The sequence below is a fragment of the Oncorhynchus tshawytscha genome, linkage group LG09 (genome assembly GCF_018296145.1).
Source record: "Oncorhynchus tshawytscha isolate Ot180627B linkage group LG09, Otsh_v2.0, whole genome shotgun sequence".
NCBI classification, from domain to species: Eukaryota; Metazoa; Chordata; class Actinopteri; order Salmoniformes; family Salmonidae; genus Oncorhynchus; species Oncorhynchus tshawytscha.
The window spans coordinates 30,472,482-30,544,570 of NC_056437.1; the positions used below are offsets into that span (position 1 = coordinate 30,472,482).

At 43.1% G+C, this 72,089-nt stretch overlaps 2 protein-coding genes across 2 annotated transcripts; one reads left to right on the forward strand and one right to left on the reverse strand.

Annotated features, from left to right (window-relative positions):
• Positions 1 to 19,397: 19,397 nt before the first annotated feature.
• On the reverse strand, positions 19,398 to 22,044 carry LOC112257779 (zinc finger protein 473 homolog). Its single transcript, XM_024431614.2, has 3 exons — positions 21,054 to 22,044; positions 20,581 to 20,940; positions 19,398 to 20,358 (listed from the first exon to the last, which is right to left on the reverse strand). Exons 1-3 carry the CDS (start codon positions 21,634 to 21,636, stop codon positions 19,781 to 19,783), a joined length of 1,521 nt encoding a protein of 506 aa, XP_024287382.1. The 5' UTR covers positions 21,637 to 22,044; the 3' UTR covers positions 19,398 to 19,780.
• Positions 22,045 to 25,119: 3,075 nt separating this feature from the next.
• Positions 25,120 to 41,340, forward strand: LOC112257780 (insulin receptor substrate 1-B-like). Its single transcript, XM_024431615.2, has 3 exons — positions 25,120 to 25,779; positions 27,477 to 30,779; positions 38,653 to 41,340. The coding sequence occupies exons 1-3, from the start codon at positions 25,419 to 25,421 to the stop codon at positions 38,658 to 38,660; spliced, it is 3,672 nt and encodes a 1,223-aa protein (XP_024287383.2). The 5' UTR covers positions 25,120 to 25,418; the 3' UTR covers positions 38,661 to 41,340.
• Positions 41,341 to 72,089: the final 30,749 nt, after the last annotated feature.

Genomic DNA, 72,089 nt, shown 5'->3' on the forward strand with positions numbered 1-72,089 from the left:
AGCTGTAGTCAATGAACAGCATTCTCACATACTGTAGGTGTTCCTTTTGTCCAGGTGTGGAAGGGCAGTGTGGAGTGCGATTGAGATTGCGTCATCTGTTGGGGCAGCATGCCAGACCATAACTAAATGCTTTCATATGAACAATGTGGCATCACTGGCATGGGACCTTCCATTCAAAGAATAGGGATATTCCACTTGGGATGCAATGTTTCACTTACACAATACAACTACAGCTGAGAGCTGTGCAGCAAAAGTTTGATTGATGAGGACTATGCGAAGAAGACCTAAAGTTAAAAGTCTGTCTACTGAAAACCCTCAAAATAATAGATTTTAAGGTAAGGGTTAGGGTTGGGGTTAAGGTTAGGGACATCGCAAGGATCCAGAAAAGGGATCTGGTAACCCAGAAGTAAATTCGGTCAGCTGCATGATTAACTCTGTCTGTGCTTCTGTGTTCATACTGTAGGTGCAGAGGAAAAGGTGAAGCGAGATGATTTTCTCTGCTCAAAATCCAATAAATGGCCTAGCTGGCTTCTGGTTGGCAGGTCATTTGACAGTCACCCAATAGCGCCCGTAGTACACTTGGTTTGTTGGCAGGTGCCGCTGCAGCTGCGAGTCACTCAATAACGCCCCACTGGATAAACCGGTGTCAGTGTCAGATCTGACTGCCTAACTAATCTAACTCACTGTTGCGCCGATCTGCATCACAAACATTTTGGAAGCTGTTTCGCTGATTCTCTTCCATAACTCCACCCCATAGTTACTGTTGCTATAACCAGCAGTTACTGTTCCTCATCTGTGTGGGAGCAGTTCGTGGGAAAAGGGGAGAGATTGGGCAAAGTACTGCAAGCTAACGTTAGCTAACAAGCTAGCAGCTAATTCTGTGGCTATATACTGCATGTAACTAGCTAACTAGTTAGCAACTCGTTTGTTACTGTATGAAATAGTATATGGACGTGTTGATTGTATTCTCTGAACTAATAGCTTCAGCACCTTGGTCAGTTAGTTTCCAGGCCAATAAGCTAGCTAGCAAGTTGTGTGGTCATTTAGTTAGATAGCTGCTGTGCAACATAATCAAAGCCATTTACAACCTCTAAACACATCATTGGAAAGTGTCAAGTTGTGTGTATATGTCAGCATTTTAAGGGATAAGTAGATAAGACAATCTACTGAAATCATTCTGGTTGAACACATTTTGGCACAGTGACTGTGGGAGAAGAACCCCTTTGGCCGCGTTTCATTACAGTAGGCTATTTGAGTCTGTCCTTGGTGAGACAGTCTTTACAAATACTGCTGGTTTATCATTTGATAAAGTTTGTGCAGGTCCTGTTCTGACTGGAGATGTCCACCTGACTGCCCCTCCAACACCATGTTTTGTGAAACAGTAAAACTTGCTTGTGTAACGGATGTGAAACTGCTAGCTAGTTAGCGCCCGGGTATGGGGAGGGGACGGTCTAAAGTTATACTGTTACACTTGACTCAATACTGTCAATGCCGCTAGCCCTTGGTATAGCTATACTGCATAATTGCTTTTTCTTTGCAAATGTCAACTGGAAATTCAGAGGCATAATAGCCGATAAGTGTTTAGTTAGTTCATTGCTTTGTCATGCCCATGCCATAGCAATCAGTCTGCACAATTAACAAATAATTGTATTAGTGACCTGTGATAGAGACACTGTTCTACAGGTAACAGTTATTCGTGTCCTTGGAATCACTGGTGTTCAAGAAACAGGTTACAATTTACACAACATGTTCAACTAAGTTTCCTTGATAATGGTTTCCAACATACAATTGGCAGAACTTCACTGAAGAGCAAGAACATTTTTGAATTGTAATTCTATTTGTAGAACACCTTGTTGAACATGTGACTTGTTTCTGGTAACAAAGTGGCAATGTAAATTTGACTGAACAGTTTCGCAATAGTGGATAAGTCTGCCCTCTTCTTCCTCATCAGTACAGTTAGAAACATTAGCAGTAGAATTGGGGACAAAGTGATGTTCCTCCTCTGTTTCTCTCAGCTATGGAGACAGGTCATCAGCCTGAAACATCTGTGAAAAAGGAGCACAACTTATGTATTGGTTAGCATGTGTGGAAACTTAAAACAGAAGAGGTCAGTTTAATGCACCAGGGTAGTCAAGGACAAATTAAGTGTGAATGAGACTTTCTGTGTCCCGATTCACCACCCTTCTCCCCCACCATAAATTTATAAACATTGAATTGATGTCGTCATTGGCTATAGAGGGAGTTTCCATCCTAAAATCCATGACACTGCACATTTTGGGAGATGGGTGGACAATCAGGACTTACGCCTACCCTTTACCCTAAGTTTATCACAGTGCCATCCGTTTTGTCACTAAAGCACCTTATACCACCCACCACTGCGACTTGTATGCTCTAGTCGGCTGGCCCTCGCTACATATTCGTCGCCAGACCCACTGGCTCCAGGTCATCTACAAGTCCATGCTAGGTAAAGCTCCGCCTTATCTCAGTTCACTGGTCACGATGGCAACACCCATCCGTAGCACGCGCTCCAGCAGGTATATCTCACTGGTCATCCCTAAAGCCAACACCTCATTTGGCCGCCTTTCGTTCCAGTTCTCTGCTGCCTGTGACTTGAACGAATTGCAAAAATCGCTGAAGTTGGAGACTTTTATCTCCCTCACCAACTTCAAACATCTGCTATCTGAGCAGCTAACCGATCGCTGCAGCTGTACATAGTCTATCGGTAAATAGCCCACCCATTTTTACCTACCTCATCCCCATACTGTTTTTATTTATTTACTTTTCTGCTCTTTTGCACACCAATATCTCTACCTGTACATGACCATCTGATAATTTATCACTCCAGTGTTAATCTGCAAAATTGTAATTATTCGCCTACTCAATTATTCGCCTCAACTAGCCTACCTGGTTAAATAAAGGTGAAATACATTTTTTTTTTAAAGTCAAAGTAAGCACTCATACAATCACCCTCATGGGCTTAAAAGGAATAGACGGGTGTAAGGAATATGGTGGAACTGCAGTTGGTCAGTGGAACAACTACCTTCTCATAGTTTCCTGAGGGTTGGAACACAAAATAGATTAGTTGAAAGGCACAGTTTCAGGTCTCGAGCAAATGAACTTGTATAGAAAATACTTTTCTTCCAAAGATAACTTTTGTAGCCTTCAAATATCACATCAGAAAAATGAAACTCAATCAGACTATTTCCAGTCCATATCATAGGTCATACCCTTTCAGAGACTCTGGTACTGTGTCCACTGTTAACAATTGACAATATTTACTTGGTATGTATACAAGGCAAAGGTAAACATGTCGTCCCCCACAAATGATTCTGTCCCCTTGGGCCAATTGAGATATTGCGTGTGATTAACACATTTCAGTTATTTACTATAGTTCCTGCCTTGGGCCAATCAGTATAATTATCTAAATGCTGGATCTCTATGGCAAGATGCATCATTCCCCCAAGTGCGGGCAAGTGCTGTCTGAGATATTGTGTGTGACGAATGTATGAATGGACAGAGACATATCCACAGTCTACTACCCCATTTCATTGCAGGGGACCACAAAACCCTGACTTGTGTGGTGGAAAGTAAAAAACAGCATAGTATGCCTAATTAAACAGCATAGTATGTAATGAATTAATTTCCTCCACATATCCTCCCTTTTGAGACTAAGTCTCAACCTAATAGGAAATGACTTACGAGCATTTCCATCAAACAAGCATTAACATGAGGGGAAAGAGGGAAAGTAGAAGACTGGTCACCATGATGGTAGTGGCCTTTAACTTTTTCACACCACCAACATATGGGTGTGATCATTCTACAGTGGTCCCTGCAGCGTACGCTCAAACTGATGTGATTAGAATGCTTATTTAGAACATCCAGTCCTTATATAGTTATGTCCAGAATGTGACCCGTTTATTTTTGGATGCAATGTTCAGACATTCACAGAAGTAGCTACAACATAACACAATCATCCAAACCGGAAAATGTAGGCTAATTTTATCCTAGCGCTAACTGAGGAAAGATTGACGTAACATAAGCATTCATATTTTCATAACTCTCGGTTGACAGAAACTACAGCAGGAATTAGCGAATAGCAATTACTATATAAAAATAATCACATCACGGGTGAGCTCACCATTGATCTAAATACTTGAGTAAAACACTTTCTAGAAATTGAAAGTAATCCAACGATGGGTTGTATGTGCACGCCACCATGTTTGTTTTTTCTCATCAACCAAAGATAAGAGACAAGATGGGGTTGGTCTGTTTATAGTATACATGTTGAAGGGGGTGTGTGTTAAGGATTTTTTTAATCAATAATGACTAATTATGTATACATTTCAATCAGGACTGACTAATCAGAATACTATTATGTACTGTATATGTATGAATTTTCTTTTAATCCTAGTACTGAATATAATGTGTGTAATTATAATCAAGAATTAGAACAATGACTGTCTGTTCCGTGATAGAAATGAATGAACTTATCGTCAGACTGGCTAGAATGCTCATCTACACAGGAAGACCTTGGCTCAGTCATAAATTATCTAAATTGGTGTGGGACGATGCGGGAAGGCTTGAGAACTATACTGCCATTGTACCAGAGTGGAGAAGAGACGGGACAGTTCGAAAACGAATGACGTCATTTTCAATTTATAACCTGTGGTAAATTGTATCGTGTTCAGTACTCTTGAGAATAAACGCTACTGATTGATTTTGAGACTGGTCTCTGTCCATTTTATGCAAATAAGGGTCTTACAAATTCTTAGGAGTGGGCAGTGTTTAATTGAATTGGTTAAATAAAACAAAGGAATTTAATTCCTGTAACAGTGTGTAGTCTACCATCGTTCACATTCCATCATTCACTTCTGGAAGTTTACTCAAAGTGAGTGAACCCTCCCTCACCTCGTTTTGTTATAAAATCCTTGGTCCGAAAGACGCGAAACCCAGAATGCGTTGTATTTCAACAAACATGGCTCCACACATAGCTGGAATTAGCTTAGCACATCATAATCAGTACAACCTTCATAAAAGTATTTTTATACACGTGTCCATTACAATCTATGCAAGAATCGGAATGCATGATTTGTCACCAGTACTTGAAAACGTGAATAAAACAGTATATAAATAAATAATTACCACACAAAACATTTTCTGATAGTGATGTATCGATACAATTGGCACGTGCCGGCAGTCAATCACGTAACCTCTCACTCCCACTCTGAGCGATTCAGTGTTGTTCTTTATGTATGTAGCTAGTGAGCTAACCTGTAGCATTAGCAATGTCTTTCAAAAGGAGACAACTCACAAATGCAGAAAGATTTTGTACAATTCTGACAAAGTCAGGAATCAGATTCTGACAGTGACAATGAGGATCTGCCCCCCAACCTTCTAGCCATTGAGAACCCTGAATCTGAGGACCCCTTGTCCCCTGACGAAGCCCCTTTGAAGATGCTGGTGTTGGAGGAAGACTGACAGTGGATAATGTACAGGAGGTCTGTGGTAGCTGGAAGGCTGCCAGCCATTTCCTGGCCCTGCTGTTTGCTTTGATGAGTCCCAGTCTGGATTGCAGAGCCCCTTGCCATTTCCCTCTGAGGCAGAGTGCTTCATGCTGTTTCTGACAGAGGAGCTGGTGGGAGACATACTAGAGGAGACCAACCGCTATGCCTTAGAGCTGCAGGAGAAGAGAGAGCCAGGAGTGGAGGGGGAAACTCGCTAAAAGGGTGACAATCACAATTAGTGAAATGCATACCTTCCTGGTGACAATCCTCATGGGAATAGTAAAACATAACTCCCTAAGAGAATACTGGAGCACAGATCCTATGTTTGCAACTCCCTTCTTTGCCACCCTCTTTTCCCAAGGCCGCTTCCTATTTCTGCTGCGATGCCTGCATTTTGTCAACAAATCTACTGGCAACCTAAATGACCCGTTACACAAAATGTTCTTACCAGCTTGACAATAGCATTTGGTAGGGTCTTTGTGCCATCCAAGGACCTATGCATTGATAAGTCCCTGATGTTACGGAAGGGTAGGCTGGCGTTCTACCCAAAAGGCAAAGGTTTGTGGTCAAGTGCTTTGTTATGTGCGACATGAAGACAGGATTTGTCCAGGACATTATAGTTTACACAGGATCCACCATTGACATCCAACTTTATGAGGGGCTTGGGGTGTCTGGTTCCACGGTGATGACCAAGCTGGCTCCTCATCACGGCAAGGGACACACTTTGAATGTGGACAATTGGTACAGCAGTCCCACACTCTTCCAGCAAGTGTTTTCTTGCTGTGTTAAGGAGTGAACGCTAGGATACAAAATCTGGCCTCAATCTTCAACTCCAAACATGTCCAGTTCCAGTTATGATATTGGCAAATAATGTTCAAATCAAATAAAATTTTATTTGTCACATACACATGGTTAGCAGATGTTAATGCGAGTGTTGCGAAATGCTTGTGCTTCTAGTTCCGACAATGCAGTAATAACCAACAAGTAATCTAACAATTCCAAAACTACTGTCTTATACACACAAGTGTAAGGGGATAAAGAATATGTACATAAAGATATATGAATGAGTGATGGTACAGAGCGGCATAGGCAAGATACAGTAGATGGTATCGAGTACAGTATATACATATGAGATGAGTATGTAAACCAAATGGCATAGTTAAAGTGGCTAGTGATACATGTATTACATAAAGATGCAGTAGATGATATAGAGTACAGTGTATACATATGAGATGAATAATGTAGGGTATGTAAACATTATATTAGGTAGCATTGTTTAAAGTGGCTAGTGATATATTTTACATCATTTCCCATCAATTCCCATTATTAAAGTGGCTGTTGTTGAGTCAGTGTGTTGGCAGCAGCCACTCAATGTTAGTGGTGGCTGTTTAACAGTCTGATGGCCTTGAGATAGAAGCTGTTTTTCAGTCTCTCTGTCCCCGCTTTGATGCACCTGTACTGACCTCGCCTTCTGGATGATAGCGGGGTGAACAGGCAGTGGCTCGGGTGGTTGTTGTCCTTGATGATCTTTATGGCCTTCCTGTAACATCGGGTGGTGTAGGTGTCCTGGAGGGCAGGTAGTTTGCCCCTGGTGATGCGTTGTGCAGACCTCACTACCCTCTGGAGAGCCTTACGGTTGTGGGCGGAGCAGTTGCCGTACCAGGCGGTACTGTTTGTATGTGCGGTTTCTGAAAGTACAGAATAAAGAGGAATTATTAGTAATTAGAATACAATATCAGGATATAGCAATAAAACAATATTACAAAGAAGTAACACCGCTATAAAAATTATAAAATTGTATTGTCAAAATCAATAATATGAGTCATATAACAGTAAGAAACAGTAACTGTTGAGCTCCACAAGGGTGCAGGGCAGAACAGGGCTATGCTAAACAGGCCAATCGAAAACAAACCATGGTCATAAGGCCAGGGTAGCTTCAAAAGCCAACACAAGCTAATACTTCTCCGACGCAATTATCATTGTTTTACAGAGCTAATAGAATAATGTAGGTAGCTACATAAGCACGATTTACTCAAACACCATAAAGGTTATGAAATTAGTCATGTTACCTTGCGTGTCCGCGGTTATAAGGAATACACACATACATCCATACATACTGTGAGCTATAGTAGAAACAACATAACGGCATATAGAAACTTTTACAATGTAATAAGGCACTTACTTTGTTAGAAACGCACACATGTTCAAAGTTATTATCATTTAGTAATGAAAACAATAATGAAGGTGAAGCGGAAAATGCAAAAAAGTTTGTGCAGGTCCTGTTCTGACTGGAGATGTGCAAATGTCTGCATACTTGATCTGCGTGTCACACCCTGATCCGTTTCACCTGTCTTGTGCATGTCTCCACCCCCCACCAGGTGTCTCCCATTTCCCCCTATTATCCCCTGTGTAGTTATACCGGCATTTTCTGTTTGTCTGTTGCCAGTTCGTCTTGTTTTGTCAAGTCTTACCAGTGTGTTTTCCTGTTTTCCAGAGTCTCTAGTTTCTGTTTTCTAGTCCTCCCGGGTTCTGACCATTCTGCCTGCCCTGACCCTGCCTACTGTTCTGTCCGATTTAATTTGCCTTGGATTACTGACCTCTGCCTGCCCTGGACCTGCCATTTGCCTGCCCCGTTTTGTAATAAACATCTGAGATTTGAGCACCCTAGCTTGAGAGCAGTGCAGATGAACTATCCTGTTGTGTAACTGACATGTGTATTAAAAACTCACGCTGGGGCAACCGCTAGAGATATTTGGAAGTCAAGTGTGAAAAGGTTAACTCTACCTTGGGAGCACCATTTACAGAATCTTTGCTGTGGGCATGGCCTATGCACATGCTGCACCATTAACTCAATGTTTTTAGATGGGTGTTATGGATTATCATCATCTCCATCAGACATGTAATCAGGCATTGGAAATTAATCCGGTTTTACTGGACAATTTCTTAACACAAGATATAATAAGCATTATTGCAAAAAAGATAACGAAGCCATAAATCAACCAATGGAATATTGTAGCGCCAATAAGACCAAATAATGACTGAACCCATCCAAACGGATTCCAATCGTTGTCTGGTTGGTGTTCATTTGCGAGATCAGAGCTGAGCTCTTTCAGATGTTTCACATTTTTCTCTTATGTCATTGGGCCAACTCACAATAGCATCTCTGAATTCTTTATTAGATTGGAATTTTCCGTCAGCAGGGAAATGCTTCCCAATTTTATCCATGATTAGATTTCTTTTCATATTTGAGCCAAATTTGTAGAATGTTCTCACACTTCTTTAAGTGCCTCTATGGCTTTGCTATAGTTTACCTCTTCTATTCCTACTTTAACGGGAGTGTCAGAGACAATGGATGACATTTCAATGGTGGTTATTTCTGTGCCTCTCTCAATGGTGTCCAGGGTGTTTAGATTCCCTCACTCACGGTTTTAATATATGCCAATCTTAACCATTTTCCAAGGTAGTGATACCCACTTCCCCAGAGAAGTAGGTATGGTATTTGTTGATTGGTCATGGCACCTGATACCTTGTATTAGAACCAATACTGAAGCTTCTGCCAATTTACTACTGGAGAATATGGGAGACCTAATGTCTTATACCATTCTCATGCTTCAAATATCACTGTTGTTGACAACACATATTACCAAAATTAGGGTCCATCGTCCATCCATAACACAAATATCTCGTCAATACACACACACTCAGGAAACAAAAACAAACACACTCCCTCAAAATATGTTTTAATCAATCTGTCATTTTACATTTTGTACCCACATGGTAGTTCCTCCAATGCAAATATCCATGTAGGGTTTAAATGTATAGCTGGTTTCCCAATCATAACCAACTGTTCTACCAGTCCACTGATTCAATTATTTTCTTTAACAATGTTTTCTAACCTGCAGGAATGTTTTTCTAACTTCTATCTCAGGATTGTGCCCTGGGATCACATAACTCGTAACCATGTCATGTCATCCCATGTCTGCTTCTGTGCTCAACAGAGAACCCCCCTAACCTGCTCCAACAGGGCAAGTCGTCCCAGAATTTCTCCTTTAATTAAAGATATCTCTGCTGCAACAGAGTTCCTAATTAAAAATGATTAGGACTTCCCCTATTAGAAACTAGGGGTGTCTTTTGTGCCAACAAAAGACCTAAAGTGCACAATCTGTTCCCAGAACAGGATTTTCTATGATGTTTGAAAGACAATCAGTCTCACCCTTAACTCCGTATGTTCGGGATGGCGTATCCGTCCACTAACGCTCCCTGCCGGGTTCGAGGCAGGTCCCTTTCTGCTCCGCTTATTGTGGGCTCCCTGAGCCACGTCTAACGCAGCCTCTGCGCGGAGATAACCTCGGTCACCCCGGGAACGAACAGCAGACGGAGTTAGCCATCCTATGTCTTTGCCAAATTGTGATGGGAATTCTAACCAAAAGAAAAGAGACTGTAGATTTCTTCAAACAGTAAGATTTGCAACAATGAGATTTGCAACAATGGAGTAATCAATAATTACTCATATAGTTCAGAGTTGAATGCCCAGTGAACAGTTGGCTCTCTCCTTTTATAGAAAGTACATCCTCGTATCTATGTGACAGTTAGCAGATGTGCATAAACAGTGCCAGTGAACAGAGTTGTAAAAAGTAGTTTAGCTCATCTGTGCAGATCAAGATAGAATGGTGGCGATATCAGCTATGTTCCTCCCTGCAATTCCCACATTGCTAAATTCCTGGCGACTGTAAACACAGGTCACATACTGCGGTCGTACCCAAACGGCTCCTAAATCTGTACGCTCGGATTTATGACTAAGTCACACAAGACAGATTTGTTACAGTAAAAAATACTAGGATATAACAACGTAAAATTCTTTAAGTAAAAAACAGCATAGTATGTCTAATTAAACAGCATAGTATGTAATAAATTAATTTCCTCCACATTTGCAACAAGCAACATGTCTTATACAAGAACTCAGTGGGAGAGGATGGGACTACAATATGAATAGAGTTAAATGTCATGCCGTAGAGTATCCCGTATGTTCTTTTGTTGGCATAGAGGTGGTTGAGAGAGCACACAAGGGCTACGTCCCAATTCTCCACCCTTCTCCCTATGTATGCACTTCTTGTCATGAATTGAAAAGCATAGGATTGGTGTAAGCATTGAAAGGAGGGCGTTTCCATTGCTAAATCCATGAAAGAAAGTATAGAAGTGCACACTTTGGGAGAAGGAAGAGAACCTGGACACAATTCAGCAACACAATGTAAGTCCAACTCATTTTAGTACTGCCTATGAGGAGAAAGAGTGTTTCACACACAGTCTGTTCACAGTGTGTGACACTGTGACACATGATGTGTCTTTGGGTTGCACAATCAGTGCCAAGTAATGACTTACAAAGACTTGGAATCAGAGTTAGATACAGTACAGAATCTATACCTGTATGCTTGCAAGCCCTCTACCTCCTATCTATCCAAGCAGTAGTACTTAATATGGGACACCATGTTTCAGGGTCGGCGAATCACTTAGACAGGCCTTTGAATTCCACATTTTTCACGGGATATCCTATGTGCGCACGACAGTGAAGAACCACCGTACCTGTTTAACTAAAAGAAACAAAAAAATGTGCATATTATTTTGGCATTACTTCATGCATATCAGTTTGCAAACAATGTAAAAACATGAATAATAATCCTTGAGTTAATAAAGCTGCATACAAACAGGGAGGCGTTTCAGACTAGCTCAGTGATTTCTGTGGTGGAGGGGCAGCCATCGAAAGCACAGAGCGTAGGTGTTATTAATTTTCTCTAGTTGCACCATGATTGGCTCAGTGTTCTGTCACTCATGGGGACACTACATCACTGCAGAATCTTCAGGAAGAGCTAGGCAGTTCAAGCCCCCTTGGGTGCTGCCATTGATTTACATTAGAAGTGCTCATCCACGAAGGCTCAAGGTCATTGGCCATAGATCTAATGATGCCAAGTCACGTTATATCTAAGGTAGCTTTGATTGGACTGATCATGTCAACGTCATACTTTCAAAATCATATCTAGCAAGGTAGCTAGCTAGACAAGCAGTCATCGTCATGAATACGCTTGACAATCTACTGGCAAAAAAAAAGAGAAATTATAGATATAACGTATCGGTGCTCATCGCCATTGGACATAAACATTAACCAACAAGTCGGAAATCCCAAATTCAACAATGAGTGGTTTGGAAGGAACCAGTGGCTAACTGCAATGCAAAGCAATCACTATTTTGCTTCCCCTGCTTGCTATTCAAGGAGAGAGTGTGTGGTCCAAGTCTGGGTTTAAGTATTTAAAACATCTGTCTGAAAGAGTCCCTTTTCCAATCTTAAAAGGATAAACATTCACACGCAACACCATGGGACAGAAAAGGTTGAATAGATTGGCCAGCTGTCAATCCAGCATGACTTCTGCCGTGTTCAAAACAACTGGGAACTTAGAAATCAGAACTTGGAAATATCTAACTTCGGTGTATTCAAGACAACTGGGAACTCGGGAAAAAACTAACTCAGACTGGGAAAATATGCTTTGAACGGTCATCCAACTTGGAATTCCAAATCGCGAACTCTGGTCTCTTTCTAGAGCTCCGACTTTAAGACCTGAAGATCACTGACGTCATGATTCAACCTTGTTTTTTCTGAGTTGCCAGTTATCTTGAAAGTACCATATATCCAGAGAATGCCAAACTTTAATGACAAAGTGTGCCCACAGAAGGTCTGACACGCCACCTTCCTGTTCAAGTGAGCACAGCACAACAACGGTCCAAAAATAAGCCTGTCTTGTATGCTGCTGTATAAATGATGTAATATGCTAGGGATATACGTATACTGTAGCTAAGACAGTAATACTAAGTGTATGTTGTGTAGTAAGCTGTTAGTAGCCCATGTGTCTCACCCTAAGCATGTAGTCCCCCTCTCCCTCTCAGATCTTAGCCTATAGCCTACAGTTCTGACTTGGTGGTGCACGTTAAATAAAGGTAAAACAAAAAAAAAGTGTTTTATTCTATAGCCAATTTTTGAAAAATGTCATCATCGAATATTGTAAAAGCTTTCATTGTCTGATTATATGCCCCTGTTATTTATCCTACATTTTCTGACTTCGTGTACAGGGAGAATACTGTAAGAACGGCCCATGTTCTGAATTCTGTCGCTGTCCATTTCAAAAGTGCTGAGCAAATAGGCATATTGTCTGTCTGAGCTCGCTCATTAATGTCTTAACCAAAATTATGGCTTGCCTCGTCCTCTCATCGTCCCCTTGTTATATTGCATATATAGGTCTGGCTCATTAGTATCTAATTCATATTTTTAGGCAATGTTGGAATGATGCATTTCTTTGTTTTGCTTATTTTGTTTATTATAATTAGCTCATATGCTTTTCTCCACAAGGAGGGGATACTATAATGTTGTTCGGTCTGTAACCATGTTTTCCAGAGAAAGTTCAGTAATAGACCCAAGTAATTCAAGTTGATTTTACGAGGGTTGTGTTGATTGCGCAATGCCGTCTCTGCATCGGTATAGGCCTATTGCCTGTAAGTGGATCCTCATGATTGTTCCCTTCCTTTTTTGACCACATAGGCATAAAAATAATAATAATATCGATGCGGTAAACAAATGGCAGCCGGTGCCAAATGTAATATCTAAATTACCCTGCAGTAAACGCCTCAACATCTTGCTGAATTTATCTGAACTAACAACGATCTGAATTTCTGTCGGTGTCCAGTTTGAAAGTGCTGTACAAAGGCCTATGTCGAGCAGCTCGTTTGCTTACACTTGCTTAAACATTGAGTTTAGTGTTAATGGATGGCATACCTTCATTACGTCATCAGAGTGCGCAGCTGAACACTGCTGGAAACACTCGGTTTGTTATTTTAACTAAAACATAACCAATCTTTGTTAAATATAAATGCCAAACTTGTTTTTGCATGGATTACGAAACGCGGTTAGCTTTTAACAGCTAGCTATTTATTTTCCCGGAATCCCGCTTAATTGACAGGTTAAAGTTTGCTCGAAAGAGCCGCTAAACTAGCTAAACTGCTAACATAGTCCCAGATGAGTTTTCCAATGAAGCCCTCTTTATCTGGATAAGTAAATGAACGGTTCCAGCGCTATAGGAGCTGTATCTACTACATTTTGTTTCGGGACGAACTGGATCACAGATTTCCAATGCAGCAATTGTTTGCTTGCCGAGGATTATAGGCTTGATGTGGCTTCCTTGATCACGCAGGTCGCCAGCCTACGTAAGAAACTGGGGGAAACGTAGTGGAATATTTACCTTTTCTACGCCGTTGGGTGGACGGCGTTCGCGCATGTTGGTTGCATATATGTCTTGTCGTTATCCGACTGACCGGTGTTGCCCGGAGTTTGTTCGCCAGGGGAGCCATCTTCTGCCTCTCCTCTCCCATCGGATAGCGGAGTCGAAGGAGCACAACAAGAGGAGCATGGCAATCAATGATGGTCGCATGTCGTGAGCCATTGAAGCCGAAGACAGCATCCTCCTGCAACGCAGTCTCCACTCCCAATGAGAAATTGATGATAAAAAGATTGTGGGGGCTGCTTTGTTAGACTTCAGTGCGGCTTTTGACGTTATCGATCATAGTCTGCTGCTGGAAAAACGTATGTTATGGCTTTACACCCCCATGCTATATTGTGTAAATAGAGTTACGTGTCTAACAAAACACAGAGCGTGTTCTTTAAGCCCAGATTTGGACCACACACCCTCTCCACTGAATAGCAGTCCAGTGATTGCTTTGCAATGCTTGCAGTTAGCCACTGATTCCTTTCAAACCACTCATTGTTGAATTTGCGATATCCAACTTGTGCAATGCTTATGGCCGATGAGCACCGATTCGTTTTATCTATCATTTTTCTTCATATGAAAAGGATTTGCCAGTATATTGTCGGCTTGATTCATGATGATGGCTGCTTGCTAGCTAAGATTTTGAAAGTATGATGTTGACATGATCAGTCCAATCAAAGCTACGGTAGATGTAACATTGATTTGACGTCATTTTATATGAAGCAGGTGAGTCTTCTTGGATGGGCACTTCTAATGTAAATCTATGGCAGCACCCAAGGGGCTTGAATTTTCAATCTCTCCCAAATCAAATATTATTGGTCACATACACATGGTTAGCAGATGCTAATGTGAGTGTAGCGAAATGCTTGTGCTTCTAGTTCCGATAGTGCAGTAATATCTAACAAGTAATATAACAATTCCACAACTACCTAATACTCACAAATCTAAAGGGATGGAATAAGAATATGTACATATAAATATATGGATGAGCGATGACCGAGCGGCATAGGCAAGATGCAACAGATGGTATAAAATACATTACATACATATGAGATGAGTAATGTAAGATATGTAAACATGATTAAAGTGATGTGTTCCATTTATTAAAGTGGCCAATGATTTCGAGTATGTATGTAGGCAGCAGCCTCTGTATTAGTGATGGTTGTTTAACAGTCTGATGGCCTTGAGGTAGAAGCTGTTTTTCAGTCTCTCGGTCCCAGCATTGATGCCCCTGTACTGACCTCGCCTTCTGGATGGTAGCGGGGTGAACAGGCAGTGGCTCGGGTGGTTGTTGTCCTTGATCTTTTTGGCCTTCTTGTGATATCGGGTGCTGTAGATGTCCTGGAGGGCAGGTAGTTTGCCCCCGGTGATGCATTGTGCAGACCGCACCACCCTCTGGAGAGCCCGACAGGATGCTCTCAATTGTGCATCTGTAAAAGCTTGTGAGGGTTTTAGGTGGCAAGCCAAATTTCTTCAGCCTCCTGAGGTTGAAGAGGCACTGTTGCGCCTTTTTCACCACATTGTGTGGGTGGACCATTTCAGTTTGTCCGTGATGTGTACGCCGAGAAACTTAAAACTTTCCACATTCTCCACTGCTGTCCCATCAATGTGGATAGCGGGGTGCTCCCTCTGCTCTTTCCTGAAGTCAACGATCATCTCCTTTGTTTTGTTGACGTTGAGTGAGAGGTTATTTTCCTGACACCACACTCCGAGTGCCCTCACCTCCTCCCTGTAGGCTGTTTCATTGTTGTTGGTAATCAAGCCCACTACTGTTGTGTCGTCTGCAAACTTAATGATTATGTTGGATGCGTGCATGGCCACACAATCATGGGTGAACAGGGAAACCAGGAGGAACAGTCCCCACACTACTAGAGATATCTTCAACCAACAACTTACTACCCTGAAACAAGGCCAGTATAATACACAGAGATCTCCCCCACAGCATGAGCCCGAGGGGGGGCGCCAACCCGGACAGGACGATCACGTCAGAGACTCAAGTGATGCACCCCTCCTAGTGACTGCATGAAAGAGCACCAGTAAGCCAATGACTCAGCCTCCCGGCCAGGCAGAGACTGCAAGGGTGGTTCGTCGCTCCAGTGCCTTTCCGTTCACCTTCACACCACCTACTTTTGTTATCCAACGATTTTAAGACTGGGCATAATAGGCTACTGTCCCGATAACCTTGACCTGTCCACAGCCTTACAAATACATTTTCAGATAATCTCTCCCATCCCTAAAAAAGTCACCACACAAACAAGCTGAGTGTCTGGATGTGGGTACAAAATACAAATGTCATTATGCCCTAGTGCACACATTAAAAACAGAAATAGGTTAAGTAACAGAGTAGGCTACAAAGGCTGTTTACACAGGCAGCCCAATCCTGATATTCTTTCCACTAATTGGTCTTTTGACCAATCACATATCTTTTCACATCAGATCTTTTTCAGAGTTGATCAGATTGGTCAAAATACCAATTAGTTTAAAAAAATGACTTAATAAACCTGCCTGTCTAAACGCAGCCAAAGTGCATCTCTGAATGGCTCCATGCATTCATCCAAACCGGTCTGGACAGGGTTGATCTTTATGCTTGGATGTTTATATTATTGGAATATTGTATTGTGAATAACCTTTAATATAGGCCTAAACAGTAACAAAGTAAAAACGTGGCATGCTGGGAGAACGGCTGTGGATTAGTTTCTTCCAAATGTTGTGATTCATATGTATACAGTGGATATGTACAAATGATCCCCAAATTAATAGTACAATGTACACACATATATGTACAATTTGTGAGTGTGTGATATGGGGGTCGGAGACATTTACAAACAATGGCAACACTGCCATGTTGCACTGAGCCTTTCTGTTGAAAAACCACATCAGTGGCTGTAGCAGATGCACCTGCCCCGACTTCTGTCTGCCGTCGGTTGCTTCAGCCTTACTACTTAAACAAGCCCAATAGATAATCTTTGATACTGTTAGAAATTGAGAGTTGCCCACCCTTGCAAAAGGCCATCCCTAGTTACCACAGACAAGTCATTAACCATGCACATTTCTACAATTTATCTGATTACATTATATTTGACATTTTAGTCATTTTGAAGATACTCTTATTCAGAGTGATTTACAGCAGCAATTAGGGTTAAGTTCCTTGCTCAAGGGCACATCGGCAGATTTGAAACCTAAACTTAACTTCTGATAGCACGTGATTATATTCCATTCTGTGGAACTTTCATAGTGTGTCCATCAACTCTGTCACATGTCCTGTGGTTACATTTGCTTCTCTCTGGCGGCTGGCTGTGATTCGCTGCAGACCCTTACACAGGAGTATCATTTCTGAAGCTGTCTAATAGCTGAAAAGAGAGAACAGTAACTTATTAGTTCAGGTTCATGTTTTGTCTACTGATACTACGTTCTCATCTACTGTTCATATACATATATAATACTGGATTAAATAATGATGTAGTAATAACTGCTTCTGTACCTCTCTCCACTGATCTCCACAGTGACCTGCTCAAAGGGTTCCAGGACTCTGCACACCTCCTCCCCACCTCCCATTCCTCTTGGGTCAGAGCATCAACAGGTGCATTGACAATGGCTAGGGTAGAGATGATGGCATCCTTTGACTCAAGAAACCGCTTCAACATATAAAATGTTGAATTCCACTTTGTAGTGCAGTCATGTTTAGGCCTCAGCTCAGGCATCCCCATCTGGCGTTGTGTAGACTTTAGTTTTTCAGCACCTACTGTGCTCCTGTGGAAGTATTCCACGGCTGCTTCCACTTCATCCACAGTGGGCTTCATCACCTTCAGAGCATTTCTTACAATCAGGTGTATTGTGTGGGCAAGACATGGATGATGGGTCCATTTTAACATTTTCATGGCTTTGGTTATGTTAGCTGCATAACCAAATGCATCCAAATGCTACTGTGCTTCCGACTCATTTTCCAGCTGTCCTTCCTCTCCCTCCTCGCTGCTAAATGTGTGACTGTGAGTGAGTTGGCTCAGCCCTCCCTCACGCTTCTTTGGTTCATTGGTTGACATTGAGTGTCTGATTGACAGGAACAACAGGTGAGGCTGTTAGTCTGAGCAGACAGTCAGAACAAATGTGTGTGCTTGAGCATTTAGGCCAAATATTATATTATTTTTTTGTTCTTTGAATTAGTTAATTATATTCATTTAAATATTTTGATTATTCATATCTTCATTTTAAAATATTTTTATAAAAGGATTTGGCTCCAACGTTCACCCACAAGAGCCGGCTCTTAGAGCCGACTCGTTCCCGAACGACCCATCACTAATGTAAATACGTGCTGTTTCAGCTGCCAGTACCGCTTCTGTTGGATCTGCTTACAGTCCAGTGAGGAGTGCAGGAAATATGAGGAGCTGTACTGGTCTCTGTTCTGCACTAAACCCACAGTAGGCAGGCAGGTGTTCACCACGTAGCACTTGTTAGTGGCGAGATCACTCTGGATTTCTTACATACTCTTATTTGATTTCTTAATCCTGCTCTAAAGCTAAAACAATTTAAGCTATGAACACGAATCCATCTTTAAAACATATAGACAGCCCCAACATTTTTGATAGCATTTATACTTTTTGAAATACATTTTTTAAAATAATCTCCAGTGGATTTCAATGGCAATAAAAGGGGCCATAAACTTTAATGGAAAAAACAAATTTTCTCCTCTTTTACTGTTTAAGCTATAAACACAGTCTGGCTGATACCAACCTCGAAGTCCTCCTGACTTCTGAGTCTGGAAAGGATGTTTGATGTTGTCGGCACGATGCGTTGATAATGAAAGGGTGGTGCTTTTACCGGTTGGTTCTCCTCTGTGTCTTTCTCACTCAGACATCCACAGGCTCAGCCACGCAAGCCCCCTGAAAAAGTTAAGGGGTGTGAATACTTTGAAGGAACTGTAAAATCCTTAACTAAAGCTGAATCCTACATGTACAAATTACCTCGATTAACCTGTACCCCCGCACATCGACTGAATACCGGTACCCCCGCTGGGTGCTGCAGCGGTCTAAGGCACTGCATCTCAGTGCTAGAGGCGTCACTAAAGACCCTGGTTAGATTCCAGGCTTATCAAAACTGGCCATGATTGGGAGTTCCATTGGCCCAGCGTCGTTAAGGTTTGGTTGGGATAGGCCGTCATTGTAAATAAGAATGTGTTCTTAACTGTACTTGCCTAGTTAAATAAAGGTTAAATAAATAAAAATATAGCCTCGTGATTGTTACTTAAATTTTTTACTTTAGTTTGTTTAGAAAATATTTTCTTAACTATTTCTTGAACTGCATTGTTGGTTAAGGGCTTGTAAAGTAAGCATTTCACAGTAAGGTCTATAAGTTGTATTAGGTGAATGTGACATAAAAATGGATTTGAATCATTGAGGAACTCCCAGATCAGTACAGTAGTTGGCAGTAATGCTCCTTTTTAGACTTGACCCTGTTATTTACATAGCTGTTATTAGCCAATGCTGTTGTACATGACACTAGAATCATAGGAACAAAATGTTTGAAGATCATGTTTCTGTATTGCAAATGTGATTGATATGACAGAATACATTAGGCAAGAGAGACAAAAGATGTATTTGTTTTGTGGGGTTTTAATACAGAAACATGTCAGTTGGCAACAGTAAAATAAGCAAGCCATCGTACAAAACACTAGCTGAGTAAATGTGTATGGGAACAGATTGTCATATTTAACAGGATATTTCAAGCCGGACATTTGTCTATACATCATCAATGATGCACCTCACCTTGTATGAACCACATCAACTGTGCTGCACTCAAAGTTCTGCTCCCTTTGCCCCCAATTTGAATTATTTCTGTTCTTTCCGTTAAGACACAGACTAAATTTCTTTTAACACGTACAGTAAGTTAATACCATTTTTTTTACCAGTCTCTCTGTATATCCCCAGTGCTTTCCTTGCTTCCTGTTTTTCCTTCCATTAGTCTTTCATGAAGACCTTATCAGCCAACCCCACCCATTGAGTGAGTGCGCTGGTGAAATCGCAGCCCCCCACAGTTTCGGAAAGTTTTCCCACACTGGCTGCAGGTGTAGGGCTTCTCTCCTGTGTGAATGCGGAAGTGTCTTGTGAGAGCCCAAGAGTGACGGAAGCGTGCGTTGCACACTGTGCAGGCATAAGGCCTCTCTCCAGTATGAATACGCTGATGGATCTTCAGGTGCTCCATGCGGTTGAAGTCTCGACCACACAGGGAACAGTGGTACGGGCTCCGCCCAGGGGGGTAGAGGTTGCGCTTGGGGAGCTTGTTCATATCCTTCGGGTGAACAAGACTACGATGTCGCCGCAGCTCCTCAGACAGATGGAACTTCTCTCCACAGATCTTGCAGATGTGCTGTGCTGCAGCCATGTTGTTCACTTCATCTATCTGAGGGCTGTACATCTGGTGTGAGTGAGAGGTGGAGGCCCCAGCAGTCTCTCTGGGTGGGTACTGCTGCTTACCAAAGCTTGCATGGAGACCTGTGGCTGAAGAAGACGATAGGATGTCCAAGTCTGGAATGTCTGGGTTGAAGATTGGGGAGTCCGCTACAAAGTCAAATGAGAGAAAATGGATTAACCACTTGAAAAACTACCATTGTCACCTAACATGAGGTCAAATCCAGTTACTACAGAACTCTTTGGGCTGGTTTCCCAGACCCAACTTAAGGCTATTCCGGGACTAAACATTCTCTATTGAAATAGATTTTTTTGTTGTCCAGGATTAGGCTTAATTTGTGTTTGGAAACCAGTCTGTAGTGAGGGACTTACATAGAGAGTGGCTAGTGGAGGGGGTGAATGAGTCTGGATCCCTGTGAGGGAGCTGCAGTGCCTCCGGCCTCCAATCCTCCAGCAGCCTAGTTTGAGCCAAGGAGAGACTGTCTGGACAGTAGTCCTCTTCTCCTCCTTCGGTGTGGGGACCAGAGTTCCTACTGCATCCCAGGTCTGCAGACTCCACCTTCACTTCAACCAGACACTTCACCTCTGCATTCTTTGTGGTAACTTCAGGGAAGGGATGGCTGTCAACTGTAGATGTGTCATGTCCTGCGGTTGTCTCTGTGCATGCTCGGTTAAAATGTTCAGCATCTTCATGGGTGTCTGAGTACATGTTTGGGAGAACCGCTTTAGTCCCTGTAACGAAATATCGATAAGGAGATCATGCATCATAGCTTTGTGAAAACAATACATTACATAACATTTAAAATGTGAATAGTTCAACAGTAGTGAATGACAGTCCAACTTACCAGCTGCATCTCTTTGACTTAAAGTCAACTTGCCCAATAAATCTGGTTTAATATCTTGAGTGCAGATACGACCATCCTCACGGATCTCACAAAACGATTCGTTAAGATATGCAGGGATATCAGCAACTTCTGATTCAAATCCTCCATACCTATCCTCAACATTTTTTGTATGAAGAGACTGATTGGATTCATGAACCCCATGCTCTCCTTCTCTTCCTGATTTGATTGTATTTTGTGAGACGTTTAGAGAATTCAGCTGCTGATGAACCTGTTGAATTCTACTATTGGTACTGGCTTTGTCCCCTATTATTGATTCTACTTGACGTTCCTCTCCTCGCGCTGCACATAATTCAATTTCGGCTGCTTGCAAGCGAAACTTTAGTGACTTATTGTCCCGCAGCGTCTCGTGCATTTGATCCCGCACGTCCCTCAACACTTGGCCGACTAGTTTTGTAACCTCAACCACCGCTACCTCCACTGCTACTCCTAATGCATTTTGTATAGTAGCAGTCAATTCATCCTGAAACGAAAATGATAATTCTGCTACCAACGCCGTGTTTGGAGGACTCACGTTTGCCGACATTTTCGTGTTACCCTCGAACAAATTCTGACCTCAAGTCATGAGTTATTAATAATACTAAAGTCCAGAGATGTTTTCAAACAAGATAGCTAGTAGCTACGTATTTTAGCTTGTCCTGTATGTTAAACAACTGGCTGAGTGCATCTGGAAGTGTGCCCACGTTTGTTTGGTGAAAGCTGCTAACTCCCACCCCTTGCCTCTGACTGAACGCTGTCCCTCTGCTTGTTTAGTTCACTTACCTAGCAAGTACATAATTTAGTCTGTAGCTAACACTTAGTCACAAAATAATTGAAAACTATAATTTCAAGTGGCATTTAAAGAATTGTTGCATGCTTTCCAGTTAGCATCTTTCCTTGAATAATAACGGAAGTTTCTTCTTCCTGTTTGCTGTTGGGGCCAACCGTTGTCTATACCTTCACGTTGTAGCCTATACCAGCAATATATTTCAAGAGACTATATGATAGATCATATAAGTAGAATACGTTTAACATAAACTCAGAATGTGTAATATACCTGTTGGATATTGTGTTTTTATCAAGTCGTGTGAAATACATTGAGTGAAAAGCAATGCAATGTTAAACTCTGGCTTGAGTGTTTGTTGGCCATCTATTTCAAATCAAATGGTCATGTTCGAATGGCTAGTTACCACAGCCACAAAGTCATGACCCCCCCTCCCACCCATTTCTACAATTTCCCTTCTTAAAAATTGATTTTAAACCTTGACCATAACCGTAACCACACTGCTGACCTTGTGTCTAACCTTATAATACCAAAAAGCTACTTTTTGTTTTCATTTATTTTTACGATACACTTTGTGGCTATGGTAACTAGTGGAAACCGCGAGTACGAGATCGCATAATGCATCCTTCCTTTCCTACCCTCCTTGAAATGACGACTACTGGCAAATCAGAGTGAGTAAATCATTAGTGTGATCATTGTGAGGAAGGAGGAATTGACACCTTTTTAAAGGGCGTTGGAATTCTGTAGGCCTACAGCTATAAAATAGGCGGTGTATCTTATGCCTTTGTTAGACAAAATGCTATTATTGACTGTATGATTGATTGATAGATGAGGAGGATGATGATGAGCAATTGATGTTGTTGCTGCTACAGTAGTACGCCTAAGGTTATTGTTATCATTTTCCATCATTGACTTTTCTTACATTTCCTTCCTCCTTGCCTAATGTTACCACGTATTTTAGCAGTGGTGGAAAAAGTATCAAATTGTCATACCTTAATAGAAAATGACTGAAGTAAAAGTGAAAGTCAGCCAGTAAAATCCTACTAAAGTATTTGGTTTTAAATATACTTAAGTATCAAAAGTAAATGTAATTGCTAAAATGTACTTAAGAATCAAAAGTAAAAGTATAAATCATTTCAAATTCTTTATATTCAGCAAACCAGACGGCACCATTTTATTTTACATTTTTTATTTACGGATAGCCAGGGGCATGCTCCAACACTCTTGATAAGTGTGAATTAGACCATTTTCTTGTCCTGCTAAGCATTCAAAATGTATCAAGTACTTTTAGGTGTCAGAGAAAATATATGGAGTAAAAAATACATACTTTTCTTTCTGAATGTAGTGAAGTAAAAGTTGTCAAAAATGTAAATAGTAAAGTGAAGTACAGATACCCCCCAAATATGTTTACTTAAGTACTTTACACCACTGTATTTTAGTGATTGCAAAGATGAGAGCAGATTTTCCTATGATATTAATTTGAATTCCTATAATTGAGCAATTCTTAAGGCGAAAGGGGAATGGAATTCCAAAGAGTCAACAGGCCTCTCACCTGCAGCCACACAATGACACAGATCATTTAGAGCTGTTCAGAGCAAGCGGTCAAAAAGCCTACAGGGGTGTCAAACTCATTCCATTAATGGCCAAGTAGTGTCTGGTTTTTGTTTTTACTTTTCAATGAAGACCTAGTAGGCAACTAGGTGAGGGGAGTTATTTAGTAATTAGTGATCTTATTCATCAATCAAGAACAAGGGAGTAGCGAAAAGCCATAGACACTCTGCCCTCCGTGGGGGAAAAAGTAAGTCTATGGAAGAGGGTAAGACCCATGAGCCTCCTAGGTGTTGTATTGAAGTCAATGTACCCAGTGGAGGACAGAAGATAGCTGTCTTCTGGCTACACCATGGTGCTACCCTACAGAGTGCTGCTGAGGCTACTGTAGACCTTCATTGCAAAACAGTGTGTTTTAATAAATTATTTAGTGATGTGAATATATTTAGTATAGTTCTATCTAAAAAGGAGAATTTAAAAAAATGTTTCACTGTTTTTATTTTTATGAAATTCACAGAGGATGGTCCTCCCCTTGCTCCTCTAAGAAGCCTCCATTGATAGACAAACAAAACAATGATAGCAATTCAAATTATGTATATAAAAAAATAATAAAAGGGAAACACTGACATTTATTAAGAACTAAGTTATTGCAGGGACATGTGGTGTGGGAGAGCCATTGTCTTTACACTGTACCACTCAGAGGGGGGTATTTGATGCAGACATCCCCCACACTACCTCCTGGAGGTAGTGTGGGAGACATCTCTTATTAAAGAGAGGTTTGTATCTAGATCGTTCTCTTTACACTACCCAAGTATCTCTCCTGGACATAGTTTGTCTTCAAAAGTTATGTAGTGTAAAGAGGTCCTTAGCCTGTTGGACCTGGGTGGACAGGGTGTGAAAACCACCCTGTCCACGGACGTGGTGCTGAAGAGCTGACCGCAGCGCTGTTCATCCTCATGGTGCTGAAGCGTTGACCGCAGCGCTGTTAACATTTATGACGTTGAAAAACTGACGTGGCGCTGTTCACGGCCGTGGGTGCTGAATCAGCATCGATCTTTTTGCTTTCAGCGCTGACTACCGTGCAGGCTGCTTGATGTATAGCCCACAGAATGTGCAAAACCCATAAAACCCATACAGGGAGTGACCAACAGGTGTCGCAAACGCTCTGATGAAAACATGATTGAATAAATCTGTCAATTGTCAGAAGGGATACCGCATTGAATAATTTAAAAAAATTCGGCATGGAAATTGAATGATATGACTCACAAACATATAATCCATAGATGTCTGGTCTTATTTTCTCCTTTTGACTAGTTAAGGGGTTTATTTCTGTAAGTACATATAACGGCTAAATAGAACATGACTTAGCCTAATTGGCTAACTTGGATATTTATTGATCAGTCCATCGATGGTAAAACATGCGATCACTGGCTTGTGATAGCCTAAATAAAATAGACAATATTTCTGTTTTTTTAGTAGGCCTACAGTAAACAAGAACCCGAGATCCTGTATTTTATGATAATTAACCTTAACTGAACGCAATGTCCTTTCAGTTTTGCCCCACTATCAATCTCAAGACCCAAACAGTCATTTGACTGACGTTTCAATAGAAGTGTGCAGCAGATGAACATGCATAGAGGAGCATCAATGTGACAGTCAATGCAGAGTAGTAGTAGGCCAGGCTACAGTAAACAGACGGAGTAGGAGTGGGCATAATACTAAATCCAGCAAGCAGCATAGGCTGGCTATAAGGACCAGTGCAGGCGTCACTCGCCGCATGTGCCAGTCTGTGTGTGTTCGCAGACGTGGGAAAAGGTTGATTTATAGAAATAACACATGTTCAAATGAGCTCGCTTTTTCTGAACGCACGCGCGTTGGATGCTTCACTATATGGAAACGATGAGAAGGAAAATAGTAATGTGGCTATAATAAATGAATAACCTGCTCGTTTTAGTGGGGGTGATTTTAAGCAAGCAAAACAAGAGACCTGCCTAGTAATGGAGAACGAGGCTGCGGAGCTGCTACAGCAGCAGCAGAGCTACGAGGACGTTCGGAAAAGCGGGTATCTCCGCAAGCAGAAATCTATGCACCGGCGATTCTTCGTTTTGAGAGAAGCCACGGAACAGGGCCCTGCCCGTCTAGAATATTATGAGAATGAGAAGAAATTCCAAAGCAAGTCACCTGTCCCGAAAAAAGCGCTGGATCTGGAGACTTGCTTCAACATCAACAAGCGGGCGGATTCCAAGAACAAGCACATGATAGTGATGTATACCCGCGGGGAGAGCTTTGCCATTGCAGCAGACAATGAGGAGGTCCAGAATGAATGGTACCAGGCCATGCTGGACCTTCAGTGGAAATGTAAGCCATAGTACAAGGGTTTACTATACATGCTCCATTTTCCCCTTGCGCGTTTAGTCTGCATGGGCCAATGTTGGTCTAGCCATTCTGGATTGACATCCATTTGACATTTACATCTGTAAAGCGACATCATGTTAATGTTTCCTTTATAGCCCATCACACGTGTGATGCTCTTTGTAGTGTGTGTGTGTATATATATAGTACATTGAATACAGAATATTGCTATTATAAATCAAGATATGAGCAGGTGCATAGCAGTTCAAATGGGGTGGTGGACCACTGCTGCACGCGCTCTGTCTCAGCAGTATAATAACCATAATAATAATGTTTTTCATCATTTAAATTTTCCTGCATGTTACCCTACAACATTATTGCAAACGTGCATGAACCAGCATATGGAATTGTTGTATTCTTATTTGCGACCAAATAGGCTGCAGGACGCCATCATTCATAGCGCATAGTCTAGGCTACTGCAGAGGATGCAGCCGAGTAGTCCGCTGTATGTTTTTATTTTTCTACACATAACTCTGCACGTCGTGCGCATAACCTACATTTCTGTGCTATGGCGTTGGCTGGCATGGGGGAGAGCCGCAGCATCTCCGTGTTTTCATTTGGAAACGGGTTTCTATTCGTTTCCGTCGTGTTTAAAGTAGGTTGTTATGCTGTGACACTAACTCCCACTGCTATCGTTTCAGTAGTAATATGATTAAAAAATATATATAATAATGATTGTAATAATGTGGCACATAATTTCCTCAACATTACGTTTGTCTTTATTGTAAGGGCGTAGATATTGTATTTTCTATTTATATAGGCATATGCAATTGGGTCGTTCCACTAATTGGGTACCTTTTAAGTAGTGTAACTTGGTCCCAAAAACGTTTGATTTCACCTCATTTTAACATCGTCAAGGAGCACATGTTTTTGTTTTTTTACATCTCAAGAGGTTAAATTTAAAAAATGACTATATTAAGTGCCTATTAAGTGCCAAACAAATCAACAGGGTTGACTGTAACAGGGTGTCAATTAAAAACGCAAAAGGCACTCATTTCGTTGAACAACCCAATTTAAGATACACTATAAAGAACAAGGCTACACTAACACATATGTTTGTTTCTTGAGTGGAGCATTAATGTTGCTAGATGGAACATATCTGGAGTTACAATGTTGATGGTCAGTAATAACATTGTAATTAGAGTATTGACACCTTGTAGGTTATAAAGATTGATAATTTTCATGACTATAAACAGTCTTTATTGCACCAACCCAATAATGTTAAAGAAATGGTTTTGAAAAATATGCCTTATTCACACAATATTAAATGTCACTCCACCATCATGCAGGGTTTTTGTTATATGATACTGTCTTCAAAAATAGTGTTTTATGAATGTGTTCATGCAACAACACCTGCCTGCGTGAATAATGGGGCTAGTAATGTGTCTCTCACATGGACAGCGATTTTTAAGCCAGTTAAGGTGCGGCGTTCCTAAATGTGCTGTATGTGCTACAACTGACGTTCCTTCTGACCTTGATACTATAGGAATATTGTATACAATATTTTGGTCTCCTGTCTGTCAACCGTCGTACTGTTCTGTCTCTCTGTGTGTGTCTCTCTCTGTCTCTACACTGTATATCTCTTTGCATAGTTTTTTGTCTTGCTGTGTATTGATATGTGTCTTTGTTGTGATTCTCTGCAGGTAAAAGCCCAGAGAATTGTGGCAGTGGTGGGGAGTGTGGACTCCCCTCTCCTCCAGGCCCAGCTTTTAAGGAGGTGTGGCAGGTCAAGGTGTGGCCTAAAGGGCTTGGCCAGGCCAGAAACCTAGTGGGCATCTACCGGCTGTGCCTGACCGACAAGACGGTCAACTTCGTCAAGCTCAACTCTGACATGGCCACCGTGGTCCTACAGCTGATGAATGTGCGTCGCTGTGGCCACTCTGAGAACTTCTTCTTCATCGAAGTGGGCCGCTCGGCCATGACGGGGCCTGGGGAGTTCTGGATGCAGGTGGAGGACTCGGTGGTGGCCCAGAACATGCATGAGACCCTACTGGAGGCCATGAAGGCTCTGAGCGAGGAGTTCCGCCAGCGCAGTAAGTCCCAGTCTGTGGGAGCTACAGCTGGAGGTGGCACCGCCTCCAACCCCATCAGTGTCCCCACCCGCCGCCACCACCCCAACCTACCCCCCAGCCAGGTGGGCTTCGGCAGACGATCCCGGACCGAGACCCCTGGAGCAGGTGGGGCCAGCTGCACCAGCACTTCACCCACACCACGCAACGGATTCCCCAGGGCACGTACAGCCAGCATCGGGGGAAGGATGGAGGAGGGTGGAGGTGGACCCAGGGGGGCATGGGCAAGTTCCAGTCCCAGCCTGAATGGATCCTGTTCCACTACACCCACCCTGAGACCCAAGCCCACCAGAGCTCCAACCCCAGCTAAGATCACTCTCAGCCTGGCCCGCTACACCCCCAACCCAGCCACCTCCCCAGCCCCAAGCCTCTCCTCCAGCTCTGGTCATGGCTCAGAGTGTGGACTAGTTGGAGGGGCAATGGGAAATGTAGCCATTTGCTCTTACACCCGTGTCCCTCAAAGAGTCTCTGTGTCGGGCTCCCCTAGTGACTATGGCTCCTCAGACGAGTATGGCTCCAGCCCTGGAGAGCACTCCCTGCTTGTCCCCAGTCTGCCAGGAGGGTCCCATGGGGGGATGGGACACCATGCTCATGGAGAGAGCTCTTCCAGCTACATAGTGATGGGCCAGAGAGAGAGCCTCCCTGGGTCCCATCAGCGTCCTCAGGGCCGCAGGATGCTGCGGCGCTCCTCCAGCAGGGAGTGTGAGGCAGAGCGCAGACTCCTCAGCAAGAGGGCCTCCCTGCCCCTGGCTGCGCACGAACGCCTGGCCCCTCGTAGGAAGGAGGAAGAGGATGAGGACGAAGAGTACACTGTCATGTCGCAGAGTATTAGCAGGGATGCCTTTGTGTCACAACGTGGATCAGGGGGCTCGGCAGCAGGGGGCTCGGCAGTGGCAGTCGTGGTTGGGGAGACCCGGGCGAGGGCTGATGGGGTCCGAGGAGAGGTGGGAGGAGGAGGAGGGGCACCAGTGGACAGTGGCTACATGGCCATGTTACCCGGAGTGACAGCTTCTCCTGTTTCCCTCTCTCTATCTGTGGCCGTGTCTGACGTCGGTGCCAAACCTGGGACTGATGATGAGTACATGGCCATGACTCCCAACAATAGTGTGTCTCCCCCCCAGCACATCTGCCTGCCTGTCTCAGAGGGCTACATGGTCATGTCCCCCAATAGCAGCTGCTCCCCAGACTTGCATGGAATGGCCATGTGGGGGAGCAGGGGCAGCATGGAGAGCCGAGCTGGCAGTGACTACATGAACATGTCTCCTATCAGCATCCGCTCAGCTTGCAGCACACCCCCCTCCCAACCTGAACAGAACCAGTTACAACCCAAGATGGTCTACTCCTACTTCTCTCTGCCACGATCCTACAAACACACACTCTCTACACGCTTCGAAGATGACTTAGATCAAGGGAAAAGAAAGGAGGGGGGTCATCACGACCATGACGGTCCTGGAAATCGGGGTGGACAAGTGGGCTACAGCAAGAGGGACACAGCCACAGTTGGCCCTGCAGGAGGCTGTCAACTCTCCCTCTCCTCTTCCTCCTTCTCTTCCAGCTCAGCTAGCAGTGAGAGCCTGGATGATAGGCCCAAATCAGTGGCAACAGGGGGAGGGCTACGACTAACAAGAACAGGGACAGGGTTCAGGAATGGCGGGTTCAGGAATGGGGGAGCACGCTTAAAGGACGGATCCTACCAGCAAAAACGTGCATCGCATGGCCCAGGGGGACAGCAGATGAAGCCTCGTCCCCTCAGTGTGTCGGTGGACATGTCTAAAGCTAACACTTTGCCAAGGGTTAAGGAGAATCTCCTTCCCACAGTGCCTCAGAGCCCTGGGGATTATGTCAGCATAGTGTTCAGGGGTGGTGACATGGGGTGCAGGAGAAGAGACCAGTGGGGGCCAGAGCATGGACTGTCAGTGATCCATGGAACCCAGAGGCCCCTGGACCGTCCAGCCCTCTGCCACAGTGGCGCCACCAACCTCCCCCGCAGCTTCTCTGTACCTCTGGCCACCTCCGCTGCCTCTGCTGAGTACGTCAACATGGACTTGGGGATGGGGAAGTCTCCTTGCCCATGCCCCCGGAGCCCTGTTAAATCACCTTTCAGCCTGCCCCCAGCCATCGCCCCGAAGCCCCGAGTTTTGGCCCGTAGTAGGCCCTCTCCTAGGGCAGCAGAGGGCAATGTAGGTGGGCATAGGGCGGCAGTGCCAACAGACTTACCCACATCATATACAGACTACACAGAGATGGCCTTCAGCATGGGTTCAGGGCCTAACCCTGCAGCGCCTGCCATGCACGCTGCCCAAAGAACATCAATGGAGCAGGAACCAGGCTTGGTCTTTCCCTCAGAAAAGTCCTATTCATCTCCTGCCCAGAAGCAAAGCAGCAGGCTGGCGAGAGACAGGGTTGACAGGGGCGACCAACTGGGACGGAGACGCCACCGCTCTGAGACCTTCATTATGACTCCTCCCTCTCTCCCCTTCCACCTATCCCCATCAGGCTCCTTGTTCTTGGAGATTGCCCAGGCAGCATCGCCTCATCGGCACGGAGGGCTGGAGGGGGGTTCACCGTGGGAGAATGCACAGGCAGCTATGTCTCAATGTGCCATTCCTGCTGCACCCGCAGCCCAGGCTTCATCCTCTGGGTCTGCTGAACAAGGCCTTAACTATATTGATCTGGACCTGGCCATTAAGGACAGCTCTCAGACTGGACTGGAGGGGGGAGCCACCGTCCCCCACATCGTCTTCACATCCGTCCACAGTGGGGTAGTTGGGGGAGGCATGACTGGTTTGGGGAACAACCCTGGCTATGCCAGTATTGATTTCTGCAAATCAGAGGAGTTGAGAGCACATCATCAGAGCAGCAGGAAAGATGTAAAAGGTAAATGTACTCTATCTGTTTTCACCAAATGCACACAGAAATGGGTATGTTAGCAGTAGTAGAAATCTTTGTTATTCTGTGTGATGGAATACATTTCTGGCACACAATTGCTTCAGTGTTGGCTGGCCTCCTAAAATGACTGCTTGAGTTGAAAAATACATCTTATTTCACCATCAGAGTTTGCAAGGGCATTTACACATAGGGAAGCATGTACAGTTTTCAACCACTCCACAAATTTGTTGTTAACAAACTATAGTTTTGGCAAGTCGGTTTTGGACATCTACTTTGTGTGTGACACAAGTCATTTTTCCAACAATTGTTTACAGACAGATTATTTCACTTGTCATTCACTGTATCACAATTCCAGTGGGTCAGACGTTTACATACACTAAGTTGACTGTGCCTTTAAACAGCTTGGCAAATTCCAGAAAATGATGTCATGGCTTTAGAAGCTTCGGATAGGCTAATTGACATCATTCGAGTCAATTGGAGGTGTACCTGTGGATGTATTTCAAGGCCTACCTTCAAACTCAGTGCCACTTTGCTTGACATCATGGGAAAATCAAAAGAAATCAGCCAAGACCTCAGTAAAAAAATTGTAGACCTCCACGAGTCTGGTTCATCCTTGGGAACAATTTCCAAATTCCTGAAGGTACCACGATCATCTGCACAAACAATAGTTACCAAGTACAAACACCATGGGAACACACAGCCGTCATACCGCTCAGGAAGGAGATGCGTTCTGTCTCCTAGAGATGAACGTACTTTGGCTCGAGAAGTGCAAATCAATCCCAGAACAACAGCAAAGGACCTTGTGAAGATGCTGGAGGAAACAGGTACAAATGTATCTATATCCACAGTAAAAATAGATCTATATCGACATAATCTGAAAGGCCGCTCAGCAAGGTAGAATCCACTGCTCCAAAAGATCATACTTTTTGGAGAAATGTCCTCTGGTCTGATGAAACAAAAATAGAACTGTTTGGCCATAATGACCATTGTTATGTTTGGAGAAAAAAGGGGGAGGCTTGCAAGCCGAAGAACACCATCCCAACAGTGAAGCACGGGGGTGGCTGCATCATGTTGTGGAGGTGCTTTGCTGCAGGGGGACTGGTACACTTCACAAAATAGAGGGCTTCATGAGGCAGGAAAATTATGTGGATATATTGAAGCAACATCTCAAGACATCAGTTAAAGCTTGGTCTCAAATGGGTCTTCCAAATGGACAATGACCCCAAGCATACTTCCAAAGTTGTGTCAAAATGGCTTAAGGACAACAAAGTCAAGGTATTGGAGTGGCCATCACAAAGCCCTGACCTCAATCCTATAGAAAACTTGTGGGCAGAACTGAAAAAGCATGTGTGAGCATGGAGGCCTACAAACCTGACTCAGTTACACCAGCTTTGACAGGAGGAATGGGCCAAAATTCACCCAATTTGTTGTGGGAAGCTTGTGGAAGGCTACCCGAAACGTTTGACCCAAGTTAAACAATTTTAAGGCAATGCTACCCAATACTAATTGAGTGTATGTAAACTTCTGACCCACTGGGAATTTGATGAAAGAAATAACAGCTGAAATAAATAATTATCTCTACTATTATTCTGACATTTAACAATCTTTAAATAAATTGGTGATCCTAACTGACCTAAGACAGGGAATTTTTACGAGGATTAAATGTCAGGAATTGTGAAAACTGAGTTTAAACTTGTTTGGCTAAGGTGTATGTAAACTTCCGACTTCAACTGTAACACCAACACTGCTTCTCAAACGACCTCAAACAAACCCTGTCACCTTTTTGTCCATCTCTGAGAGGTTGTCGAGACCAGTGGTTCCCAAACTTTTTATAGTCCCGTACCCCTTCAAACACTTAACCTCCGGCTACATACCCCCTCTAGCACCAGGGTCAGCGCATTCGCAAATGTTATTTTTTGACATCATTGTAAGCCTTCCACACACACAATATACAATACATTTATTAAACATAAGAATGAGTGTGCGTTTTTGTCACAACCCGGCTCGTGGGAAATGACAAAGAGCTCCTATTGGACCAGGGAGCAAATAATAACATAATAATAATCAATATTTTTCCTCTTTTTTTAGCCATCTTACATATAAAACCTTATATCGAAAATATTGAACAACTCACCACAGGTTAATGAGAAGGGTGTGCTTGAAAGGATGCACATACTGTAACTCCGCAATGTTGGGTTGTATTGGAGAGAATCTCAGTCTTAAATAATTTCCCACACACAGTCTGTGCCTGTATTTAGTTTTCATGCTAATGATGCCCGAGAATCCACTCTCACATAGGTGCGTGGTTGTAAAGGGCATCAGTGTCTTAACAGCGCAATTTGCCAAGGCAGGATACTCTGAGCGCAGCCCAATCCAGAAATCTGGCAGTGACTTCTGATTAAGTTCAATTTTCACAGAACTGCTTGTTGCAATTTCGATGAGGCTCTCTTGTTCAGATTTCGGTAAGTGGACTGGAGGCAGGGCATAAAAGGAATAACGAATCCAGTTGTTTGTGTCATCCGTTTTGGGAAAGTACCTGCGTAATTGCGTACCCAACTCACTCAGGTGCTTCTCTATATCACATTTGACATTGTTCGTAAGCTTGAGTTCATTTGCACAAAAACAAATCATACAGTGATGGAAAGACCTGTGAGTTGTCCTTGTTGATGCAGACAGAGAAGATCTCCAACTTCTTAATCATAGCCTCAATTTTGTCCTGCACATTGAATGTAGTTGCAGAGAGCCCCTGTAATCCTAGATTCAGATCATACAGGCGAGAAAAAAACATCACCCAGATAGGTCAGTCATGTGAGAAACTCGTCATCATGCAAGAGGTCAGACATGTGAAAATTATGGTCAGTAAAGAAAACTTTAAGCTCGTCTCTCAATTTACAAAACGTGTCAATACTTTGCCCCTTGATAACCAGCAAACTTCTGTATGTTGTAAAAGCGTTACATTGTTGCTTCCCACATCATTGCATAGCTCAGAAAATACACCAGAATTCAGGGGCCTTGCTTTAACAAAGTTAACCATTTTCACTATAGTGTCCAAAACGTCTTTCAAGCTGTCAGGAATTCCCTTGGCAGCAAGAGCCTCTTGTGGATGCTGCAGTGTACCCAAGTGGTGTCGGGAGCAACTGCTTGCACACGTGTTACCACTGTCTCCCTGTCATAGCTTTTGCACCATCAGTACAGCAGCTACGTTTGGCTACATACGGACCGTTAGTGTAACAGTTAATGTGATTGGATGTTAATTATTTGACTAGGCTACCTGTACATGACATTGTGTGGTTATTTCGCTGAACACTAGATGGTTTAATTTTATTTTTGGCAGTGAAACGAGGCTACTCTTGCGAGAGAAAAACCTCACCCAAATGTATAGCCCCGTTGGAAAATATAAATGGTCTGTTTGAAAATGTGAAGAAAAAAGTATATACATATATATATACATATATATGTATATATATATATATATATATATACATATATATGTATATATATATGTATATACTTTTTTTTCTTCACATTTTCAAACAGACCATTTATATTTTCCAACGGGGCTATACATTTGGGTGAGGTTTTTCTCTATATAGGTTTTTCTCTCTATATATATCTCTATGTTTTTCTCTATATATATACATATATATGTATGTATTTATAGATATATTTTTTTATGTGAATCACATTTTATTTTGGCGTTCCCCCAACGGTATTGCGTGTACCCCTGGGGGTACTCATTCCCCAGTTTGGGAATACCTGGTCTAGACAACTGATTATGCTGGGTCATGAAAGCTAAAGTGTAGCCCATTGATGGCTGGAGAAATAAGGGCTTTCATTGTACAGGGGTTACAATAAGATCTGTGTGGCACTCAACTATGATTTAGCATTATTAACATTCGTTGCCTTTTTAACACAGCAGAGGTTGTCATTTGTAAACTAGGACTGTTTTAGTTTATTAAAACTTGATAAAGGCTAACCCTGGCCCCACCACCCCTGAATTACACAGGGATTAGATTGGGGAGGGGGAGAAATACACACCAGGTTTACCTCCCCATTAATTCTAACCAAATCCAATGAAGGAATTCTTACTTCTGGATAAACGCACACAAAAGAGATTAAGAGTTAATGTTTTGTTGTAACCCTTACCCTCTTAGCTGTTTTTCATGAGGATTGCCTTTATAAAAGCTTGTGTTACTGTTGTAAGGACACCATCTTCTACAGTGTTTACCACTGGTGTAATTAATGAACACTTCTCACGTCAAGGAGAGCCTTTGGGTGATGCACCGTAAGCCGTGTATAAAGAACTGAAGTGGAATACAGGTTAGGTTTACATGACATCATCCTTTAGCATTCTTCAATCGGATGACGGAAGTTGAACCATAACCTATGACATGTCTGGTGGTCAGCAGGCTGTACATCTAACCATGCCCTGACCAGTGTCAGTGGTCTTCATCACCTGTGGTAGAGATTGTTTGCTGTCAGTGTATGTCAAAGGATTACTCATGAGCCCTGTGTCAGCAGCATGTACACAGTGTGTTACAGAGCCTCGAGAAAGGAGCCAGATATTTTGGGTTCTTTGATTTTGCTTACGTCAAAGGAAGTCTTATTCCTTTTGTTTCCTTAGTGATGCCAATGAAAGTGTTGTTGTTTTCACTTCTCCCCCTCTCTTCTCCTCTCCTCCCCATTGCCCAGTTCTACTGAGCATATTCTCTCTTTTTAATTTCCTCCTTGTTATGAAACCATTTCCTTAACCCCAAGGTGCTTATCCTTCATTGTGTGATTGAACAGCCCAGTCAGCTCTTGTGTGGTAACAACAATCACCAAGCATAAAGTGGTTACTCCTCTTAGTGCAATGTTCAGTTCCTCACCCAGCCAGACACACTTGATTTATGGATCTTTGTTTTTGCCCTAAAGCGTTCAGCCATGTCTGATGTGTACATTGGCTTCCCGTCTGTGAGAAGTGTTGAGCTGCCTTCCAGGCTGAGATTTGTATAGCTGCCTGCCAGGCTCAGGGTTGTCTATAGAGAGTCTTTCGTAATCACAAGTGGGCGTTCAGAGAGTGAAGCCAATTGATTTGTCTACTGGTAATGAGCCATTTCAGATGGGTGGAGGTGGAGGGGTCAGGATTGTGGCCAGGTGCTTGTGTTGATGTGTGGGTGGCTTGTTGGCTTTAGACTTTCACGTGGCAAACGCTGTAGGATGTTTTGTGTGTGTGTGTGTGTGTGTGTGTGTGTTATATAGAAATGGAAGCCAGAGTGTATTTATATGATCCAATGACTGGAGAATTTATGTTTATCAAAGGGAACAAAACTGCATTGCAATGGAGGATGATGCAAGAGGTGAGAGAGGTTTATGGATTAACATTGTTATCTGTCCACTCTGGTTGAAGGTATACAGTTTATTAGGTACACCCACCTAGAACCTGGTCAGACCCCCCTTGCCTCCAGAACATCCTGAATTCTTCGGGGAATTCTACAAGATTGCGGAAATATTCCACAGTGATGTTGGTCCATTCTAGGACTCATGACCCCTGATCTTCGCCTCACCCGAGTCCGTAAGGGAGTTGCAGCGATGGGACAAGACTGTAAAAATACCAATTGGATATCACAAAAGGGGTACAAAGTACACAACAAAAAAAAGTATTTTAAAAAATGGAATAGATGGTGGTACATTTATGCTGTGAACAGCCTGTTCCATCGCATCCCAAAGATGCTCTATTGCGTTGAGGTCTGGGGACTGTTCAGGCTGCTAAAGTACACTAAACTCGCGGTCATGTTCCAGGCAATGTTTTTCCACTCCTCAATTGTTCAGTTTTGGTGATCACATGTCCACCTAGTCAGTTGTACAACTGAAGGATCAACGAGTTGTGCATTCCAAAATGCCGTTCTGCACACTACTGTTGTACTGTGCTGTTAGTTGTCTGTTTGTGACCCGCCTGTTATGCACGATTCTTGCCATTCTCCTTCGACCTCTCACGAACGAGCTGTTTTCGCCCACAGCACTGCCCCAGACTGGATGTTTTTTGTTTGTTGCACCATTTTCTGTAAACCTTAGACACTGTCTTGCGTGAAAAGCGCAGCAGGGTGGTCGTTTCTGAGAAACTGGATCGACACTCAAAGTCACTTAGGTCACTCCTTTTGCCTATTTTAACGTTAAATCAAACAGTAACCGAATGCTTCAATGCCTGTCTGCCTGCTTTATATAGCAAGCCACGGCCACGTGACTCACTGTCTATAGGAGAAATACATTTTCGTGAACCAGGTGGTGTACCAATAAACTGGCCTGTGAGTGTAAATAGTGAGGGATGAATGCTTTTTAGTTAGTTGTGGATGTTGAAATATTGAGTTTTTATGGGAACAGAATGCAGATTCTTTGTTAACAGATTAAATATGAGCAAGAGAATAGAGCTGAGAACTCTTGAGAAGGGAGGTACGGAGGATGAAGATGGCCTTGTTCCAGCTCTTTACAACAGTGCTTGTGTTGAGAGTTCCAGCACTGACTAAGGTCACTATACAAGCAGTAATGTAACAGTAGCAGTGGAGGAGGCAGATGGGGCTGTTGAGCAGAACAGAACAGAACCACTCCAACCTGAGGTTGAGTCATCAGGTCTTTTGTATGTGCTTCCTGTGATGTAGAAGAGTAGTGGGGGACCGTAGGCTACTCGTGGTGGTGGAGGCCCAATGCCATGCTTATAAACCTCTTTGAAAACTGAATTCATGATAATTTGATTTGGCCACATTATAAGGAGTCCCCTGTTTTTTTGTTGGCTCATATTTAGTGTAGCAGGAGTGGAATGTGTAGTGTTGTTGCCACGACTGAAGCAATGACCAAGAATGCAAAGCGCCCCTTGTTTTGTGATTGGGCTGAGTGTTTACTCCCCTTTGCCGTCTTTGGATCCACTCTTTGTCCCCAAGCTGGTTGTTCCCAAGCAGAACCCTGATATCTTTCTGTTCTACTCTCTAGTGCTGCTCACAACCATCTGTGGTGTATAGGAAACCTTATTATTCAGAATAACCAATCATAATAATTCCAAAAAGGGTTATGGTTTTAATGAACTAATAGTAATTGGGTTACTGCCCTCCAAAGATTGTGATTGGCTAATGAGAGGCAAGGGAGGGGGTCACCTGGGAAGGCAGTAGGGTTATTAGTAGGGCTGAAGCAGCAAAGAGTGATGGCTAGCTGTGTTAATGTGTGAATGTGAAATACACGTATTCTGTTGTTTTACAATTAGTGAAGTCTTGGAGTCATCAGTAAAGAGCCCAGCATCTAAGATGCAACACCATCCACTCAAACACTTCCATGTGAGGTCATTAATCACAATGGTCCTATGAATATTCTCTTTTCTCCCTGAATTTTCTGTTGTACTTCATGCAGTTTGTGTGTCAATTAAAACGGCATTGTTTAAGTGATACACTCTGAGACGTAATGTTATTTTGGCTTTCAAAAGCCATGCTTTTGTAATGCTGAAAACAAGACAAAAATATAATTATTTGATGCAGCTTTCAAACATGTCACAAAATGAAATGGGTGGGGGGAAGGGAGAGGGAGAGGGTCGATTCAGTCTAGCTCACTCTCAAACAGACTGAAAAGGAGACAGACAAAGGAGTTTCCCAGTGGCATTGTTAATGACCTGTGTACAGACAGCGAGGAAAACAAAAAACAAAATCTATTGATTGACATTACAGTAACGTGCGCGTGTGAGACAGATAGAGACAAAGAAAGAGATCTCCTTTTTTCGGGCGTCTCAACCATTTTCCCATTAGGCTTCTGAGGTGATTGTAAATCCTATATCCTAGACCTCTCCTTGATGGTACTGTTCTGATGTTTGTTAACACCTATATTTATTCTTCCTTTCTTTCAGAATGTTAATGATACATCTTCATGTGGACATTACTCCTGGGATTGAGCAACACTGTCCAACACTCCTCCTTCTAACCATGGTGGGGTTGGTGGGCAACAGGATGTTTCTCACTGGAAGAGGAGTAACAGAGGTGAAGCTATACCCATCAAATCATCATTACGGTAACTATTTGTCATCCTATCCAGTTGTTGCTATCCAATACTAATGTGTGCCAAAAAACTGCTGGTTATAACCAACACGACATGGTTATTTGAGGTAGAATAATCTAGCCAATCAAGAGTGATTACAGCAACTCCAACCAACAACAAGGATCTAATGATATTTTGTTTATTTTTCCTAAACATGAACTTCATGGAAATTGTTATAAAAATGTGAAATAGTATAAAGGTGCATACAGAAAACAATATAGTATACATATGTTGATGAAAGCTACAAAAATATGGAAATATATATTATACTTTTTAAAAAGTGCCTAATTTTTGAGTGTAGCCATTTTTACACAGGGAATGTTGAACAGGTCTGTTAGAAGGGAAAATATGTTGGTCTTGAATATAATTTTGTTAAGAATATTGTGAATACTGTATGTTGAAAATGTAATATAAAGTTATATAGTAAGAATAATCAAACTGCCTTACCGTGTTTGTGAAAGTACTTAAAGAATAGCCTCTTTTTACTTTATGCTGTGCCTCATGCTTCAGTCACAATGAAGGCTCTCGTTCCCTCACTTTCCTGCCTGAACCCTACCAGCTGGATCTCAGCCAACAACCAATGCTGCATAAAGACACACACACACACACACACACACACACTTTAATAGTCCTACATGTGGTCCAGCTGAGTAGATGAGGTTGATAGTAGTCACATTTACTGCTGAGATACTTGTGTTTGCCAGAACATTATTACACAAACAGGCTGAGAAGGGGATTGGATGTCTTATCAATGTGATTAAAGATTCCTGTATGGCATGTGTGTGTGCAAGAGCATGATTAGAGTGGAGATGGATATCAATTCATTATGATATTTCCAGACCACATGATGGCTTCCCACAGCCTGTCAATTACCAACAGGGTAACTTTAATTTATTTCATAATAATATTCATCCCTTAATCACTTGCTTGTTAAAGGGGCAATCTGCTGTTGCTACATCCATTTTTGGACTTATAAATTGATGATATGTGCCCACTGATTCTTAAAGAATTTAACTTAGAATTGCCTCATGAGCTTCGTTCCTCTGTCGTATCTCATCAGAACTCCAAATATAAGCTTGATTTACTCCTACATTTGTAAGCAAAATAAATGTAAGTAAACCAAACATGGTTAATACAATCATTTTGTTATCATGTATTAGTCCTTGCATCCATAGCTCTGTCTGAATTTGAGAGTGGTTACCTTTCTCCAGCCCCATCCCTCAGCTTTTTTTTTTACTGAAACAGGGAAAACTCTTTGTTCCACCTGCTAAATGCTGCTTTAAAGTTCCCCCCTCTATATAACCACAGACAATTACAATCATATCACACACACGTCCCATGTAACCTGTTCCCAGATCTGTTTGTGCTTTCTTTCCAACTCCAAATGACCATAGGAGCTGGCACGATAGTACAAACAGACCAGGCACCAGGGTACATTGTCTGTGTATACCAAAAGACACTCAAGTGCCTGGCTGCCTGTGTTTTTTGGTGTCCTCACATTCTACCGGTTACCCTCACTCATTCTCACTAGGTTCCCATTCCCTTATATTTCCCTACCCCTCCTGTACCAGTCAGATTCTCTTGCAGAAAAACTATTGGTATTTTTGATGTGGTGGCACAGTTTTATGAAATCACTTTAGTGATTTGAACATAGCCCACCCATTACTGCCAGTGTCTTGTGCTTTAATGCAGAGAAATTTAGTGCCAAAATCCTGTATTACATAGACCAATGGATTACTCATACTTCACTATGGTAGACTTATGCTGTTGTTGCTCTTAAGTTCGTTTCAACATACAGGCTAATGGCATTGCTTAATGGGACTTTTATAATATGCCTTTCGTTATTCTTCCCTTAAAATGATTCTTCTTAATTGGGGATTTTCATTAGTGAGTTTCTCTTACCTCATAATCATGTCTAAAGACTCTGAACAGACGTGACAGTTGGTCTGAAGCCCCCCAGGGCTGTCTGAGAAGGGTTCAGGATCACACCTTAACTTCCCCAGGGCTGTCTGAGAAGGGTTCAGGATCACACCTTAACTTCCCCAGGGCTGTCTGAGAAGGGTTCAGGATCACACCTTAACTTCCCCAGGGCTGTCTGAGAAGGGTTCAGGATCACACCTTAACTTCCCCAGGGCTGTCTGAGAAGGGTTCAGGATCACACCTTAACTTCCCCAGGGCTGTCTGAGAAGGGTTCAGGATCACACCTTAACTTCCCCACATGTTGCTTCACTTAACCACCGTAGCTATGGAAAAGTCCAATCAAGAGCTTTGTATTTTACTGGGTATCGTTTTACCTCTCTTTTTTTTAGTGGTGTCTTTTAATGCCTTATTATTTTCTATATTAACTCTCACATGATACAACAGCTGTATAAAGGCGCTTTTCATTTTAGAATAAACAGAATTCCGTCAAGTCTGAATATTCTTTGTGTGGTGAACTGCAGAGATGTGTTCTCTGTGGCTGTAGTGTGTTCAGCATAACGCCATACAAAGTGATGTAGAAATGAGACATATATATATATATATATATATATATATATATATATATATATATATATATATATATATATGTGTATATGTATGTATATGTATATGTATATATATATATATATATATATATATATATATATATATATGTATATGTATGTATATGTATATATATATATGTATATATATATGTATATATATATATATATGTATATATATATATATATATACTGAGACCCCTCATCATATCAAAATACATGCCAATAGTTGTGGGAAAAGGGTATGATATGTACAATCATGGTAATAATTCCTATTACCAAGGAGAGAGCTGTATACTTATTTCAATGCTATTAATATTACAATGACTGACAATGATGTATAATGTATTGTAAAGTGGAGAAGGGGCAGGATCTATGGGTATGTACAGTATTCTGTGTATAAGGGAGTAGGCTTCAGGGGAGGGATATGGGCATGGGGTTCATGAAAATGTTATGGAAAAGATTTCTGTTCAAAACAGAATAATGCTGATGAGTCTTGCCTGTGGTGTAAACAATGTCACTTTGTTTCTTGGAAAAACGGAGGAATGAAATAGAAAGAACAAACTTTATTGTGTGTCGTGTCTGTTTCCTAGATCAATGGCAATGTTATTCAGATCGAATTCATTAGAGCCACTAAAGTGGTTCAACGTGTCAACAAACAAACCAGCCAGTCTAGACTGTAATAAGCCATCAGTGAGCCGGCTGAAATAAGGATACGCCTGGGGGACAGAGGGGTGCTGGTTGGCTGTACATGTTTATTATGCTTCCTGAACACAGACAGTCACAATCCTTCCTAGTGTATGCAACTTCATGCCATCAGAGACTTCTGAATCCTCACAACATACACACTGGTTGGTAAGGACCGTGTGAGGGTTGGGACGCACATATACACAGCTTTAGTCTATTTTTTATTCGCTAATTGTTTGACCTTTTAACTCTGCATTGCTGGGGAAAAAAGGGGCTGATAAGTAAGCATTTCACAGTAAAGTCTATACCTGTTGTATTCGGCGCACGTGACAAATAAAATGAGATATGATTCGATTTTGATTTATTCCCAAACCTACAGGATAATAGTACTTTCTCTGAGTGGAAATTGAAATGTGATTAAGCATCAGATATAAACAGTGAGGAGATGACCTATTAATCATAAACACAGGACTTTGACATGTCTGGTCACAAATTGAACAGAGTGAAATGTTTTTTCTTCTTCTTCAGAACGTAGGTCTATTGTGGACGAAGTTATCCAACAGGAAAAACAAGACGAGGGGATTTACAGTATATATAATATAACTGATGTTGACGTTTCAGCTCTGAGGCCTTTCTCAATACCAATCGCAAAGTGATAATGACAAAGTTTGTTACGGATAAACTCATTTGACTCAATGTCTCAACATTACAGTTATATTTCTGCATAGACTCAAAGCATCTGGTTTAAAATAAACATGTTTGTTAGTTTTCAATGAGACGTGTCGGGATGTAAAAACGAAGATGTTTCTGCCACATTTTGTGGTGCTTCAGCCATCATTTGAATGGTGATGAGAAGCCTAGCAAGCTTAACGTTTTCTCCATAGGACTTCTTCTGCATGTAGAGAAAACATGTGTGTAGGCATGTTTTATTCATATATTCTTGTCAACAGTATTTTTGCCTCGTTTGCAGACTTTATTGAATCTTTATGAATACATATAGCGCCATCTAGCGTACACTGACAAGCAGTTACACTGCAATGGGTCGATTGAAGCCATGTAACTCCCCAAAGCAGGACATTTTATAGCTGGACAATCTTTTAAAACTTTTCTTTAAAATTCAAGGAAAATCTGATATCCTCCTTGAACGGAATGCGTTGGATCTCATTGATTTCCAGTTACATGTTGTGGAGAGGCCTTCCTCTCACACACCCCAGACTCTTCCTTTGGTCCAGGTTAATTGAGGGCTGGGATCCCCAGTCAGGAGGTCACATTCAGCCGCATATTCAGCATCCTCCTGAGGATCAAACAAAGGTAATAAAGGAAGTTATTAGGAAACATTTCCTTTAAAGGCCCAGTGCAGTCAAAAACATGATTTTTATATATATATTTCCACACTATGTGGTTGGAATAATATTGTGAAAACATACAATTATGACAATTCCCTTTCAGTGTAAGAGCTGTTTGAAAAGACCGACTGAAATTTCAGCCTGTTTTGGTGGAGTGGAGTTTGTCCTGCCTGGTGACAACACACATTTGTTAATAGACCAATAAAAAAGAGAGTTCCAAATCTTTGTGCCAAAAACAGATCGTTTTCAGATTTCCCCTCCCAACTCAGACCACTCACAGACAGACCTAAAACAATCTTGCTTGAGAAGTTGCTCTTTGCTAAGAAGCTATTTTTGTTTATTTTTGACCATTTTAATTGAAAACAATCACAGTAAGGTACTACTTAATTCGATTTTGAGATCATGAAAAAATATATAAATATATATATACAGTGGGGCAAAAAAGTATTTAGTCAGCCACCAATTGTGCAAGTTCTCCCACTTAAAAAGATGAGAGAGGCCTGTAATTTTCATTATAGGTACACTTCAACAATGACAAACAAAATGAGAAAAAAAATCCAGAAAATCACATTGTAGGATTTTTAATGAATTTATTTGCAAATTATGGTGGAAAATAAGTATTTGGTCACCTACAAACAAGCATGATTTCTGGCTCTCACAGACCTGTAATTTCTTCTTTAAGAGGCTCCTCTGTCCTCCACTCGTTACCTGTATTAATGGCACCTGTTTGAACTTGTTATCAGTATAAATGACACCTGTCCACAACCTCAAACAGTCACACTCCAAACTCCACTATGGCCAAGACCAAAGAGCTGTCAAAGGACACCAGAAACAAAATTGTAGACCTGCACCAGGCTGGGAAGACTGAATCTGCAATAGGTAAGCAGCTTGGTTTGAAGAAATCAACTGTGGGAGCAATTATTAGGAAATGGAAGACATACAAGACCACTGATAATCTCCCTCGAACTGGGGCTCCACGCAAGATCTCACCCCGTGGGGTCAAAATGATCACAAGAAGGGTGAGCAAAAATCCCAGAACCACATGGGGGGACCTAGTGAATGACCTGCAGAGAGCTGGGACCAAAGTAACAAAGCCTACCATCAGTAACACACTACGCCGCCAGGGACTCAATCCTGCAGTGCCAGACGTGTCCCCCTGCTTAAGCCAGTACATGTCCAGGCCCGTCTGAAGCTTGCTAGAGAGCATTTGGATGATCCAGAAGAAGATTGGGAGAATGTCATATGTTCAGATGAAACCAAAATATAACTTTTTGGTAAAAACTCAACTCGTCGTGTTTGAAGGACAAAGAATGCTGAGTTGCATCCAAAGAACACCATACCTACTGTGAAGCATGGGGGTGGAAACATCATGCTTTGGGGCTGTTTTTCTGCAAAGGGACCAGGACGACTGATCCGTGTAAAGGAAAGAATGAATGGGGCCATGTATCGTGAGATTTTGAGTGAAAACCTCCTTCCATCAGCAAGGGCATTGAAGATGAAACGTGGCTGGGTCTTTCAGCATGACAATGATCCCAAACACACCGCCCGGGCAACGAAGGAGTGGCTTCGTAAGAAGCATTTCAAGGTCCTGGAGTGGCCTAGCCAGTCTCCAGATCTCAACCCCATAGAAAATCTTTGGAGGGAGTTGAAAGTCCGTGTTGCCCAGCAACAGCCCCAAAACATCACTGCTCAAGAGGAGATCTGCATGGAGGAATGGGCCAAAATACCAGCAACAGTGTGTGAAAACCTTGTGAAGACTTACAGAAAATGTTTGACCTCTGTCATTGCCAACAAAGGGTATATAACAAAGTATTGAGATAAACTTTTGTTATTGACCAAATACTTATTTTCCACCATAATTAGCAAATAAATTCATTAACATTCCTACAATGTGATTTTCTGAATTTTTTTTCTCAATTTGTCTGTCATAGTTGAAGTGTATCTATGATGAAAATTACAGGCCTCTCTCATCTTTTTAAGTTGGTGAACTTGCACAATTGGTGGCTGACTAATTACTTTTTTTGCCCCACTGTATATATAAAAGCATGACATGAAATAGAATAACTTATGGGGGATATCTGCTTTTCTAACTTCTTAAACATTTCAAGGAATTTGTTGTAATGCATTGCTTGGAAATGTGGTTGAGATCTTTACCATAAAAGAAGACAGTTGGTGAACTCTCTTTAGTATTCATAATTTGTTTTCATATTACAATGGCACTCAAGCTGATTCAAATCTATAGCAGAAGAGAGTAATGATTCACTGCAGTAAATAACTGACACCACCTAACCTTTGTTTATTTCATACAAATGGGACAGTGACCTCTATTGAATAAAAGGTTCAAACAAATATATGGGTAAACAACAACATCAATAAAACTATGTAGGTGTTAAATAGTAGACACACAGAAAGTGTGGGCCCCATAGCCTCATAACATAAACCAAACCAGATTGTGTGTGCTTACGTGCATGCTTGCGCACGGACAGCCAGTCACAATGTCCCCATCACCTCTCTACCCCTCTATCCCTCCAGCTCCTCCAGCTCCTCCACCCTCCATCCCTCCAGCTCCTCCACCCTCCATCCCTCCAGCTCCTCCAGCTCCTCCACTCTCCATCCCTCCAGCTCCTCCATCCTCCAGCTCCTCCACCCTGCATCCCTCCAGCTCCTCCACCCTCCATCCCTCCAGCTCCTCCAGCTCCTCCACCATCCCTCCAGCTCCTCCACTCTCCACCCTCTGCCTCATCCTTCCATCCCCTCCAGCTCCTCCACCCTCCATCCCTCCATCCCTCCATCCCTCCAGCTCCTCCATCCCTCCATCCCTCCAGCTCCTCCACCCTCCAGCTCCTCCACTCTCTACCATCTGCCCTCATCCCTCCATCCCTCCAGCTCCTGCACTCTCCACCCTCGGCCCTCATCCCTCCATCCCTCCAGCTCCTCCACCCTCCATCCCTCCAGCTCCTCCACTCTCCACCCTCCGCCCTCATCCCTCCAGCTCCTCCAGCTCCTCCACCCTCCATCCCTCCATCCCTCCAGCTCCTCCACCCTCCAGCTCCTCCACTCTCCACCCTCCACCCTCATCCCTCCATCCCTCCAGCTCCTCCACCCTCTGCCCTCATCCCTCCATCCCTCCAGCTCCTCCACTCTCCACCCTCTGCCCTCATCCCTCCATCCCTCCAGCACCTGCACTCTCCACCCTCGGCCCTCCATCCCTCCAGCTCCTCCACCCTCCATCCCTCCAGCTCCTCAACCCTCCATCCCTCCAGCTCCTCCACCCTTCATCCCTCCATCCCTCCAGCACCTGCACTCTCCACCCTCGGCCCTCCATCCCTCCAGCTCCTCCACCCTCCATCCCTCCAGCTCCTCCACCCTCCATCCCTCCAGCTCCTCCACCCTCCAGCTCCTCCACTCTCCATCCTCCGCCCTCATCCCTCCAGCTCCTCCAGCTCCTCCACCCTCCATCCCTCCACCCTCCAGCTCCTCCACTCTCCACCCTCCGCCCTCCGCCCTCATCCCTCCATCCCTCCAGCTCCTCCACTCTCCACCCTCATCCCTCCATCCCTCCAGCTCCTCCACTCTCCACCCTCATCCCTCCATCCCTTCAGCTCCTCCACTCTCCACCCTCTGCCCTCATCCCTCCATCCCTCCAGCTCCTCCATCCCTCCAGCTTCCCCATCCCTCTAGCTCCTCCAGCTCCTCCATCCCCTCCAGCTCCTCCATCCCTCCAGCTCCTCCAGTTCCTCCATCCCTCCAGCTCCTCCAGCTCCTCCATCCCTCCAGCTCCTCCATCCCTCCAGCTCCTCCATCCCTCCAGCTCCTCCAGCTCCTCCATCCCTCCAGCTCCTCCATCCCTCCAGCTCCTCCAGCCCCTCCAGCTCCTCCAGCTCCTCCAGATCCTCCATCCCTCCAGCTCCTCCATCCCTCCAGCTCCTCCATCCCTCCAGCTCCTCCACCCTTGCAGCTGCATTGATTTGCTGACATTCCAAACCACTAATTAGGTCATTTAGAAAAATCTGCTCTCGCTTTCCATAGATGTTAAAGTAATGTCACAATGTCTGGTAGCCTTACCCCTTGTCTCTCTAAAACCACACTTCCCTCCCTCTAGCCCCTATTGTCTTGTCTCTCTAAAACCACACTTCCCTTCCTCTAGCCCCTACTGTCTTGTCTCTCAGCCTCACCACGGTCTCTTTCCTATTATTGGCCTCATTCTGAATCAAAACCCCTACCACTCCATCCTAGCCCTTCTCATCACCAATGTGTTACTGTTAGGTGTGCTACACATGAGGACACATTAGGGAAGTGATCACACCCACATGACCGTGTCGAACTGAGGTTGTCATTGATAATGTGTGTGGTGTGGGCCTGGATGGAAGTGTTTGTCTGATGTGTGAAAATACAGACACAATATAATGATCACACATGCATGGATGGACGGACGCACACACACACACATTACTGTTTGTGGTTGGGGTGATTAGGCAGCCTGGCCCCATATTGCAACAAAGGACCTCATCCACAGATGTGGGAAGGGGGCCCTCTGTATGTGTGTGTTTGTGTTTCTGTGTGTGTGTTTGTGTTTGTGGTTCTGTGTGTGTGTGTGTGTGTGTGTTTCTGTGTGTGCGTGCGGCAGCCCCGGCAGCTCCCTGAGGTGTAGAAGATTAGAAGCAGTCTCTCTGGAGGGGTCATTAGACGCCACTGATTATCTAACTACCCCTGAGCCCCCGTCACCCTCAAATCCCCCACACTAGCCCATGCTACCCCCATATCTCCTCATCCCCCCCGGGGGTTGAGGTAGGGTCTGGTGTATGTGGTATGTAGTCATCTGATATGATACGGAGTATACTGGGGGTTTAGCGGGGTTTGGATGGATTAACAGTTCTCCTTGCACCCGTCAACTCTCACCACCAGGTTACAGTCACTGAAACGGTTTGTTGTGTTTTGAAGATGCATGGGTTTTTAAAGAAGACACACCTGATTTAGCATCAGTCCTACCATAAATCACTCCCTGATTAGAAGGCAGAAACAAAACCTGCAGATCTGCAGCCCTTGAGGACTGAACCTGTGCATCCATGCCTGCTCCCATATGCCTGGTTCAAGTTCAATATTGCCATCTTTCCACAATTCCTCTCCCTGGTCCTCCCTGCACCAGTCATGTCTCACCACCAGATGGCAGTCACAGACAGAGTTTGGCTAATGAGCAAGTGGACAGGCAGACAGACACACACACACACAGTTACTGTGTTTGGCAAAGGGCCATGTTTATATTAGGCACAAGTTATTTTTCTAATTTGCACCTGATGTTCTCCTTAATGAAGACATAGGAAAATCCCTGTAGAGAGACAGAGCTGTGCTAGAGCCAAGTCTCAGGACAGAACGTCATAGGAAAATGCAGTAATTAAGGCATCAGAGTGTACACACAACACACACACAGCATACACACACACATGTTGAGTATGAGAGGATCATTTGAACAAAGCTCTTTCCCCATTTAAGATTTTTGAAACAAAGAAAGCATGGTGCAGTCTGTCGAAATGTCAACCATTATGACACAATGGCACAATTAAAGGTGCTATTCTCAATTGAGGGGGATATGATTACCTTTTGAATAAATAAATCTGAGTAGAATCAATGTAAGACGGGTCACGTACAGTATGAGAGAGAGTAGTTGTGCGTAAAGTACAAAAAATGTGTGTGTGTGTGTGTGTGTGTGTGTGTGTCTATGTGTTTGTGTGTCTGTGTGTGTGCTCCATGTCAGGTTGTGTTCATTAGAACCAGCAGAGTGTAGCCCATAAGTCAGTACTGGGTCTTTCCTGTACTAATCGTCCTACTGCCATTAGGAAGTGTCCATTAGGCTGCTTTCTCTCCCCTCAACTAACCACTCCTTATCTTTACAACACCTCAGAGACTATTTCCTTTTCTCTTTGTTTCTCTCTCTCTCTTTCCTCTTCCACTCTCTATCCCTCTCTCTCTCTTTCCACTTCCACTCTCTCTCTTTCTTTCCCCTTCCACTCTCTCTCTCTCTCTCTCTCTCTCTCTCTCGTTTCATAGGGTGCCATGTGCCGCTGTGTCATTCCTAGCTGCAGGGCATTGGAAAGGGGGATTATATGAAGAAAAATATAAAATATTAAAGTCTCACTCCTCCGAGTGGAGAACACTGGGAGCCACTTGTAACATGGTCCCATAAGAAAGAAGAGCAGAGAGAAGAGAGAGAAAGAGAGAGAGAGAGAGAGAGAGAGAGAGAGAGAAGAGAGAGAGAGAGAGAGAAGAGAGAGAAAGAGAGGGTGATCAGGGGTAGAGGTCAATGGATGGGGTGAGTGTGCAGAAGAGAAAAACACATCTGGGACGTGTCCTCAAGATGATTAGCCTGTATGGGACCTCTCCTCTCCTCTATTTCCTTCTACTCCCCACCACTAAACTCCACTCCCTTCCCCTCCTCTCCTGTCCTGTCCTGAGCATCGCCAGCCATATTGGTTTCATACATAATGATGAACTATCTGGGCTATCACTGGTGCTTTAAGGCAGCATAGGTGTGTAGGTGTGTGTCTGTGTGTGCTCATCTGTGTGTGCTTGCATGTACTGTAGTGAAGAGAGCAAGCCTTCACAGTACAATGAGCCTGTCACTGTGAATAGACTACGATGGGTTCAGAGCAGGTACGCAGTGCTATAGTTGTAAATCCCAAGAGATCACAGACGCTGAGGGACTCTGTGATCCACCAATAACAGACCATCAAACTGATGACACAAGTGTTACCTGACGCCTCTGCCATTAAAAATAAATGAAAAATGAATGATATGTTGTACTGTTATACACACATGCATGCACACACACACACACACACACACACACACACACACACACACACACACACACACACACACACACACACACACACACACACACACACACACACACACACACACACACACACATGCTTGTTTTACTATCCGTGTGGGAACCAAACAATTGATTCCCGTTCAAAATACAATTTTCCCTAACCTTAACCTAACCGTAACCTTAACCCCAAACCCTAACTCTAACACTAAGCCTAACCCATTACCCAAACCCTAATTATAAACCCTAAACCTAACCCCTAAGCCTAAAATATATGGGGACTGGCGAAATGCCCCCACTTTCCATGTTTTACTATCTTTGTGAGGACTTCTGGCGAGTAAAACAAAAAACACACCCACATATGACATGGGCATATGATACAGAAACTGCCTGGCTAAGAGTTAACACAAGATGGGGCTCGAACAGTGGGAGAACGAGAGAGGGAGGAGAGAGAGAGAGAGGGAGAGAGAGAGAGAGAGAGAGAGAGAGAGAGAGAGAGAGAGAGAGAGAGAGAGAGAGAGAGAGAGAGAGAGAGAGAGAGAGAGGGGGGAGACAGAGAGAGAGAGAGAGGAGAGAGGGAAAGAGAGAGAGAGAGAGAGAGAGAGAGAGAGAGAGGGGGAGACAGAGAGAGAGAGAGAGAGAGGAGAGAGGGAAAGAGAGAGAGAGAGAGAGAGAGAGAGAGAGAGAGAGAGAGAGAGGGAGAGAGGAGAGAGAGAGAGGAGTATGAGGGAAAGAGAGATGGGTGATTGACTGTCATAACACAGCAGCTGGGTGGAAATTGAGTGAAAATCGATCCATTTGATTTATAAAGCCTTTTTTGTTTATATCAAACAACTTCACAGTTACTCTGCCTAGAACCCAAAGAGCAGGCTGAAGCACAGTGGCAAGGTAAACTCCCTAAAAAGATGGAGAAGAGATCTTGATAGCAGTCTGACTCAATGGGATAAGATTGACAGGTGAGGCTGTGTTAAGATCCAGTAAGGGTTGATGGTGAGGGGGGGTGTAGGTGGAGAAGGATCAACGGCATGACCAGCTGGACTTAAGTCAGGGTGTCCTCGGGCTGTGGTGTCTTCAGCAATTGCAGTGGAAACAAACAGAGAGAGACAAAGACATGGTTAGTGGCAACATGCTGAAGACAACACATCAGATAAAGCAGTCTGAACACCCAGCACATATAAACTATTGCAGCATAAACATTGCAAAGAGGGGTGGTCAGAGTCACCTGGGATGAAGCCAATCAGGAAGGGAAGTTAGTTAGTGTTAGGGTTATGGCTGGGGTTAGGCTTGAACCATGATGTGGACATGAAGCTAGGGTTAGAGTAAGGGTTTTTGCTAGGGTTACTGTTGAACAATAGTGTGGACATGAAGGTAGGGTTAGGTGTAGAGTTATTGCTAGGGCTAGATTGAACTGTGATGTGAACATGAAGTTAGGGTTAAGGTTAGGGTTATGTCTAGGGTTGGTGTTGACCTGTAGTGTGGACATGAAAGTTAGGGTTAAGGTTAGGGTTATGTCTAGGGGTGGTGTTGACCTGTAGTGTGGACATGATGCTAGGGTTAAGGTTAGGGTTATGTCTAGGGTTGGTGTTGACCTGTGATGTGAACATGATGCTAGGGTTAAGGTTAGGGTTATGTCTAGGGATAGTGTTGACCTGTAGTGTGGACATGATGCTAGGGTTAAGGTTAGGGTTATGTCTAGGGTTGGTGTTGACCTGTGGTGTGGACATGAAGGTAGGGTTAAGGTTAGGGTTATGTCTAGGGTTGGTGTTGACCTGTGGTGTGGACATGAAGGTAGGGTTAAGGTTAGGGTTATGTCTAGGGATGGTGTTGACCTGTAGTGTGGACATGATGCTAGGGTTAAGGTTAGGGTTATGTCTAGGGTTGGTGTTGACCTGTGGTGTGGACATGATGCTAGGGTTAAGGCTAGGGTTGGTGTTGACCTGTGATGTGAACATGATGCTAGGGTTAAGGCTAGGGTTGGTGTTGACCTGTGGTGTGGACATGAAGGTAGGGTTAAGGCTAGGGTTGGTGTTGACCTGTGGTGTGGACATGAAGGTAGGGTTAAGGTTAGGGTTATGTCTAGGGTTGGTGTTGACCTGTGGTGTGGACATGAAGGTAGGGTTAAGGTTAGGGTTATGTCTAGGGTTGGTGTTGACCTGTGGTGTGGACATGAAGGTAGGGTTAAGGTTAGGGTTATGTCTAGGGTTGGTGTTGACCTGTAGTGTGGACATGATGCTAGGGTTAAGGTTAGGGTTATGTCTAGGGTTGGTGATGACCTGTGGTGTGGACATGATGCTAGGGTTAAGGTTAGGGTTATGTCTGGGGTTGGTGTTGACCTGTGGTGTGGACATGATGCTAGGGTTAAGGTTAGGGTTATGTCTGGGGTTGGTGTTGACCTGTGTTGTGGACATGATGCTAGGGTTAAGGTTAGGGTTATGTCTAGGGTTGGTGTTGACCTGTGGTGTGGACATGATGCTAGGGTTAAGGTTAGGGTTATGTCTAGGGTTGGTGTTGACCTGTGGTGTGGACATGATGCTAGGGTTAAGGTTATGTCTAGGGTTGGGTTATGTCTAGGGGGTTGGTGTTGACCTGTGGTGTGGACATGATGCTAGGGTTAAGGTTAGGGTTATGTCTGGGGTTGGTGTTGACCTGTGGTTGTGGACATGATGCTAGGGTTAAGGCTGGGGGTTATGTCTGGGGTTGGTGTTGACCTGTGACCTGTGTGGACATGATGCTAGGGTTAAGGTTAGGGTTATGTCTGGGGGGTTGGTGTTGACCTGTAGGGTTATGTGTGGACCTGTGGTGTGGACATGATGCTAGGGTTAAGGTTAGGGTTATGTCTGGGGTTGGTGTTGACCTGTGGTGTGGACATGAAGGTAGGGTTATGTCTAGGGGGTTGGTGTTGACCTGTAGTGTGGACATGATGCTAGGGTTAAGGTTAGGGTTATGTCTGGGGTTGGTGTTGACCTGTGGTGTGGACATGATGCTAGGGTTAAGGTTAGGGTTATGTCTGGGGTTGGTGTTGACCTGTGGTGTGGACATGATGCTAGGGTTAAGGTTAGGGTTATGTCTGGGGTTGGTGTTGACCTGTGGTGTGGACATGATTCTAGGGTTAGAATGTGGGTGAATTGTAAATGTTTTTTCCAGTAGTAATAGAAAGACATCTTGGTGAGACCATGACGTCTGTGCCAGTGAGCGTAACACAAGTTAGTCCGCCAATATATGATGACTGCAACCGGAGACTCTCCACTTTAAACTCAGGCACAGGCTTAACAGTTTAAACTGTTTGAAGAAACCTTAAGCCTGAACCAGGGAGGGGTGAACATGCCTTTGTTGATAGATAGATAGATAGCTCTGATCAAGGGTCTAGAATTGTTGGCCTTCTAAAGAAACCAGAGAGCAGGGTCATATCAGGGCTCTGTGCTGTAGAACTAACTGGGCTGGAGCTGAGAGAGGAGAATGCTGATGATGGCAGATGGTTTATTGACTGCTGTTCCCCCTGGAGGGGTTAGATTGTGTAATAACCCACCTACTGGTTTACACACTCAACACTCCACCCCTCTCCAACCCTCATTACACAAACACACACACTCGTGCACGCACACACGCATACACGCACACAGGCACACAGGCACACAGGCACACACACACACACAGGCACACACACACACACACACAATGATTTGACAAAAAAACATGCCCTGATATCAACCCAAAGGCAAAACACTCAGAAATAAACCATCAAGGATATCAAAAACAACTACTTTGCCAGCATATTTCCATAATGTATTGTATAGTATCAAACGGTAGCTAACCGTATTCCACAGAATAAAGTAAGTTACCTCTTTCTCTCAATCTGATGCAGGCAATCTGTTAGTCAACGGCTGTCTTACTGGCACCACCATCTCACCCTGAGTGTGTGTCTCTGTGTGTGTGTGTGTCTCTGGGTGTGTGTATGTCCTCTGCTGCTCATCCAGAGATCCAGAGTCTTCCGCTCTACGCTCTCTGCTCCAGGGCTCGAACTCCCCTTTCAGTCCTGCCATCACACACCTGCTGTTGGCATAGTGGCGAGGGGGGGAGCAGTACACAATGGCAACAGATTGTGCTATTTGTCACAGTAAGGACTGTGGTAAAATAATATACTAGTACCCTCTCCTCCCCCTTCATACCCTTTTCAAAGAATGCCAACAAGGTTCTTTTATCAGCGTCTGTAGGGTACAGTGCATTTGGAAAGTATTCATACCCCTTGACTTTTTCCACATTTTGTTACATTACAGCCTTATTCTAAATAGATTACATTATTTCCCCCCCTCATCAATCTACACACAATACCCCATAATGGCCAAGCAACAATTATTTTGCAAATGTATTAAAAATAAAACCTAGAAATATCACATTTACATCAGTATTCAGAGCTTTTACTCAATACTTTGTTGAAGCACCTATGGCAGCGATTACAGCCTCGAGTCTTCTTGGGTATGACACTACAAGCTTGGCACACCTGTATTTGGGGAGTTTCTCCCATTCTTCTCTGCAGATCCTCTCAAGCTCTGTCAGGTTGGATGGGGAGCGTCGCTGCACAGCTATTTTCAGGTCTCTGAGTCCAGGCTCTGGCTCTGCCCCTCAAGGATATTCAGAGACTTGTCCCGAAGCCACTCCTGCGTTGTCTTGGCTGTGTGCATGGGGTCGTTGTCCTGTTGGAAGGTGAACCTTCGCCCCAGTCTGAGGTCCTGAGAGATCTGGAGCAGGTTTTCATCAAGGATCTTTTTGTACTTTGCTCAGTTCATCTTTCCCTCAAACCTGACTCGTCTTCCAGTCCCTGCCACTGAATAACATCCCCTAGCATGATGCTGCCACCACCATGCTTCACCATAGGGATGGTGCCAGGTTTCCTCCAGACGTGACACTTGGCTTTCAGGCCAAAGAGTTCAATCTTGGTTTCATCAGTTTCTCATGGTTTGAGAGTCTTTTGTGGTCTTTTGGCAAACTCCAAGTGGACTATCATGTGCCTTTTAGTGAGGAGTGGCTTCCTTCTGGCCACTGTACCATAAAGGCCTGATTGGTGCAGTGCTGCAGAGATGGTTGTCCTTCTGGAAGGTTCTCCCATCTCCACAGAGGAACTCTGGAGCTCTGTCAGAGTGACCATAAGTTTCTTGGTCACCTCCCTGACCAAGGCCCTTCTCCCTCGATTGCTCAGTTTGGCCGGGCGGCCAGCTCTAGTAAGAGTCTTAGTGGTTCCAAACTTCTTCCATTTAAGAATGATGGGGACCGCTGTGTTCTTGGGGACATTCAATGTTGCAGACATTTTTTGGTACCCTTCCCCAGATCTGTGACTCGACACAATCCTGTCTCGTAAATCTATGGGGAATTCCTTCGACCTCATGGCTTGGTTTTTGCTCTGACATGCACTGTCAACTGTGGGACCTTATATATAGACAGGTGTGTTCCTTTCCAAATCATGTCCAATCAATTGAATTAACCACAGGTGGACTCCAATGAAGTTGTAGTAACATCTCAAGGATGATCAATGGAAACAGGATTATCTTGAGCTCAATTTCAAGTTTTATAGCAAATGGTCTGAATACTTATGTAAATAAGGCATTTCTGTTTCTTATTTGTAATAAATTTGCAAACAATTCTAAAAGGCTTTTTTTGCTTTGTCATTATGGGGTATTGTGTGTAGATTGCTGAGGAAATTGTTTTATTTAATCCATTTTAGACTAAGGGTGTAACGTAACAAAATGTGGAACAAGGCATGTAGGTTAGATTATGCTGATCTGGTTTGGCTGTTCAGGAAGCAGTAGCCGTGACAGCTTTAAAGCAGGCTGTGGTTACAATGTTGAGGGCCATATCTGATCTTATCAATGTTCTCATTTTACTCAACACTAGAGTGGAGAGATACTACAACTGATCATTTCACATTAAGAGGTACTTAACCCTCCTATTATGTTTCGGGTCAATTTGACCCATTTCCACTTCTGAGTTGTCAAAAATACTAGTTAATACTTTTTCTCCATGAAATTAAATTTGAACCTAACTTCAAATTGTGGACACACTGACGTGATGTGCAATGTCTGTAGATTTTGTATACAAACATGATGTTGTGGTTCATTTTGAACTTTCACCTGTATAGATATTGGCACAGGTCCAAAATAAACAAGTGTCTTTGATATATTTTGTTTTGACTGGTTCTGGATGCACTTTTATAGTTATGTTTGGGTGAAAAGGAGCTTTCCCAAGCTTCTCCTTCTCAGTGCAAGAACAGCATCTCTCTGACACAGACACTCAAAAATGAGCTCCAAACAGAAAATGCTTGTTTGTGAGAAAGGAAATATGTTTAACAAATGGTTCTTAAATATAGAGTTTTTGAAATAAAATGTTCTTGTATTTCTTCTTTTTTAAAGGTCTGACATGACGAAATAAAGTTTGGGCTGTTTTTACTTGATTCTTTGACTGTCTTGAATGTGTTTAAGCTGTGCGGGTCAATCTGACCCATTTTTTCAGCAAAGCACAAGGGTTAAACAAACTATTAAACTATATATTTACGTAAACTTGTGGAGAGTGATTTAAGTATGATACTTGTTTGTCCTTTGAATGTAGACAATAACACATGTAAACTTGCTTAATCAAGTTCGTAAGGTTCAGTTGTTGCTGTCACAAATCAACTCAACAAAGCATGGTGTCTTTTTGTTTTTCATATACATTCAGGTCCAAAATGATTGGCACCCGTGATAAAGATGAGCAAAAAAGACAGCATAAAATTACTAATATAAATACTGAGCTATATTGTATCAAACCTACCACTGGTGTGCATGGTCAAAGAACTGTATTTTAATGTCATTCAATGTAAATTCCTGGAGTTTGTTCATTATGGATCCGCCCCCCCAATTTTCGGCTAAAATGACATACCCAAAACTAACTGCCTGTAGCTCAGGACCTGAAGCAAGGATATGCCTATTCTTGATAACATTGGAAAGGAAACACTTTGAAGTGTGTGGAAATGTGAAATTAATGTAGGAGAATATAACACATTAGATCTGGTAAAAGATAATACAAAGAAAAAACCATGCGTTTTTTGTATTTTTTTTTCTCATCATCTTTGCAATGCAAGAGAAAGGCCATAATGTATTATTCCAGCCCAGGCGCAATTTAGATTTTGGCCACTAGATGGCAGCAGTGTATTTGCAAAGTCTTAAACTGATCCAATGAACCATTGCATTTCTGTTCAAGATTTTGTATCAAGACTGCTCAAATGTGCCTAATTTGTTTATTAATAACTTTTCAAGTTCATAACCGTGCACTCTCCTCAAACACTAGCATGGCATTCTTTCACTGTAATAGCTACAGTAAATTGGACAGTGCAATTAGAATAACACAAATTTAAGCTTTCTGTCCGTATCAGATATGTCTATGTCCTGGGAAATGTTCTGGTTACTTACAACCTCATGCTAATCACATTAGCCTACGTTAGCTCAACCATCACGTGGGGGACCCACTGATCTTGTAGAGGCTAAACAACATTGGCACTTGCGTTGGAACCGGTGCTATAGTCAGATGACACGAAAATAGAGCTCTTTTGCCACGCACATAAGTGGTGGATTTGGCGTCGAAAAGAGTAACCATGTGCAGAAAATAACCCCATACCTAGTGTAAAATATGGTGATAGATTTTTGATGTTATGGGGCTATTTTTCTTCCACTGGTCCTGAGGCCCTTGTTAAGGTCAATGACATCGTTAACTTTATCCAGTACCAGGACATTTTATCCAAAAACCTGGTTGCTTCTTGGCCGGAAGTGGATCTTCCAGTGAGACAATAACCCCAAGCACACATCAAAATCCACAAAGAAATGGTTAATTGACCACAAAATCAACATTTTGCAATGGCCATCTCATTCTACGTACTTAAACTTACATAGAAAACGTATGGTTTGAATTGTAGAGGGCAGTCCATAAGCACAGACAAAGGATATCAAGGTTCTGGAAAGATTATGTATGAAGAAATGGTTTAAGACCTCTCCCAATGTGTTCTCTAATCTCATAAAACATTTAAGAAAAAGGCTCAGTGCTGTTAGCCTCATAAGGTGAGGTATTGAAAGGCATTGAAAGCAGGAGTGCCAATCATCTTGACCCCTATCTTTTTGAGAAAAAGTATTACTTGTTAAACAAAATCCCTTTATTTGTTCAATTGTATTTGTATAAAATAATATAATTTTAAAAAATGTAGAGCTTACAATATAGCTCGTTATTTGTATTATTTATTTTATACAGTCTTTTTTGCTCATCTGTTTTAAGGGTGCCAATAATTTTGGACCTTACTCTTTAATCAATGTGAAATTCAAATAAAACCCAGTGATTAACTCTATACGACCATCTAAGTGGTGCAAATTGATTGATGGTGTGTGTGGGTGCGTGCAAATGTGTGTGTGTGTGTGTGTGTGTGTGTGTGTGTGTGTGTGTGTGTGTGTGTGTGTGTGTGTGTGTGTGTGTGTGTGTGTGTGTGTGTGTGTGTGTGTGTGTGTGTGTGTGTGTGTGTGTGTGTGTGTGTGTGTGTGTGTGTATGTCCCACGGGACTGTCTGCTCTGTGTTCCAGGTAATGTAGTGACAGGGACTGGCAGAGAATACAGCGCTAAGCTAACAAGAGGGGAGCTCCATCCATCTTTCCCAGTAAGCTCCCAGCCAGGATATTGATCGGGAGGGAATCACACAAAGCTGTTTCCAGACCGATCCCTGACTCCAACAGCCTGGTGACAAGACTCCCAACATGCTCTCCCCCTCCCGGGAACACCTTAGTAACACTTTGGGAACGTCTTGGGATTTAGGAATGGGGACAATAAGGATTTCTCAAGGAAAAGTTTTTGTCTCAAGACTTGGGGAGCATCTCAATACTCTAAAGTGGCTTCCTGTTTCTTCTCCTTTACTTTGCCTGTACTGATCTGAGAAGCCAGAATAGATAACATCAATATAGTGGACGCATACTATGTCAGGTCTTTGCTTTCATCTGTCCAGTTCTTTGACATCAATGCAGATGAAGAAAAGGGACACGGAGGTGTATAACACCTCAACTTTAGAGTATTGACACTCATCCCAGGACTTTGCTATTTACGCTACAACTAATTTGTGCAGATTATGGAAAGGAAATGAGGACGACACCTAATATATTTTTTAATGTCTCCATAGATTTGTGTGGTTGCATTTCAGGTGTGTTTCAGTGGCTTTAGCATGAGTCATTTGAGATATTTCCCTACCAGGTCAGTCAATAGCGGTGACATGAAATCTGCACCTAACACTTTAGCATGTCCTCCGTTATTGGCATTCACTTCAACACCAGCAGCAGAGATATTGACAAGCAGCGTACAGCTACCATTATCACTATAATCAGGATCACTGCTCTGATGCAAGTGTATGTGGTTCACCACGATACTCCATGGAAGATGTTATTATAGTGTTAGTGATAACCCAACACAAAACATGGAGAAAAATACTACATCTATTTATAGTAGCAGCAGCAGATGCAATAGAAGCAGCAGATACACTACATTTCCAAAGGTATGAGGACACCTGCTCGTCGAACATCTCATTCCAAAATCATGGGCATTAATATGGAGTTGCCCCCCCCCCTTTGCTGCTATAACAGCCTTCACTCTTCTGGGAAGGCTTTCCACTAGATGTTGGAACATTGCTGTGGGGACTTGCTTCCATTCAGCCACAAGAGCATTAGTGAGGCTAGGCGCTGATGTGGGGCGATTAGGCCTGGCTTGCAGTCGACTTTCCAATTCATCCCAAAGGTATTTGATGGGGTTGAAGTCAGGGCTTTGTGCAGGCCAGTCAAGTTCTTCCACACCGATCTCGACAAACCATTTCTGTATGGACCTCGCTTTATGCACGGGGCCATTGTCATGCTGAAACAGGAAAGTGCTTTCCCCAAACTGTTGCCACAAAGTTGGAAGTACAGAATCGTCTAGAATGTCATTGTATGCTGTAGCGTTAAGATTTCCCTTCACTGGAACTAAGTCAGAATCATGAAAAACAGCTCCAGTGTCATGTTGGTATTAATGATTCGGGAGACAGACGCAGGAATGCGTAAACGTTTTTTTAATTGTACCCAAATGACGGCGTGCCGTGTAAAGGCACTGGGACGAAGACCAACCAAACACTATACAAAACACAGGGTAGAAATCCAAAACAAAAGAGCGAGGAGTACCTCAAATAAATCACACACATGCACAATGATTAACACATGGGACGAGACCTGTAATCATCTGCGCAATCCACAATGGTACGAAAGCCAAAACACACAGCACAGGTACTCACACGCACCAACACGCATTGTAACAATAATCAACAGCCCAATGGAAACCAAAGGGCACACTTACACAAGTACTAATCAGTGGGAATAGGGGACAGGTGTGCGTAATGAAAGTTCCGGAGGGATCCGTGACACCCAGACCATTATTCCTTCTCCACCAAACTTTACAGTTGGCACTATGCATTCGGGCAGGTACTGTAGTATTCTCCTGGCAAAACCCAGATTTGTCTGTCGGGCTACCAGATGGTAAAGCGTGATTCAACCCTCCACAGAACGTGCTTCCACTGCTCCAGAGTCCAATGGCGTCGAGCTTTACATCACTTCAGGACTCGGCGGTCCCATTCTGTGAGCTTGTGTGGCCTACCACGCCGCATTGACAGTTGGTTCCACATTGAAAGTCATTGAACTCTTTAGTAAGGCCATTCTACTGCCAATATTTGTCTATGGATTTGTCTCAATTTTACACACCAGTCAGCAACAGGAGTGGCCAAAATAGCCAAGTCCACTAATTTGAAAGGGTGTCTACATACTTTTGTATGTATAGTGTAATAGTGCATGCAATATGCTATTTTCATGAATGGGTATTGTAGACTTAATAACAACAGGAAAAAGTCAGTTGGTCTGGTGGAGATGTTCCACAGACATGGACTGACAGTCCAGACAACATGCAGAGACAGTAAGGTCATTAGTACAGTTAATACTGTTGAAGGAAGGACAGAGACAGATGTGTCCGGGAGCTAAAGATCTATGGTGCATTATCTGACTCTCAGGGGAACCCACTAAACGCCCTAACGAAACAACGACTCAAAACACAATGGAAACACAACAGTCAAATAGACAGAGGATGGGATGGGTGTGTGCCCAAATATTTCCTTTTTTTTTAAAATCCCCCACCTACACTCAAGCCTGGTCATGTGATACACACACGCCAGGGGCTCGCCTCATTATCTGGTGGCAGTGTTAAAATATGCGCTACAGTGAATCTAAGCAACAGTATAGAGATTATTAGTCATCGCAATGGGTAGAATTTGCCACCATGTGCCTTAGTGTGTGTGCAGTGAGGCTGACTCTAAGGCATACAGACACTTCCATATGGCCCAATGACAAATCTCTTGCCGCTGATCACTTGTAGAACACTTGGCTGACCTGCAGGTTCTATTGTTCTGCTTCAATCAGGCATTGTGGGAAAGGGGCCCCAGGGTCAGGGGTTACCACGGAGATTCATATACATGCCTTGTTCTCCAGCTAATCTCTATACTGTTGCTTAGATTCACTGTAACACTAGACACTTCCAGGCCTTTGAGTTTATTACCAGACTTAGAGGAATAGAGAGGAGACATTTAGATAAGGCGGAGAGAGAGAGAGAGAGAGAGAGAGAGAGAGAGAGAGAGAGGAAAAAGATCAAGGAGTGAGTGAAAGGGGCAAAGATAAAGAGAAACCTCTGACTATGCAGATAGACAAACAGTCACAATGTTCATCAAGCTAAAAGCACAACAGCACACACACAGAGTACCACATAGAGTCCCAGCTGACCCTAGGGCCATTGTGTCCCGTCAGTGGGAGTAAGCTGTAATGAATATAGGCTAAGCTTGTAATTAGTAGGGCAGGGCCCAACCCTCTCAGCCTCTCTGCCCAGCTCACAGAGTCCTGAGCTGGGCCACAGCACGGCTACGCACAGTACACTGCCAGGCATCCCAGCTGACACAGCAGCTCCACACCACCATGGGCCTGGGGGGATACCTCTACCACACCGCCCATCATATGTCATGCCTGGAGGGGTGGGGGGTGTTGGAGAGGAGTGGAGTGGAGGGGAGTGGAGGGGAGGGGAGGGGGGAGTTATATGAGCATGCCTATAAATCTAGAGATAGTCATCATCATCCTCCCATCTTCTCTCCCTCGTTTCATCCCTCAGGGCAGTTTTTACTCCCCCCCCCTCTCTCCCTCTCGCTTTCACGTAATCCCTCTTTCAGTCACGATCTCTCTTTCTCTTTCTCTCCGTGTGTCTGTGAATTTAAAAGTCACTGGCAATCTGCCACCTGCTGGTATTGCTGGGGTAAATGACATGCTGGCAGACTAAACGTATTGCACCAAGGCTGGTTATGCCTCTACTGTATCTTCTGTGAATGTGTTCTTTTTAATTTCATATAATGCTACAATTATATTTTTATCACCTACAAGAGTTACACACACACACACACACACACACACACACACACACACACACACACACACACACACACACACACACACACACACACACACACACACACACACACACACACACACACACACACACACACACACACACACACACACACACAGCAGGAATGAATCCACCCAGGACCGAGGCTGCGTCCAGGCCTCTTGGCCTGTGGAATGGCCTCTTGATTGTGAGAATGTGTAAGGAACAAGGAGCATCCATTATACATCAGTGGCATCACTTATTAATCCTGCTACCCTGTCTGTCTGTAAACATACAGCCTACAGCCTCCCTCTCATCCTCACTACGCTGTGTGTGTGTGTGTGTGTGTGTGTGTGTGTGTGTGTGTGTGTGTGTGTGTGTGTGTGTGTGTGTGTGTGTGTGTGTGTGTGTGTGTGTGTGTGTGTGTGTGTGTGTGTGTGTGTGTGTGTGTGTTTGTGTATCAAATAAAAAATGTACACTGCACACTGAGCATAATAACAATTAAGACACTTTTTTGATTAAAGGTATTTGGTCTTATAAAATCAATCATAATAACATGAGATTTACCGCTACTCTAACGACTAATTTCAATGTTTGGATTCATTCAGTCAATACAATATTGCATGTTTAGTTTTCTTTAGAGACTTCCGCTATCTGTCTAATAGCCTGTTATGAGACTAACGTGTTTCTGAAGGCTGGAGATAAAAAGCTCTCCGCTAGAGGAGCAGCTTGTCACCAGTTACTGTATATAGCTGATTCAACAGGCTATATATTTCTATCAATGCTCCTCTCTTCTTAATGGTCTCTGAACTGCTGATATCAACAAAACACATTAATGCACCTGGCTGTGAGTGAGATGGTCTGATGATGTATGGATCAAGTAATATAGAGTCTCTAAAACGAATAGACACGCTGGGTCACTTGAGGTGCTTTTGGTTGTTATTGTCTTTATTGAAGGACTGTCTGTCAAATATCAATACGGTACATTATATCCATGCACTTCATTTGAGGGCGTTACACAGGAGAATATTGTAGAGGGTTTTTAGAGCACTAAATTACTAACCCTGTGTTATGGGTTAAAAGATGTTGCAGACATTACACTTCCTACCTACCTCAGACAACATTGACCTCAAATACTAAATTCAGCCAAGGTGCTACACTGAGGATATTGTTGCTTGCTGTGTATGGCCAACCAAGCATAAAACTGCCCAAAAAGAAACAGCTCCACAGTGACACTCATGTGTTAACCCATGCAGGGCACTTCCCTGACTAGTCCTGACCGCAGCAGGACAGGATTATGGGCCGAACACTAAAACTGTCAAACAGCCAATCAATATCCTCCTCTACGTTATGACCAACTCTCCCATGATTGCAATGACAACATAATTAGTGTTGCGTTTCCCCAATCAGATCCATTACAACAACATCATATATATTTTGGGGGGGTTATGTATATACAGTGCCTTCGGAAAGTGTTCAGACCCCTTGACTTTTTCCACATTTTGTTAGGTTACAGCCTTATTCTAAAATGTATTAAATCGTTTTTCCCCCTCATCAATCTAAACACAATACCCCACAATGGCAATGCAAAAACTGATTTTTGGAAATCTTTGCAAATGTATATATTTTTTAAAACAACAGGTAATTTCACATTTACATAGGTATTCAGACTCTTTACTCAGTACTTTGTTGAAGGACCTTTGGCCATGATTACAGCCTCGAGTCTTCTTGGGTATGATGCTAAACACTTGGCACACTTGTACTTGGGGAGTTTCTCCCATTCTTCTCTGCAGACCCTCTCAAGTTCTGTCAGGTTGGATGGGGAGATTTATTTTCAAGTTTCTCCAGAGATGTTCGATCGGGTTCAAGTCCGGGCTCTGGCTGGGCCACTCAAGGACATTCAGATACTTTTTTTTTAAGTGACTTGTCTTGCATTGTCTTGGCTGTGTGCTTAGGGTCATTGTCCTGTTGGAAAGTGAACTTTCGCCCCAGTCTGAGGTCTTGAGCGCTCTGGAGCAGGTTTTCATCAAGGATCTCTCTGTACCTTTCTTCGTTCATTTTTGCCTCGATCCTGATTAGTCTCACAGTCCCTGCAACAACAAAAAAACAGCCCCACAGCATGATGCTGCCACCACCAGGCTTCACCATAGGGATGGTCAAGTTTCGTCCATAGGTGACGCTTGGCATTCAGGTCGAAGAGTTCATCCTTGGTTTCATCAGACCAGAGAATCTTGCTTCTCATGGTCTGAGAGTCTTTAGGTGCCTTTTAGCAAACTCCAAGTGGGCAATTATGTGTTTTTTACTAAGGAGTTGCTTCAGTCTGGTCACTCTACCATAAAGGCCTAATTTGTGGAGTACTGCAGAGATGGTTGTCCTTCTGGAAGGTTCTCCCATCTCCATAGAGGAACTGTAGAGCTCTGTCAGAGTGACCATCGGGTGCTTGGTCACCTCCCTGACCAAGCGCCTTCTCCCCCAATTGCTCAGTTTGGCCGCCAGCTCTAGGAAGAGTCTTGGTGGTTCCGAACTTCTTTCATTTAAGAATGATGGAGGCCACTATGTTCTTGGGGACATTCAATGCTGCAGAAATGTTTTGTTACTCTTCCCCAGATCTGTGCCTCGACACAATCCTGTCTCGGGGATCTACGGACAATTCCTTCAACCAAATGGCTTGATTTTTGCTCTGACATGCACTGTCAACTGTGGGACCTTACATAGACAGGTATGTGCCTTTCCAAATCATGTCCAATCAATTGAATTTACCACAGGTGGACTCCAATCCTCCATGTAGAAACATCTCAAGGATGATCAATGGAAACAGGATGCCCCTGAGCTCAATTCCGAGTCTCATAGCAAATGGTCTGAATACTTACGTAAATGAGATATTTCTGTTTGTTTTTTGTAATACATTTGCTAAAATTTCTAAAACCCTTTTTTTGCTTTGTCGTTATGGGGTATTGTTTGTAGATTGCTGAGGAAAAGGTTTCACTTAATCTATTTTAGAATAACGTAACAAAATGTGGAAAAAGTCAAAGGATCTGAATACTTTCCGAAGGCACTATTTGACTAATAATTCAACTATTTGATTGGCTGATGAGGATCAATAAATCAATTAACATTAACTAACCAACAAATAGTCTTTATATTTTCCCTCTGGGAAGGACAGCTTGACTGACATGTAGTAGCTAGAACTGTAGTGTAGTGTATTAGAGTCAGTCACCTCAGGGCACAGGCTATACTGAGCCTCTGCAGGGAGGACTCCAACTGACCAGCAGCACCTGTCAATCAAAAAACACTGTATAGTCTATCTATTATATAGTCTCTCTATATCAGCTCTGAGTGAGTCTGCGTGGGTTAGGGATGTACCGTAAGACAAAAACACACTGTATGTGCATAGCACACACAAGTATGTAGACACCATAAAGACACACACGTGTACACAGTACATACACACACATGTAGTACATTGCTTGTTCTGAAAGACAGAAGAGAAGGATAGTTTTGGTAATGGACTAGAGAAAAAAAGAGAGACACAGTGGAAGAGAGAAAGGCAGAGTGAGTGAGACAGGGGAAGACAGCAGCGCAGGGCGACGAGGTTGGTCCCTCATTGCCCTCTGTTAGCTCTGCTAAGTGGAAAAGGCTTTTTTCTCTCATCCTCTGTTTTCTCTGTCTACCTTTCTATTCATTAAATATTCACCACTCCATTCCCCGCTAATTGTTCCCAACAAGCCGGAGTGCCCTGCCTGCTGGAATTAAATTATCCCATTAGCGGCTGTCTCCGTAAGAGCAGCCAACCCAGGACGTGTATGTGTGCGTGTGTGTGTAACACGCAGGCACGCACAAATGGACATACCCACGAGCACACAGTGTACACACTCTCTACCTCTCCCACATACCCAACAGAACTCAGGCTGAGTGATACTAGGTGCTATACAGTAAAAACACAACCAGAACATACTGCAAGCACAAATATTCTACATTTACACAGATTTTTACATTAACACACACACACACACACATACACACACACACACACACAGGCCCTCTGAGAGCCATTTAGAGTTTAAGCAAATCTAATAAAGTAAATCTAATACGACTGTAAATGTATTCAATGCACTTCTCTTTCTGAACAAGGAAGTTCAAAGAACAACATGGAGACAGTACAGAGACTCACCTCTCCTCTCCTCTGAGTTAACCCTGCACGACTCCCGACGCATAAACTCACACTCAACACGTTCTAATTGGGTCAAACTACAACAAACTGCATTCAATGTACATTTTCTCCTCATATTGTTCTGTACTGATAACCTCTGCCTTTTGTTCACCATATGAAGACTGTGACTAAATTATATGCTTGCCTAATCAAAGACACTACCCACCACAAATACATGCATTAACAGCCCATTATCAGCCTGAAAACGTTATCCTGGCAGGTTTTTTCAAAAAGGTAAAATGTCACAGAAGCTGATGTTTTTCTCAATACATTGCAGTCAATGAGAAAAAATGAGTGTCACAGGGTTGATGGTTACAATATGTCAATACATTGCAGCCAATGGGAAAAGATGAGTGTCACAGGGTTGATGCCTAAGTGAATACATTGCACTCAGTGGGGGAAGATCAGCATCACAATATGGACACAGAGAAAGTAATTACAAATATGACACCATCCTTCACTCCCTCCCTCCCTCCCTCTCTCTCTCTCCTTCTCTCCCTCTCTCTCTCTCTCTCTCTCTCCTTCACTCCCTTCACTCCCTCTCCCCCTCTCTCTCTCCTTCTCTCCCTCTCTCTCCTTCACTCCCTCCCTCCCTCCCCCCTCTCTCTCTCCTTCTCTCCCTCTCTCTCTCTCCTTCACTCCCTCCCTCTCTCTCTCTCCTTCTCTCCCTCTCTCTATCTCTATCTACAGTTGAAGTTGGAAGTTTACATACACTTAGGTTGGAGTCATTAAAACTTGTTTTTCAACCACTCCACACATTTCTTGTTAACAAACTATAGTTTTGTCGGTTAGGACTACTTTGTGCATGACACAAGTAATTTTTCCAACAATTGTTTACAGAGAGATTATTTTACTTATAATTCAGAGTATCACAATTCCAGTGGGTCAGAAGTTTACATACACTAAATTGACTGTGCCCTTAAACAGCTTGGAATAATCCAGAAAATGATGTCATGGCTTTAGAAGCTTCTGATAGGCTAATTTACATAATTTGAGTCAATTGGAGGTATACCTGTGGATGTATTTCAAGGCCTACCTTCAAACTCAGTGCCTCTTTGAATTGACATGGTGAAATCAAAAGAAATAAGTCAAAAAATTGTAGACCTCCACAAGTCTGGTTCATCCTTGGGAGCAATTTCCAAATGCCTGAAGGTACCGCATTCATCTGTACAAACAATAGAAGGCAAGTATAAACACTATGGGACCACGCAGCCGTCATACTGCTTAGGAAGGAGACGCGTTCTGGCTCCTAGAGATGAATGTACTTTGGTGTCGAAAAGTGCAAATCAATCCCAGAACAACAGAAAAGGACCTTGTGAAGATGCTGGAGGAAACAGGTACAAAACTATTTATATCCACAGTTAAACTAGCTCTATATCGACATAATCTGAAAGGCCGCTCAGCAAGGAAGAAGCCACTGCTCCAAAACCGCCATAAAAAATCCAGACTACAGTTTGCAACAAAGATCACACTTTTTGGAGACATGTCCTCTGGTCTGATGAAACTGTTTAGCCATAATGACCATCGTTATGTTTGGAGGAAAAAGGGGGAGGCTTGCAAGCCGAAGAACACCATCCCAACCGTGAAGCACGGGGGTGGCAGCATCATGTTGTGGGGGTGCTTTGCTGCAGGAGGGACTGGTGCACATCACAAAATAAATGGTATCATGAGGATGGAAAATGAGGTGTATATATTTAAGCAACATCTCAAGACATCAGTCAGGAAGTTAAAGCTTGGCCGCAAATTTTATTTTTTTATTTCACCCTTATTTAACCAGGTAGGCAAGTTGAGAACGAGTTCTCATTTACAATTGCGACCTGGCCAAGATAAAGCAAAGCAGTTCGACACATACAACGACACAGTTACACATGGAGTATTTCAAACATACAGTCAATAATACAGTATAAACAAGTCTATATATGATGTGAGCAAATGAGGTGAGATAAGGGAGGTAAAGGCAAAAAAACAAAAAAACAAACAAAACAAAAAAAAAGGCCATGGTGGCAAAGTAAATACCATATAGCAAGTAAAACACTGGAATGGTAGATTTGCAGTGGAAGAATGTGCAAAGTAGGAATAAAAATAATGGAGTGCAAAGGAGCTAAATAAATAAATAAATAAATACAGTAGGGAAAGAGGTAGTTGCTTGGGCTAAATTATAGGTGGGCTATGTACAGGTGAAGTAATCTGTGAGCTGCTCTGACAGTTGGTGCTTAAAGCTAGTGAGGGAGATAAGTGTTTCCAGTTTCAGAGATTTTTGTAGTTCGTTCCAGTCATTGGCAGCAGAGAACTGGAAGGGGAGGCGGCCAAAGAAAGAATTGGTTTTGGGGGTGACCAGAGAGATATACCTGCTGGAACGCGTGCTACAGGTGGGTGATACTATGGTGACCAGCGAGCTGAGATAAGGGGGGACTTTACCTAGCAGGGTCTTGTAGATGACATGGGAGCCAGTTGGTTTGGCGACGAGTATGAAGCGAGGGCCAGCCAACGAGAGCGTACAGGTCGCAATGTTGGGTAGTATATGGGGCTTTGGTGACAAAACGGATTGCACTGTGATAGACTGCATCCAATTTGTTGAGTAGGGTATTGGAGGTTATTTTGTAAATGACTTCGCCGAAGTCGAGGACTGGTAGGATGGTCAGTTTTACAAGGGTATGTTTGGCAGCATGAGTGAAGGATGCTTTGTTGCGAAATAGGAAGCCAATTCTAGATTTAACTTTGGATTGGAGATATTTGATGTGGGTCTGGAAGGAGAGTTTGCAGTCTAACCAGACACCTAGGTATTTGTAGTTGTCCACATATTCTAAGTCAGAGCCGTCCAGAGTAGTGATGTTGGTGAGGCGGGCAGGTGCAGGCAGCGATCGGTTGAAGAGCATGCATTTAGTTTTACTTGTATTTAAGAGTAATTTTGAGGCCACGGAAGGATGGTCTTCCAAATGGACAATGACCCCAAGCATACATCCAAAGTTGTGGCAAAATGGCTTAAGGACAACAAAGTCAAGATATTGGAGTGGTCACCACAAAGCTCTGACCTCAGTCCTATAGAAAATGTGTGGGTAGAACTGAAAAAGCGTGTGTGAGCAAGGAGGCCTACAAACCTGACTCAGTTACACCAGCTCTGACAGGAGGAGTGGGCCAAAATTCCCCCAACTTGTTGTGGGAAGCTTGTGGAAGTCTACCTGAAATGTTTGACCCAAGTTAAACAATTTAAAGGCAATGCTACCAAATACTAATTGAGCGTATGTAAACTTCTGACCCACTGGGAATTTGATGAAAGACATAAAAGCTTAAATAAATAATTCTCTCTACTATTATTCTGACATTTAACATTCTTAAAATAAAGTGGTAATCCTAACTGACCCGAGACAGGGAATTTTGACTAGGATTAAATGTTAGGAATTGTGAAAAACTGAGTTTAAATATATTTGGCTAAGGTGTATGTAAACCTACAACTCCAACTTTAGGTATATATATATATATATATATATATATATATATATATATATATATATATGTATGAGAGAGAGAGAGAGAGAGAGAGAGAGAGAGAGAGAGAGAGAGAGAGAGAGGTCAGCTGAAAGAGGGAAGGGGTTAGATATGGGCAGACCAGAGGACGGGGCTGAGCACACACACTTGTGGGGCCCCTGTGTAGAGGATCAGCTGAAGGAGGGAGGGGTTAGATATATATATATATATATATATATATATATATATATACATACAGTATATATATATATATATATATATATATATATATCTAACCCCCTCCCTCCTTCAGCTGATCTCTCCAATCTCTCTCTCTCTCTCTCTCCCTCATCCCCTCCAGTCTCTCTCCCTCCTCCACCATTCTCTCCACCTTCCCACCTCCACAGACAGGATATTGACACATAGCAAAAAAGTTGGTGAAAGAGCAGCAATGGGTAAATTGGTGTAAGACCCAAACAGACAGACAGACATATCAAATCAAATTGTATTGGTTACATACATATATTTAGCAGATGTTATTGCGGGTGTAGTGAAATCCTTCACTTCCTAGCTCCAACAGTGCAATAGTATCTAACAATTCACAACCATACACACAAATCTAAAAGTAAAAGAATGGAATCTAGAAAAATATAAATATGAAGACCAGCAATGTCGGAGTGGCATTGACAATACTGCTCAGAGTGGTCAGCTACGATGGTTCAATGACAGGAACACAACAATGAGAGTTTGATTAACTGATGAAGGTAAACAAGTAAAAAATACCTGTTATAAAAGCATGCAAGCTGGACCAATGAATTAATAGACACATAACTATCCTTGCACACAACCAATCGTTATCTTATAGGGATGCCCTGTGTTGAGGTTCAGCTTCCTGTGGCAACAGGAAGTGTCTTAATTAATCCTCAACATGGTCCTTCATTCTCTCCCTACAGTTACACAAAAACACAGTCTTCCATCCTCTGTATGATTCTTAACGTAAAGACTTGAAAGACATGAAGACAGGACATCGTTAAAGAGTGTCCCCAGGAGGCCGTACATTAACTTGCGATTAGAGGAAGTGACTTAATTAGGGGAATAGGGGCGGTCACAAATTGTACATATTTGTGACAGGGGGACCCGGCATATGAAATTTGAAGTCAATCGACCCAAAAGCATTTTTTAGCTGCATTGGACAAAATTATCTTGCAGATCTATAAACTAAGAGTGTTTTTTAATGAATTCTTGAATTAATTGTGAAGGGGATATTGGTCACATTTTTTAAAATTGACTTGTCTGCCTGTCTGTCGGGCTTGTTGGCCTGTCAGTCTGCCTGCCTGCCTGCCTGCCTGCCTGTCTGTCTGTCTGTCTGTCTGTCTGTCTGTCTGTCTGTCTGTCTGTCTGTCTGTCTGTCTGTCTGTCTGTCTGTCTGTCTGTCTGTCTGTCTGTCTGTCTGTCTGTCTGCCTCTGTCTGCCTGTCTGTCTGTCTGTCTGTCTGTCTGTCTGTCTGTCTGTCTGTCTGTCTGTCTGCCTGTCTGCCTGTCTGCCTGTCTGCCTCTGCCTGTTTATGGGAGAGAGGAGGGAGAGAGATGAGAGAAAAGGGAGGGAGGGAATGAAGGAGGGTGAGAGAATGGAGGAGGAGGAGGGAGAAAGAGAGAGAAGGGGTAGAGTGAGGCAGGGGGATAGAGGGGAGAGAGAAGGAGAGGGT

Excerpts from the sequence above, each read along its gene's own strand:
- LOC112257780 (XM_024431615.2), top strand. The coding sequence starts at position 25,419 with ATGGAGAACGAGGCTGCGGAGCTGCTACAGCAGCAGCAGAGCTACGAG. Across the intron at positions 25,780-27,476 it reads GCTGGACCTTCAGTGGAAAT|GTAAAAGCCCAGAGAATTGT; the intron begins GTAAGCCATAGT and ends GATTCTCTGCAG.
- LOC112257779 (XM_024431614.2), bottom strand. The coding sequence starts at position 21,636 with ATGTCGGCAAACGTGAGTCCTCCAAACACGGCGTTGGTAGCAGAATTA. Across the intron at positions 20,941-21,053 it reads AAGTCAAAGAGATGCAGCTG|GGACTAAAGCGGTTCTCCCA; the intron begins GTAAGTTGGACT and ends ATTTCGTTACAG. Across the intron at positions 20,359-20,580 it reads CTCCACTAGCCACTCTCTAT|CGGACTCCCCAATCTTCAAC; the intron begins GTAAGTCCCTCA and ends TTGACTTTGTAG.